Source organism: Lepisma saccharinum, unplaced genomic scaffold (genome assembly GCF_977018435.1).
Source record: "Lepisma saccharinum unplaced genomic scaffold, izLepSacc3.1 HAP1_SCAFFOLD_411, whole genome shotgun sequence".
Lineage (NCBI taxonomy): Eukaryota > Metazoa > Arthropoda > Insecta > Zygentoma > Lepismatidae > Lepisma > Lepisma saccharinum.
In genome coordinates this window covers 175,625-247,713 of record NW_028143113.1, presented here as the reverse complement: position 1 = coordinate 247,713, position 72,089 = coordinate 175,625, and the positions used below count along the sequence as shown (strand labels likewise).

Genomic DNA, 72,089 nt, shown 5'->3' with positions numbered 1-72,089 from the left:
TAGATCGCGTTGTTTTCATTTATTTCATTAAAGGCTTTAACGAGTCTCTAAAGTAAAGCCAGTGACATCGGGTTGAAGACCACTAATGTAGAGAATTCACACTTCTTTCAAATCAGCAAATTCATTATTGAAACATGAAAATGTGTCTATTCTTGACTTTCAATTGCTTCAATTCTTGCAAAATCTCAAACAGTAACCGTGTACGCGTAACAATACAAGATACGTGTCAAATGTTCCTATCGTTCTTGGCAAGTAAAGTTTGGAATCAGCTACTAACGAAGGAGAGAAATTTGGCCAAATTTAAGCAATTGGTTGGGATATTGATACACGAATCATGGGACCGTGACTCATTTATCTGATTGTTTTCCTCTCATTACCATGCACTTTCGAAATGCTTATAGCTTATATATAAATTATGATTAGTGTTAAAATTTTATATATTTGAAATTTGCATTATTTGATAATGATTGATTGATTGATTCGCTTTATTTTACTTCGATTCTTGTGCTACTTTTGGCTAATTTGTGACGATGGGGATGAGTTATGATATGATGAAATTGATGAATGGACACTCACAAATATCCATGCCCAGGCCAAGATTCGAACCAGGGACCCCTGGCGTCGTTTTTCTCGATGTGCTAACCACTCTGCTACGGGGGTAGGCTATCATTATTTGATATTTTTTAAATATAATTTGTCCATTTATAAGTTGTTTCGATCATTATGTAGAATAACATTATTACGTACATAGGGAAAAAAGCTGCTTATATAGTTTGAAAATTGTTAAAAGAAAATAAATAAATATGTTGTCTGGTGGAAATAGGTGTAAAATGGTTTTTTTTAACAACTTTTGTATTTGCATACATTTTGACACAAAGCCTATGGAATTAAATAAAATGAAACGAAGTTATATTAAAGAATGTCATAAAGATTGTCACAGAGAATTACAAAATTCACTGGTTTTTAATAACTCCATGAACCAGATAAAAGGAAAAAAAATTACAAATTGTCTTCAAAATATATTTTTCAAGAACGCAGTAAATAATACACAGAACTTCTCACATAAGATTAAAAGTGCTCAATTTCCACAACAGTAAAATATTTTGAATATTGTTATGCAAGAAAAACAAATCTGTGTATTAAAACTGAATTGTCACATTTAACATTAATATGTTTCGTTGAGAAAAATTGCAGCTTATATATGATTTGACCTGTACTTGTATTATATTTCGGCATTTTTTCTTTAATTAATAATAATGATTGGCACTAAATTTCGAACCAAGGTGTTTTACTCTAGAAATAAAGGTAAGTTTCCTAGGATAAAATCCAGAACGTCATTTCTTAATTTTTTTCCTGGTGTTGCTTGAAATGAAGAAGTAGAAAAGCAATATTGTATAATACAGCTAAATAAAATACAGGAATATTCATATTCAAGTGCGTATTGTACTCATTATTTAATTTTATTTCAATTCCTATTTTCACGCAGATTTGGGTAGAAAATGAAGACAGAAGCTGAATAATTTCGGCTTAGTACATTATATTCTAGAAGAAATACGCTCCTCGAATTAGCAGTAGGGATTTTCGACTTACCTCCACGAAAGATACAGTGTTCGATGAGGAAATGGACACATCTGGTTATCCTTCAATTTCTCACAAACATCACTTTCATTTCTGTGCAATGTATCAAATACTTGAAATAAAATGATAATAAGAAATATCTAGTTCATTTATTTCATCTGAATCTATACCATACAATTACCTGAAACTATTTGCAAACGAATATTTTGATTAATTGAATACCAACAAGGGAGAACTTCTAATGGTTATAATAATATGGTATTTGAGCAAAATTCGTACTCTCTGTCCAACTTGAAAGGTCAGTTCGTCAATGAAAACAAAACTCGGTGTTTGGATAAGATGTGCAATCAGTTGAATCAATTGAATAGCTGCTTAACAACAGCTTGGTTCGAACTTATTTTTGAAGTTGCAGCAATTGTAACTGAGGAACGTTTTAAAACCAATAACTCTAATTGTAACTCAGTTACTTTTGGAACCAAGTATAAATATCAGTGTTTAGAAAGTTACTTTTTAAACGTAACAGTTATCGTTACATTTACTTGCAAAAAGTCCAAGTCGTTTGCTCTTGTCTCTCTGTACCCCCTTACATTGAACGCTGTTTAAAATAGGGGGGAGGTCAGTCAGACCCTTAGCCAGAATTGATCTTCAGGGGGGCTCACGGGTTATCAGGGGGCTTTGTAAATCAAGTCAATTTTTCAAAAGTTTGTATTAAATGAAGGTAAATTATGTGTGTGGGGGAGGGGGTCATTAAGTTACATAAAGTTTAGAAATATCACACAAATACTACATTTTTCTATATATTTTAAAATATCACTTGAAGTGTTACACACTCCATACTACGTTTGATGATACAGATATTTATATTACCCAAGAAAATATGGACAATATTCAATCATAGTGCCTTCCGTACATTCCCCCGGCCGAAACAATAAAACTCTCCTTCGTTCCCAAAACTTGGGAGCTGTTAACCTTTGACGCAGAGGGAATTTACATAATGACATCAAAGTCACAGATATCTGTATAAATGGGAAGTCGCAACAGGGGCAACGAAGGTACAGATAAAGAAGCTCCAATGTGAAGAAACTTTCTGAAGTCTAGAGAAGAGAATCTCCTAATACTTGCCGCTACTTAAAACTACTTCTTATAAATAAGATGAACGAATGTAATAGCTGCTGTTCATGTTCCCTGAATTTATCCGTCACCAAAGTTGTGAACAAAATAATTTCTGCTGTCTACATTTTCACTCTTCACTGCAAACAAATTACACAAAATAGTTTTACCTAATATCAAGGGGGCTTACCTCAGTGCCAGGGGGGACTGACGGTAGTCCAGGGAGGGCTCAGCCCCCCTGGCCCCTGCCTGGCTACGGGCCTGAGGTCAGTTAAAATCGACCGTAACAGAGAAACTGTTGGTCGCAGCGAGCTACTACAAACACTCTTTTGTTTACACAAGGTCAAAAGTTTCACAGTTTCTCAGAATTTCGAGTTGATAGTTGAAAAAAGAATGGGATGTGGCCGATTTAGGTCATTGTCAGCCAATCTCTTCACTGTGTGAAAGGGGGGATCAAGCAGCTCCTGCTCATGTTGCTATGGGTTTCTCGCCAGGCCAATGTATTGAATGACTACGCAGTAAATTTGTCGAACGTTTAGAGTCACAGTAAACACCTGGCGTATGATTATGACTTCATTTCAAGGCAAAGGTCATCACCGGTTGAAAATTGAGCTTTCAGGTTCTTAAAGTTGTCAGATAATCCTCTTAACGTAAATGGCCCCACTACATCAGGTCATTTGTTTAAGGTTTCCATTTTGTACAATTGAAAAAGTTAATGATTGTGTGTATGATTGGTACACTATTAGAGTTAATCCATTTGCAGACTGGACGAGGAACAGTTCAAAGAAGCCAATATCATTAAACTACTAGTAAGTGTCATCTATGCATATCTTCATGAACTCCTTAAGCATCAAGTACTAGAAATTATGCCTGACGTCTTGATTAAGAGTAATATTTCACATAACGCTTTCCACTTTTCCATGTAAGAATTACTTGTTGTATTCTGCCAAGTTTCTATTAGAAGCTGCTTATAATGAGGTAAGAAACTGTAGCAAGTACTATGTTGCCCACATTAATTTAAGCTCTTGCAAATTATTTACGGTTGTGATCTTGGTTTGCTGCTGTTACAGTAAGGTCAGAAGCTGTTGGAACTAATATGTTACATAAATTAAGTTGCACGTGGAACTCTTACAAACTGTCACAGTTATTTATAATGGACTCGAATATATTTATTACTTAAATGGCAAGTAAGTGGATTGTCCTTCACTGCTGATATTACGAGTAGTCTATTACCTAATGAAGAAGTAATTTGAAGAACTGTTAGTTGCAACACCGTTTAGATTTAGTGAAACGTCGAGGAGCTTCACTTATTTCTTAGCGCAGAAGGCGAAGAGTTGCTGAAATTTGTTGTGTTAAACTTACAAATTACCACTCGGAATCAGGTTAGTAAACATCCCTTAAACGCTGCCTACTTAATGTTATGTGATTATGTGACAAGGCGAGTCAAGATTCCATGCAGAAAAAACTGACTGTCTATACTCTCTCTCGGGTATCTCTGGAGTAAGCGAACGAAATCAAGTCTCCGCACAAGTAGTTCTCCGCGAGGAACACGTGAGAAGGAACGGGATTGAGTGGTGGTGGGGGGAGGGAACTACTGCAGTTACCAGACTTCGCAGCAGCGCGTACATACTGCTTCGCTCTGCGCACTCGATTCTGTCCCTTTTCCGCCACTATACGCGGCCTTGCTCCACGGATTGCGGGTATAGAGTATATACTTAATTTACTATTAAATGAGAGGAGATATTCGTGCAACGATTTATCTCCGCAAAGAACTCGTTGAGAGTTGTTTCCAAAAGTGCGGAGTTCGGTAAACCTTTTCAGCGCGCGCATGCCATTTGAAAATTCAACCGCACAAATTTCTCACAATGAAGAAAAACATTTTGATCATAGTCTAGCGGTAACCCACAAACAATTATTGACGCATGTCTCTTATTTCCTTTCATCTCTGCCTTCTTAAGATTGGTTTCACGTGCAATTTCTAGGTAACTCTGATGAACCTGACCAATGTTCAATCAGCGGCGTATTCTCCATGTTACCGCAGGTAAACCAACTTATATAATATTTTTAATCATTTAGCTTTAATATATAATTTAGCTCATTATATATTATGTAAACTGTTAAAACAAGCTTCTAAACCAAAATTCAAGTAAATTATTTTAAAAACTTAAAGATTATTTTTTTATGTACGCCACTCATTGTTTCTTGTATGACTTTATGCGGGGAGGAGAAGGGAAACCTGGCGAGTGGCTATTTAAAGAAACGCTGCTTACGTGGTCAGTTTCGGTGCTCCAAACAGCGTTGGCGGGAGAACATTGCTTCTTACTTCCTACTTTCTGTACCGCGATTGGCAGACGCAGTATTGCTACATAAAATAAATTCCCTTGATGAAGAGAATCCACGTCCAGTTTCAGGTAAAAAGGAAAATTTTATAAAAATATAAACATTTCCGGAAAATTGGAACATATCGAACATATGCTTTCGTTTTACTTGCATGCTTGCAATGGTGTTTTGACATAAGAAAATCATCCTACGCCCGCCCTTAAGAAACAAATTTGTATCCTCCTATATATATAGTCGACAACAGAAGTTTTTCCCTATAAATATTTAAGTAGTTACTTTGGTTGGAGCTACACTAACATTTAAATAACTATACAAGTCGAACCATATAAATTATCATGGATTACAATTCATACGCCTTTGAAACTTGTGTATCCAAAAGAAGAAAAAACAACTCGTGCCCTCTTTACAGCAAGCGTCGTCTTTACCCGTCGAGTTTTCTGGGCTGCGAATTACACTTCACTAACATCAGAATATCTTCCCTTTTCAGATTCAACACTGAGAATACTGAGTCCGCTAAGTCTGATCTGAGACATACTACACCGGAGGTAGTTCCTTAAAAATTCCAATTTTCAGAAAGGCTGAAGTGACAGTTACGGGCTGGAGAAGACGGTGCAGAGATCGAGAACTCTGCAAGCTAGTGTAGAGTGAACAACCAGAAGAAACTTTGCAAAGCACTTATGGAATGTGTTGAGGTGATTTCTTAGTTAAGGGTATTCCTGAAATTTAGAACTTGATAACGAAATTAAGTTATATACAAGAAGTGTCACAAAGCTACTATTATTCTCCATACTTTCAAATCTGTTTTAAAATTCAGTTAACTATGTACGAACAAGCATTAAATAATGCTGTTCTAAAATGTGTCTCGGAATTTCATCCACACTCAGTTAATCGAGATTAAGTTGTACGTGCCGAACTATTCAATTTTCAAATTTTGATTCAACTCCCTATGTTTTAGCTAGCAATTTAGCAGACGACAATGCTTCCTGGAAAGTCTGTCTGTATTAGAATAACTAAATTGAAGCACATTTAAGGATGTTCGAAGCTTTTTCCAAGTTCACATTTTCTGATTGCAGAACTTGATATATCTAGTATTGTTTCAAAAATATTTTTGCCGCACTATGTGAATAATAAATTCAAACTTTTAATCACTTTAATGACCACGTTTGGCATCTTTCACAGCTCTTTTTAAGATACTAATATTCTTCTTGAAAGAGCTTCCGTACGTCGAGTTAAGCATAACGTAGTGATCTGTTTGATTGAAATGTAGACGACCACTGGTTTGGACATGAAACCAAAAGTTGCCATAGCATTCCACTTTTACTAAAAAAAATGAAAGAAAAAAAGAGAAAAACTGGTATAGTTTTTTTCCAAAGTCTTACTTTAGTGATTTCACATGCTCCATTATTTAAGATTAGATTTAAATTATTATGTGCATAGTGAACCTATTTTACGGTTTTCTGTTTTCCCGCAATTCTTGTTTTAAGCCCGTTATAAATCCCGGACATACTGTACAAGACCAACCATTATAACTTTAAAGTGGCCTTGACGTAGAAAGGGCAATTTGAGAGCTGTTTGAAACTGCAACAGGACACTGGTGTTTTGGGAAGTCAGAAAACAGCAGTGATGGGACTAGATAAGCTGACCATATTATATTTTATCCAACGAACTCCGGAAAGTATTTACTGTGTATTATACGAGAGGTTTTCTCTCTAAAGAAGTGTTAAAATAGAACCCTTTCGAGGAAGTGAAATGTACTCGTCGATCGTTTCTTGACATAGGCCAGTAATACTGAAACATTTTCTTGAAATGCCTAAGATATTACTATACTATTCCTGACGGAAAGAAAAAGGAAAGCCTAATTACGCGTATCTCTCTGTCATCTTAAAGCAAACATTGAGTTTTTGCAAATTGAAAGGGACACTGTCATAATTGTGGTGCATCGGATCAGAGATAAACATTACTGAAATCAAAAGTCAAATGTATTTACCTTTAGAACGGTCGTCAAACGTAAATGATTGAATAATGTAGTTAGAGTTTGAAGTTTCCTGTAACGTCAGGGCTTTCAGCAGAAATGTTTGTTTCTTTCGTAGAAATGACACGATAAATTCATAATTTCTCTTCGTTTAATTGCATTTTAAGCTAAAAAGCAAACTTGTAAGCATTTATATTATTGAAGATAAGCAAATGGTCAATGACGTAGCAAACTGTCCCTTAGGTCCCGCGTCGGCGAACTGCTTCTCGGGGTGTCCCGCCCAATACCAGAAAAAAAAAGCACAAATGAAAAAATATTTCATCAAATCTTTCCAGCACGACATTTGACTACATTGCCATGAATTTTGAGTAGCTACTTTTATTTGCATACGTTACGTTCATGCGAGGGTATTTTGCTAATCAAGTGTTGAAGAGTCTGGGGCACTTCTGGGTTGTAACCACCTGTTGAAAGATCGCTGAAATAATCCCTCGATGTCCGACCACAAGCGCCTTGTGTGTAGACAACCCAGCTAACATTGCACTTCTGCGGCTTGCATATATCTCAGTAGATTGATGAGTGATACCACGAGACGAAAATTGTCGGACGTAATTTCTCGTGTTGTCGACATGGAGAAAGTGGATCGAAAGGGAAAGAAGGAGAAGGGAGAAAGATGAAGAGAGTGAGTGAGAGAGAGAGAGAGAGAGAGAGAGAGGAAGACTGGGAGCGAGATGTAAGCCAGAGAGAGACGAAAAAGGAAATATACACATAGGAATAGAAGAAGAGCGGATTTATTTTTTACTTCGCTTTTTGCCACTTTTAGCGAAGATGAGGATAAGTGCTGATATAATGAAATCGATTAAGGGACACTCAGAAACACGCATTCGCAGGCCAGGATTTGAACACAGTACCCATGGCGTCGTGGCGCGTTTTACTAACCACCCCGCCACGGATGTCTACCAAATGTACCGATATTTTCTGACTTCAGTACTATCACGTATAGTTAGTTATTTCTACAAGTTCACAAATATACCTAACAAGTCAGCATTCCTTTATATGCCATGCAAAGCTAAATCGTTAATGCTACTTCCAAGAAAGCAACATCTATTCCGCAGAACAAATAGAAATTCTCTCCAACTTATACAGAAACTCAAACAACAAATCAACCATTAAATTGACATGTAACCTTTTGTTTGACGTTTGCTAAAAGTATGAAGGCGTTTTACGATCGTCCTGAAAAACGGTTATCTTTCATCCCGTACATGGATGAACAATTCATTCCACGTCCTCCCATGCGATAACACAGGCCTGGGATGAAAAAAATACAAGGGAAGAGATAGGTGAACTTTATGTATTTTGTGATGCTGAGTTCAAAAAAAATAAAGAAAAATGTCTATCACGTCACGTTTTCTTGAAAAATTTAATTGTACTTGGATTTGTATGAACATTTACCATTAATATGTTGTTTAGGCATGGAATATCTTTCCTCCCTGCCTGACCATCATTCTACCGTGGTGAAACGATACCCCTCGGTGACTCCCCCCCATCGAAGTCCCTCCCTCCCCGTCGCAATCGCTCTCGACCAATAGCGTCGTGCAAATCCTTATCTTGGTTCGCCGACTGTGCAGGAACGCTCGCTAAGCCAGCGTAATCGGCAGTCACCTTCCAGTTGAGTCGAGCTTTATCTGGATTGATCCTGAACGTGTTATTCGTAAGACTGAATTCTCGCGACTTGTCTGGAGGCAGCAGAAACGATATAAAACAGATGTCCTCATGAGGGACTCAGTTTATTGCTCTTTAACCCAGCAGATCATATACTTACCATGTTCATAGTAAGATAAAAGACGTGGAAATTTGTAAGTTCGTCTCAATTTGTCTTTCATGTGTAGTGTCGTGCGTGCGCTGATACAGTGACAAGTGGAAACTGCATCACAAAAACAATTGTAACTGGTGCTTTCCTCTGTGCGTTTCGTGAACCATGGCTTCGAGTTCGAGACGTTGTGAAAATGTGCCAGATGACTTTTGTTACATATGCGGCGAATATAGTGCTCTTAAACATCGCATGAGGAGCATTACAAACTATGTAAGAAAACTTTATCTTTCGTATTTTGGCATGAAACTCGGAGACCAGGACAAATCGTGGGCTCCTCATAAAGTGTGTGTGCAGTGTCTCAATGATCTACGCTTATGGCTCAACGGAAAGAACACTGCTTTACGCTTTGGAATTCCTATGACATGGAGGGAGCCGAGGAACCACTGTGATGACTGTTACTTTTGTGCCTGCCATGTCCGTGGGTATAACCGAAAAAATCACAAGCTAATCTCTTATCCTGAGAACATTATATCGGCCATACGCCCCGTTCCTCATGGACCTGATGTGCCAGTGCCTTTGCCTCCAACTGAATTACCAGTCATCTCTTCAGAGTCTTCAGACTCGGAACATCCAGACGGCCAAGGCTCCGACACCGAATATAAGCCCTCTGGAGGCGATTCACCTCAGCCCTTCTCTCAGGTTGAACTTAATGATCTGACTAGAGATCTGGGCCTTTCGAAAGAGGCAGCTGAATTGTTGGGCTCCAGATTGAAAGGAAAACATTTATTGGCCAAAGGAACCACTTTTTATTGGTACAGGAATCGAGAAAAGGACTTTGTTCAGTACTTTGAGGAAGCGGAGAACCTGGTCTATTGTTCTGATGTTCCCGGATTGATGAGCAAATTTAATATCACCTACGATAAAGATCAATGGAGGCTGTTTATAGATTCATCGACAAGGAGCCTGAAAGCTGTCCTTCTTTATCACGGAAGCCAGTATGCATCTGTACCAGTTGCACACTCGGTACATTTACAAGAACGCTATGAAAACCTAGCTCTCGTCCTCAACAAAATAAAAAATGCCGACCACGGTTGGACCATTTGCGGTGATTTGAAAGTTATCTCCATGCTTCTTGGTCAACAAGGTGGATATACAAAGTTCCCATGCTTCATTTGTGAGTGGGACAGCCGTGCAAAGACTCAACATTGGGTCAAGAAAATTTAGGAGCAGTCAGCGAAGAACAGGGTGAAAGGTTCCACCAAGATATTAAAGATATGGAGCGCAAATATCAAGGACGATGGGACAAGAACATGCTCGCCGACTACTGTTGGATGTTAACACGAGAGAGGCCTGAGATTGCATATCAAAGAAGAACGTCAAAAAGAAGTTTCAAAGGCAAAAGGGTACGTACGTAAATATAAACTTTGTTTGTGTTTGGTTTTGTTGTTTGTTCAGTTTACAATTTGTGTCAAACGTTCATGTACACATACATTGCTCCTCGTGGTCAATCGTCTATTTTATGTACGTTACCTTAATAAACACAAATGAACATAATACGTTGGTGCTTTTTTTCTAGAAACTTCACCATAATGGGATGTAAAAAGTGTAAACGCAAGGGAAGTTTGTGTTTTTCTCTCGACCAGAGGCGGCTCGTGCGATCTGGCAACAGTGGGTTTCTTCCATTTAAACCTATAAAAAATAAAATCAATTGCCAATAAATCAATTTGCATCACCAAGCATCGATTTTACATAGATTTAAATGGATCAAAACCACTGTTGCCAGATAGTGCATGCAAAATTGTTCGCGAAAATTCCTTTTCATATAGGATTTTAGCAAAAATATTGATATCGATTTTACAAAAAATCCTGACGTGATGGAAAAAAATGGAGGTCATTTTCGAAATCGGCACACCCAATAACATAAAACTCAGCGAACACGTCTCTTGTATTTTTCAACAACTTCAATTTCGCAGGCCTGTGTAATTAATTATGAACAAGAACATTTAATTTGCGAAAGTGGATGTGTGTGTTAGGAAGACAGATGGATAGGCTTTTCAGACTCATTCTTTTCGGAACTTTCTAATTATATTTGAAAAATGTTTTTGTATTTTTTATATTGTAACCTCTGCAAAATGTCAAAAGCATATTTAGTTTTCTGATTGTTGCTTGCCACTGAGGGTGAAGAGGCTGGGTTATAGCAAAATGGCCGAACACGCTGCCATCTACTAATCTTGAATTTTAATCCATTGCGTTATTCAGACCATGGGATGATTGAGGAAGCCAAGAAATCTATGGATCACGAAATGGAAATTTTGGTTGACGCCGTATGAAAGTGTGATTAGAATATTTTCTTATTTTCAATCAATCGTATTTCATAGTTATGATGAGTATAAAGAAAGGAGATAATTACCAAAACACTTTGTATAAAAAGTCAATTGACTATTAATTGTCACTTATGTGATATAACGCTGCTTCTGTAAATATGTACTAATAAAATGCATTATTTTTTCTATACATTGTAAGGTTTTCAAGAAGCTCGAGATTATTCTAATTTTGGCAACTACGTAGATATAAGAATATTATACTCTTTTCTAATAAAAAACTTAATTTATTAGCGAATAAATTTTCTTGTTTAATATAATAAGAGAACGTTTTATCGATGTGTATAGAGGGAGAAAGAGAGAGAGAGAAAGAGAGAGAGTAGAAGATAGAAGATCGACATTGTCGTGAAAAATATTACTTTTGTTCGTTAAATCTTCATCGAAAGGATCCGGTAACTTCCTAATATTTCAGATTACTTTGTTTTATATATTGCTTAAACATTTCAAATTACACATTCTGTATGCAATCTTTTATAACAAAATAAGCTCCAAGATAACATTTATCCCACTTGTTCACATTGGGAAATTGACTAAACCGGAAGTTCCTCCCCCGCCTTCGATAATCGAATTGTGTGATCATTTTTTTTGTTTACCCAGGAATCATCATCACTAATCCGTATTAATTCAAAATAAAAACTGATTTTATTCTTATATTTTATGAAAAAAAGAAAATTAAAGTGGACATATCTTTGACAAATTCGAAGGGGCATCTCTCCTTTCGTACGGAAGAGATACTCCAGTAGCGATTACCTACAATGGCCGGCATTGCAAAACAAGTAACAAAAACCACCAACGAATGTGTCTTTATTGATGAGACAAGAATATAGACTCAAACCCATAAATCCTGTGCATAATTTTAAGCCCATGTCTTATAACAAGTGAGAAAATACTGATAATTGCCTTAAATGGCCTTGTAACAGCTATAAGAATTAATTCAACCGGACGAAACTTTCGCTGTGGCTTATTTTGCCTGAGACTGACGTAATGCATTTAACAATAGAACGCTCTAGTGGATGCCGTGGAAACTATGGCGACTGGGGTATCCTGGCGGGGCATCTCACCCGGAATAACCTTATGTTACACAAGCGAGCTCAAGGAGCAAAAACTGATGTTTGCTACATGAATTCTGCATGATGTGCAATTCTTTCGATGTATTATAAAAAAACATTCCGCAACAAGCAGAAAATATCCCACTTCATGCGTCATGGAAGTACTATATGAAATAACAATTGATTATTCTCCATCGCCCGAATGATATGTAGTAACAGAACATTGAACAACATTTCTACTTCTCTTTATTGCATTCCAATTTTCCAACATTCAATGCTTATTTCATTTGATTTTTGATTTGCTCTATTTTATTAGCACTTTTCGCTAATTTGCGAAAATAGGAATGAGTGATGATATGATGAAATTGATGAATGGACACATTCAAACATCCACGCCCAGGTCGGGATTCGAACCCGAGACCCCTAGCGTCGTAGAGCGATGTGCTAACCACTCCGCCACGGGGGCCGGCAACATTCAATGTTTACTACTGTGTAATACTTTGGAGATTGTTTTAAGAAAAGAAATAATTTTCTTTATGACAAGGAAATAATAATAATGAATTTTGTGTTAGACCTAATAGTTCACCATTTTGAAGGGCAATATACCGACAACAAGTTCTCGTGCAAATATCATGAATGAAATGGACTTGACACTTTTCACCACCCCATTTCTTAGCTGTACGATTTGGCAACACAACATCACATGGTATGACGTCACGCTACGTAATCTCGAGGCCTCGTGTCCGAGCCAGGAGAATCACTTGGTCTCGGGTAGCGAAGCTACACACATTCACTGGGGGAAAGCTCCATTGCAGTTAATTATTTGAAATAAACCATGAATTAATTAATAACGTAAACCGCTTTAGTCAGCTTATCTGCCATTAGGGCTAAAACTAACATAACTAATTTGGGGGGTTTATTATTATTATTTTTTTGAAAACTAAACTTTCATAGATTTGCATGGCCGATAACAGTACGGGTATTAATGCAAGATTTAATATAGATCTACTATAACATACACAAGGGGGGAACACTAAATCTAGGTGCCAATTGTTCAAGGTTATTTACTGGATATATATGTGAATGGTGTTAGAATTGTTGTTATTAGTTATTCTATTTATTGTTAATAGGTTGATTGTAATAAACCTAAAGAATGAAAAGATAGCTTTGGTTATAATTTATGTTTTATTGATAAGGTCTGTTGCTGTCACTACTAAGTACGTAGTAATATGGCTCAAGGACAATGGGGGCCCACTATAGCTTTCCATTCCGTGGTAAGACGTTCGCTCGTAAGTTGCTTCATCTATAGAGGTAATTTACGTGGGGAGGTCATACACTTTAGTATATTGCCCTTCAAAATGATGAACCATTAGGTCTAATACAAAATGCAATATTATTATTTCCTTGCCATAAAGAAAATTATTTCATTTTCTTAAAGCAATCTCCAAAGTATTCGACAGTAGTAAATATTGAATGTTGGAAAATTGGAATCCAATAAAGGGAAGTAGAAATTTTGTGCCATATATATATATACACTACCGACAGAAAGTTTAAGACCACCATGAAAAACGGCCAAAAATTCAGTATGGAGTGTTGTATGGAACCAACAGTTCCTGTCCAAGAAAGACATGACGATGATACACATGGAAAATGCAATGTAGTCTAGTTTGAACCTCGCAAGACGCGAAACCAATTTTTTTCCGAATGTGTAGCATGTGGTTGGCAAAATGGAAAGTGACAAAAACGTTGCTGAAGCTGGCAACATTGCAGCTGTGTGCGTGAAACCGGTTAGTACGGTAGCTATTGGTTGTCCAGCAAAAAGAATAGACTGTTGAGTATATGAGAACAGCGTTGCCGCTTGCCGCAGGGGCGAGTAACGGACCTGCTGGCAGTGAAAGTACAATACCAAACAAACGAGCGTGGCGCTTGAATCGCGGGTACGTACAAATTGAAGAAATAAGTTCACGGTGAGCTATTATTAAAAACAAGAAACAAATTCACAAAATTACATAAACTGAAAGAATAATTCTTAATGAACTTACTTTTCTCTCACATGCCACTCCAGGGGGTTAATTCCTTCCATTGCAGAATCATCACCAGAATCATTTTCTTCTGTCAGATCATCACTCTCGCTGGAATCTTCACCCAAGGTGGATTATTATCTGATCAACGTCATCCTGCAATTCATCTGCATTCCACATTTCCTTCTCTATGTCCATGACATGTTTTACGTAATTTTGCCAGTTTTCAACTGTTACTGTCTTAAATGATTCAGTGATTAAATTTTCAATGTCTTTAGTTTTGAATGTAGTGTTGTTACACCGCACATAATGCTTAACCTGTGACCACACAAGTTCAATCGGGTTCAGTTCGCAATGATATGGGGGCAAACGAAGCACCGTATGCCCCATCTGTTTTGCCATCTCATCGATCTTATACTTATCGTACTTAATTTTATGAATATTTGTAAGTTCCAGAAGATCTCTCCGTAACATGTCGTCATCATAACGTATGCCATGAGATTTCAACCATTCTCTTAAATCATTCTTCTTCCACGAGGTTGTCGGCAACTCGGCATTGGCTCTTGCTTGCGGCTATGATAAGAGGCATTGTCAGATCCCGGAGGGAGATTGACGAGCAACTGTTCCCGAAAATACATCTCATACGTTTCTCCATCCATTGCATCATGGGCATCTGCTGTATTCTTTTTGCACTGAAACACAAGTTGGGCGTTTTGCTGAAACGCATGCACTAAAGCGTATCGCGCTCCGCGAGATGTTGGATTTTTTAAACCAGTGGAAAGACCTGCCAGAAACGCTTGTTTTGCAGTTGTAATTGTCTTGTCTTTCCATTCATAATTGACTGAGGTTCCGGTGTTTACCCAGGATTCATCAGTGTAAACAATATTTCTATTTTCACGCCTAAACTTACTAATCTCTCTTAAATATTTATGGCGAAGAGAAATTAAATCTTCTCTTTCCACTAACATGGATTTGTTGCCCCTTTTCTCATACGAAAAGTCAAGTTCTTTGAGAGAGACATGAAACGTTGATCCTTTAAAATTCGGTAACGTGGAGTCAGAATTAACAGCAAAAAGATCAGAATTAAGTGTTGGAGGTTTGTTTTTTAAAAAAAATTAGTGAACTTTACGTCGCACAGCACTTCTGACAAAATCATTATATTTTACATTTCTACTTGTAATTGGCGATCTTTTCCTGGGTCGTTTCTTACCTGGTGTTTCAAGAGGACCTTGAGAAACCTCGCCCCGAATTTTATACACAGTAGCCCGAGAAACTCCAGTTGCTTTCGCTGTTTCGCTGGCTAACCAACTTACACTGCGATCCGGATTTTTCTGTTTTAAATAAACAAAAATATTCATTACTATTTGCCTTTCTTTACTTTTGAGAACCTCACCGCGCCTTCTCATCTTTACACTATTTTCCCTCATATTTCAGTATTAAAACCAACGGTTTTTTACAGCACAACACAACACAACCCAACGCACAGATCCGCCACAGTCAATCCTCGTCGAAACCAACGATCAGTCACCCTCTCCTTCCGAGAAATTTTGTCTACCGCGGTACTGGCTGAGGGGGTGTGGTGGAAAGCAGTCGACAACGCTGGGCTCGCCGTTCCCCTCCGTTCACGTGCCCCTGCACAAACAAAATTAAAAACACGCGCTGCTGGAAGGAAATTTTGCTGGTCTGAAAGCTTAACCAGTTCCAGAATAGCGTTTTGCATTCGAAACAAAAGCAAATGTGTGTTCACCTTTGCGCTCAGTAGTGAAAACAATATTTAAAAAGAGGGGGGATGTAGGGAAAGTAAAAGCCCATTTAAAGCAACAGTCTATTCTTTTCGCTGGACAATTTATAGCCTCATGCACATCCTTATCAGTGGCTCAAGGTCAGTTGCTGTTCTTGAGGGCGACATTGCGAGTCCATTATTGTGTGTGAGGTGCGCAAGGTAAGTGGAGCTGTGTGAAATGGTCCGTCATGGTGGGAAACAGGCGATTTCGGTTGAAAAGCATGCTGTGATATGTGCACTGAAAAATGAAGGTTATTCGGAACGCGAAATAGCAAGAAAACTAATTATTTCCAAGACTGGTGTTCATTGTGCATTGGACAGATACCGTAAAACCAACAGCCATGCTGACCGTGCACGTAGTGGAAGAGCTCGTGTAACGTCTGCAGCTGACGATAGATATATTACAATAACTAGCAAACTGAACAGGTGCCTAACAGCACCAGTCATCGCTGCTTCCCTGAATAACAGCAGAGTGACACTTGTGTCTGTATCAACGGTGAAGAATAGGTTGCGTGAAGAAGGGCTGCATGGCAGAGTAGCTGCTAGAAAGCCATTGTTACGACGTGTAAACAAAGCGAAACGATTGGCCTGGCCTAAAACGCACCAAGGTTGGACTGTGGATAACTGGAAACGGGTACTCTGGACTGACGAATCCAAATATGAATTATTTGGCATCAAAAGGCGAACCTTTGTGCGTCGAAAGGTCGGCAAGAGAATGAAAGAAGAGTGTATTGTTCCCACAGTGAAACATGGGGGTGGAAGTGTAATGGTGTGGGTATGTTTTCCCTGAAACCAGCCAGGGGGACCTTCATAAAAATCATGGAACATTGGTAAAAGAAGGGTATCGTCCGATATTGGTGCACCATGCCATCCCCTATGGTTGTCGTCTTGTTGATAATGGGTTTATTTTTCAACAAGATAATGATCCCAAACACACATCCAAATTGTGCACGCGGTATTTGGAACGCAAGGTAGCAGAAGGGGCATTAGTTCTCATGACGTGGCCACTTCAGTCTGCTGATCTTTCACCAATTGAACTGCTATGGGACCAAATCAATAGGGACATCAGGAAGAAGTTGCCCAGCAACACTCAAGAGCTATGGGAATTCATCAACGATGCCTGGCGTAACATTCAACCATCCTATCTGAACAAACTATTCGAGCGCATGCCACGTGTTTGCGCTGCTGTCATTAAGGCCTATGGCGGACATATTGATCAAAGCAAAATATGAGGTGACATTAGTATGTATATTGGATGTACCTATGTTTGTACATTCTCAAGCAGATTCTTACATCTGTTTGTTGTACATTAATTACGAAATACATTCATTTCTACTGATTTTTGCCACTTTTTCCTGGTGGTCTTAAACTTTTTGTCGGTAGTGTATATATATATATATATATATATATATATATATATATATATAATGTCAAGTATTTCCATACATATGTATGCACTACCATTGAAAGCTGCTATTCAACCTTACGTTTGATGTAGCTGCAGTGCGGTATTTGTAGGGGGGATGGGGGGAATTCCCCCCTCTGGATACTTGTGTCCCCCTCTCTGCTTGATAAATTTTATCCCTGGGGGAAATGGTGTTGGGAGAAACAAGAAATTATTGGCAATTTAGTTACTTTTTCCTACTTCGCCATTCAATTGCAACATTTTCTGTCAGACAACTGGAAGCTCCATTTGGTGAACACAGATGTGGCCTCAAGCGCTGCTCTATTCCTGGAACTGTCAAACAAGTGGCCAGGGTTGAAGATCACCTTCCCTCTTTCCTTTTCTTTGTCCACGGAGTTTGGTAGGAAAATGCATGTGAAAGTTACAATTTAGTTGTCACGTGACTCGAACTTGTCACCTCAGAACGTCTCTATTTGTATGAGTGGAACAATAATACACGAACATGGCCTACATGAATTTTTGACGGAAGTGCGATAGCCCTTTACGAAGTCATTTTTTTAAAGAACAGTGTGCTTTTTTTTAAAATAATGAGTTAGATTTCTTTGTGAAGCTAGAATTTTAGTGGAAAAAGTGAGCATTACGAGGTCCATACTCTGCTATATCAGGAATCTGCCTTCAAAATGAACGACATCTGATAAAGCTGGTGGCATTGAAGTCTGTGTTGATCAAAGGATCGGTTTTGAAAATTTGCAAGTGCATCTACACAAGAAGGAGGTAGTAGTAAAATGTTGAGTTTCTTTCTTTGTTGCCCATGAGAGATTTAACAAATGTAAAATTAGGTAGCCATGGGTGGGTTGATGTATCTAGTAATGAAGTTGCATATACATTATTTTTCATTGCCCACCTAACAAATTTTCAGAATTAACAAGCCAATAGAATCCTCGGTCCTGAGATGCAAGTTAATGAGTAATGTTTATGATTTCGCAAATGTAACACCAAAGTAGGATGAAACTGCTATTGGTTAACTTACGAGGAAAATAAATTTTGTAGGAATTCCCTTGTCAATATAAATATCATGTTACTATCTTTAGTTTTTTTTAAATATGTGAAACTATATTACATTGAACATTAATTAATTAATTAATTCTCTAGCCTTCTTGAATCCGAAAGTTCATAGTTACAATTCAATTTATCCTTATCCTAAGCAAGATCTATATATATTTTTTTAATTCCGTAAATGTGAAACAAGAAGACAGAGAAAAGTAACAATAATTAAGCCTTCCTTTCATTTCCTTTTTAATATCATTTTTCATTGGTTAGTATTACTCTTAAGTGTTTGAATTTAAAAAACTGGTTCAAACAAGTTGTTATCACTTAGTTTTTAGGCTGTAAGCACATATTTTTAGATTTCTCATTGCTAACTTCCAAACCTTTCTCTTCATCGGCTTTGAAAAAATATTTTAGCATTATTCTTAATTGTATTTACATCATTCACCAGTAAGTCTACATCATCTGCATATACTAACCGTTTAATTTTAGTACTTCGTTAGTTTCTTTTACTTTCCTAACAACATATTCTAAGGCAAAATTAAAGAGCAATGGAGATAATGCATCTTTTTTTTTAATCCATCATAAATTGTATATTTGTCAGACATTTTAACAAGATTCTTAGGTATTCCAAATTCGAATAATTTATCTCTTTAGCTTCATTAACTTCAATAAAGTTAGTTTCTGGAACTATAGGTTCTGCTGTGCGTACTTAATTTATTTCTGATTTATCTCCTACATGAACATTTAAAAAGTCATTAAAGCAATTCTTCCATCTGTTTAAAATATCGCTTGAGTCAGCTATTTTTTATGAAGTTTACTTTAGGTTGCAGCCCTTTCTAAATTCATTTGTACCTCTGATATTTTTATTTCAATTGCGTTAATTTTACTTTTCAAGTAATCTCTTTTTTGTTACTTCTAAACATGCTGTTCTTTAACCACCTAAGTCTATTTCTATTAGGTTATGCGAACCATTGCTTACTTTTTTTCTTGGTTTATACATTATTTAACTGTTGATTCTATTCTACTATGTACGTGCTTCCCAATTCTTATTTAAGTCTGTTTCATTTAAATACTACAGAATGAAAAAAAATGTACACTACTATAGGTTGAAGTTCATTATTTGGAAATAAGTTTCATTTTTTTAAAATTCATTTTATGCCAGGGATTGTAATTTTTATAGTTTATAGAGTAACATGTGCTTTCATAACTAACTAACTAACTCTCTAGCCTTCTTAAACCCAAAGGTTCATAGCTGCAACAACACAAGCCTTTGCTCTGTCCCTATCTTGAAAAAAATCTATATATTATTAACCATCCCTAACAATTTCCTTTAGGTCCATCTCAATATTGTCCTTCCATCTTCGTCTTGGTCTTCCTACAGGTCTCTTACCATCAGGTCTCCCAACAAGAATCCTGTAAACTTCTTTTTCCTCTCCCATTCGTGCCACATGACCTGTCCACCTAAGTCTTCTTGATGTAGTTATGTTGTTCTAAATTATGTAACCTTCTCCACTCATCTCTTTTAGGTCGAACTATTTTCCTATTTGATTAGTTAGCACGTACCATGTAACCATACACCACACACTACACCGCTCCAGAACGTAGTACTACACATGCAGACACCAATTCACGTAACTTCGTCACAGGGGGGAGGGGTCATGACATTCCCGAGCCAGTATATTATTGATGTGACATTCTTAACAATTTAGTGCCCACACATAGCTGTAAATACATCAATCTCTACACTTCGGAATATTTGGAATGCAAAGAATTCTCGTGACAAAACAAGTAATCGGGAAATTCCCCTTAGCCAACCAATCTGTAGAAATCACATGACCCTCTCTCTCTCTCTTTTTTATAGAGAAACAAGAAGGGCATAACATTCCCAAGACAGTATTATTGATGTAACATTATTAACAGGACAATGCCTTAATATGTACACACATACACATAACTGCCCGACCCTGTGGCCGAGTGGTTAGCACATCGCGCTGCGCCAAGGGTCCCGGGTTCGAATCCCGGTCGGGCTTGGTTGTTTGTGAATGTCCATTCATCAATTTCATCATTTCATCACTCATCCCCATCTTCGCAAATTAGCCAAGAGGCACAAAACGCGAAGTAAAATAAACTATATCAAATCAAAAAATCAAAAAAACACACACATAACTGTTATTGGTAGTAGTAACACAATTTCTACATCAAAAATGAGAAAGATTACTGCAATTAGGAAGAATTTAAGCGCATCAATCTCTACACACACACACACTCACACAGGAATATTTAGAATGGAAAAAATTCTCAGCAAATTCCCCTTAGCCAAGCAAACCACAAGTTACATGACCCTCTCTCTCTCTTTTTTATAGAGAAAGAAGAAGCCCATGACATTCCCAAGCTAGTATTATTGATGTGACATTCTTAACAGGTCAATGTCACGTCAATCTCTACACACACACTCGGGGAATGTTTGGAATGATCATGGCATGAGGTGCGAAAATTTAGTTGTACCGTTGAACGCACAAAAAAATCGTCATGAAAAGCTATCACTGAGGTTAAATCGTTAAAAAAAGAAAAAAAACTAATCCTTTTTCTGACTAGGTGTGAAAATTTAGTTGTGAGCAATCCAGCAAGAGCTCCGAGAGATTTGAGGTCCGCCTATGGTACCTGATAGACGACACCTTTGGGTTTCATGGTGATGGTATTTTATTTATTTATCATGCGAGGTTAGGAAGAAAGTTCGCGCCTCAGACAATGCGATGAGTTGTGTGATGATGCTGTCTGTTTCCGCGTTTGACTCATACCAATCGTCCGTATATCGTCTCCTTCCTTCCCTCGCCTCATGAAGCTCGTCCATCCTATCGGCCAACTTTTTGCCTGCAGCCCGAAAAAGAGAATCGGGATTCTGCAAGTTTTTCATACCGCTTATTTTACGAAGATTGTCCATAAGAATCATCTCGCACGGTGGACGAAATTCAGGCGCTATTTTGCTTAAGTCGACGAGCCTCGCGACATCCTCACCTACGTCGAATGTGTACACAAAAATCTTGTGCAGCAGTTCGAGAGGTACGTCGGTTATACGAGTTGTCATTTTCACGAGGTGTTATTTAAATAGAAGTTTCTCGGTATTTATATATAAATTTTCTCGGAGAAAATACAAAACGCACAATCAAGTCAAAATTCAATCTGTGTGAAAAACGACTTGAACCACCTTCAAAATAAAATAATTGTAGCTATTACGATAAAATTTTCAGCTATGTTATTTATACAGAATTTCCGGAGACAACAAGTAACATCTGATCACATCAAAACTCAATCTGATCGATTAGTGTGTATACTTAGTCTGTTACTATTTTTGGTTTTGGTATTCACATATAATTTTTTGGGGCTCAAATCAAAAACTATATACTTAATAAAACTATATACTTAATAAAGCTATATACTTAAAAAAACTGAAAAAGCCCACAGGTGTCTGTCAAGTAAATCGGAAGTAGACCGGAAGTAAACCGGAAGTGGACCCGAAGTAGACCGGAAGTAATTTTTTGTGGGTGTAAGTGTAGGTGTGGGTGGGTGTGGATGTTACGTACTTTAACTCGTAAGAAATGATGACACTCGTATGAAGTATGAGATGAAAAAATCACAGATTTGCAATAGTATAAAATCGACAAAAACATCATCAAAATATTTTTACCATTGTGGTTAAATTAATAAAAACAATAAGCCTCGTACGAAGTATGGGTTTGAATCGCCAATATATATGTACTAATCACTTTTGCTGCTCAGCATACGTACATAAATTGAACAAGGGCAACAAGTACCTTCTCACCGTCATAGACACGTTTTCGAAATTTGCATGGGCTCTACCTTTGAAGGCGAAAACGGGAACGTGCGTCACGGAAGCATTCAAATTAATTTTTCGCGAAAGCGGCGGCAGACGACCTCGGTTTCTGCAAACGGACAACGGTAAAGAATTTTACAACTCCGTATTCCAAAAGTTTATTCAAAAACATGGCATTCGACATTATTCGACCTTCAGTCACATCAAAGCCAGCATCGTGGAAAGATTCAATCGAACCTTGAAAACACACATGTGGAAACGATTCACGCTTCGGGGAAATTACAAATGGGTCGACATCCTGCCGGAACTCGTCGACACCTATAATGATACGGTACACAGAACGATAGGCATGAAGCCAGCCGACGTTACGAAATCTGACGAGCAGCGTTTAATTTCTACCGTTTACTGTCCAAAGTACACACCCACGACAAAGAAAGCTAAATACAAAATTGGAGACCAGGTGAGGATCAGCAAATTCAAACGCACCTTCGAGAAGGGATTCACAAAAAATTGGAGCACGGAACTCTTTACGGTGGTTCGAGTTTTACCCGGAAACCGACACACGTATATAATAAAAGATAGTAGCGGCGAGATTTTGAAAGGAAGATTTTACGAAGAGGAACTCTCTAAAACGAAACACCCCGACACGTACCTCATCGAGAAAGTATTGCGTAGGAAAGGTGACAAACTGTTTGTCAAATGGCTGGGACTTCCGGAAAAGAGTTGGATCGACGCGGACGAAGTGATCTTGTGAGTACGTGGAACGTGGTGAAGCGTCTACCGGATCCGGAAAGTCAAACGAAGAAAAAGAACGGTGAGTTGCTTCCCGACAGCATCCGCTGTCTGATCGTAGGTCCTTCGGGGTGTGGGAAAACGACACTGCTCGTGGACAATTTTCTCCTCGCACCGAATTGGTTAGATTGGAAGAACAGGCACCTGTACGTGTTCTCGAAAAGTTTGGAGCAATCCAAATACCAGCAACTGATGAAACTGTACGATGGCCTGGACATTGCAACGTTCGCCTCGGAAATAAAACCACTCGACGATTGTCGTGAAAATTCAGTTGTTGTGTTCGACGACGCCATCCTGGAAAATCAAAATGAAATTCGCAACTTTTTCACGCAAGGTCGTCACAAAGGAATGGATTGCTTCTACCTAGCTCAAACGTTTTCCAAAATTCCAAAACAGTTAGTGCGCGACAACGCTAATTTCATATGTTTGTTTCGTCAAGATCACACCAAACTCAAGCACGCGTACGATGACTACGTAGGCGGAGACATGAACTACAATCAATTTTCGGAACGCTGCTGCTCTACTTGCTGGAACGGTGATGATTTCGGATTCGCTACGATCGACATGACGAGGAAACCCAACGACGGAAAATACAGAAACAAAATCAACGACTTTCTAAACGTTGCAACGTTGTGAGAAACGACGTGTATAAATAACGTCATGACGAAACGGAAAATCGAAGACGAAAATCTCAAGCTTCGCGATTACCTCGCGAAACGCTTCAAAGGTTGGAAATCCGAGAATCGCGGATTCTACGAAGAGAAGAAACGTCAGGATCAACCCGTGATCGATGCCATCAGCGGTCTAGGTAAAGAAATTAAAAGTGTCACGGAACAAAATAAAAATTTGATTAATGAACTCGTACCACTCGCAGCTAAAAGTTACGCTGTACCCACGCCCATTTCGAGCATTCCTTCGACGCCGTTCGAACTGAAGGATGCACCGGCACGACGTCGAGCCATTGGTAGCACGTCGTCTTCGGATAAAATCGAGTTGGGACCTTTGGCACGAGACTACCTGAGCACGGGGAAATTCGACAAGGATGAAGTGTTCGGATTGTATCCCAGCATGGAAACCAGCGAAGGCGGCGGTGTGGTGTGGAAGATTGGGAAATCGAAGGTGACCTTCGAAGGCAACGACATTAAAGTCAATTTAGGCGACAAGGATAGTTGGAACAGGTATCCGGGTACGGTGGGACTGTGGGAACTCGTCGCCAAAAAGCAGCCGAAAGATTACACCGACGAAGATTACCAAAGTTACAAGGAAATTCTGATCATGACGGATGCCTTGTACCAGAACAACGACGCCTCGCAGAATAGGGTGAAATCGAGCAGCGGCGAGAAGTACAGGAATCTCATCAAACCGATTTGGAACCAGGTCAAAACAGGCAGCGGCGTCAAACGCTACAACACGTTACCCAAAGAATTCGTTTGGGTGGACGACGTTAGGAAACTCGTGGACCGATTGTTGGTGATAGCCGGCGAAGAGAATGCAGGCAACCGTAATTTCTACAACGAGAAGGTTGGCATCGTGGACATGATCAGCACGAAACTTTCCAACTTCATTGTGAACGACGACAAGGGCATAGGTTACCTGATCAAAATCATCAACACGCTGCCTCCGAAATTTTGGAACGTGGCCGAAGGAAAGGGACTCGTGAACGACATCATCAACAAGTTACCTTTCGAGATGCATTTACCTGGCTACCAGTACTGCGGACCGGGTACCAAACTCGAGAAAAGATTGGAGAGAGGAGACAAGGGTGTGAATCCGTTGGACGCCGCATGCAAAGATCACGACATCGCCTACAACACCACGCAGACGGATCTGGACGCACGTCACGAAGCAGACAGAAAGTTAGAGCACGCAGCTTTCGAAAGGTTCGTGAGCAGAGACGCATCGCTGGGTGAACGGGTCGCCGCACTGGGTACCACCATCGCCATGAACACGAAACAAAAATTGGGGTGGGGTATATAAATAACATGGAGTAAAAAATAATAATAATAACAACATGTCTCGTATAACTGATTTGCCACCCGAGCTACTATCTAAAATATTCAAAAAGGTAGTTAACGGAGATGTTAATAAACTTGTGATCATAGCAAGAACGACGCCGGAATTTCGCACCCCTTGTGAAATGGTTCTCAAGGACCGTCTTCGGGAGATCAGTGGCCTGAGGTGCGGTGATCTCAACATTCTGCTTTCGGCTGCAGGGGAGAAATTAAACGATAGGTTAGATGAATTGCACGAGGCAAGGCAGGGAAGAAGACGGTACACAGTAGATTGGCGCAAGTCTAAGCAGGAGACGAAAGATATCATCACGCACATCATCGCGTTCTCCGAAGCACGGATTTTCTTCCTCTGTTAAAAAAATCTTCGATACAAATCGTGAAAAAAAAAACTTGATATATAAATAACACACATCGTGAAAAAAAATAATCTTCGGTATATATAAATAACACACATCGTGAAAAAAACAATTAAATTTCTCTCTAACACTGAAATTTTTTTTGATATGACGACTGAAAAAATAAGTGATCTCCAAGCATTAAAACAAATGCTAAATTTGTCAGTCGAGTATGTAAAAATTCAGGAATTGGAAGTCGACAAACCTTACACGATAACTTCCGGTTCAATCGTTTCTACCCAGTATGGTCCCAAGGTACGCCTGTTGCTCAACGCACAATACAGTCTATTTTTACCAGATCGATACGCTAACATGTTATCCGACGAGAAGCTATCTATTTTAATCGAGAACAAAACTCGAATCGTGTACAAGGGGACAAAGGAACTTCTTGGCAAGAAAACGAAGCACGTAATAGAATTTGTGTAACGACTGCGAGGCCTTGAAAATATATAAATAACATACCGTAAAAAAACTACACAAGAAAAAATCTCAGAATATATATATAAATAACATACCGTGAAAATAACACATAGAGCATCAACATGAAGCCCAAGGGTGTCGTGTACCAGATACCATACTCCAATCTTAAAAATCTAGGTGCCCTCGATGGGTTACTCACCAAGAAACAACGCGAGAAGAAACGTTCTTGCTTGTCGAAAGGACACGGAATGAAATTGCTGCTCAGCACACCTCAATTGAAAAGATTGCAGCGTTCGCGGAAACAGCAAAAGATCGGAGGTTTCATATTCAGCATCCTGGCCATCCTGGCAGCATTGGGGGCCGTTGGAAGTTTGGCCGGCGGAAGTGCCGCCATCGCGAAAACCGTCATCGACTCGAAGAAGAACAAGGCGGAATTGGAAGAACAGAAACGTCACAACCTGGCCATGGAGAAGAAAATGGGGAAGGGCGTGATGAAAAAGTTTAAAAAAAAGAAACAGAAGCACTCACCAACCGAGACATTGAATCTCTGATCGAACCGTTACAAATCAAACACTTCAGAGGAGTTTTCATGTCCGACTCGTTACCTTCAAGCGTCAAAAGAAGAGAATGCGGAGTAGTCAACTTGGACGGTCAAGAAAATCCAGGCACGCATTGGATATGTTACCACAAAAACGACAATGATAAAGCATTCGTTTTCGATTCTTTCGGAGGTGTTCCACCTACAAATTTAGTTCATTATCTGAAAACGAACAAAACCTCCATATACTACAACGACGAACGCATTCAAGATTTCGGAGACGTGAACTGCGGTCATCTCTGCCTCTCCGTGCTCGCGTTTCTCTCTAAAATAAATAACCCTACGATCGAGGATTTCCAGAAAGCATTGTGGAACCTCAAACAGCATCACTAGGATGGGCGTGTTCCATCTCACGAGCGAATCTTCAATCTTGAAACTCACGCTGCACGACGACATCGTCTATCCTAAATCCGTGGCTCTGCGTGCATTCTACAGCATGTACCTCATACCCAATGTTACGCATCACAACAACAAAATTAGCGTCGGAAGCGAACACATCGTCGTCACGCCAGGACAATACAATCTTTCCACTTTGCAAGCTCAATTACCCAAAGGTACATACCTTTCTCAAAATTCGGTCACGCACAGAGTGGAAATCCTATCCGCGACGGAGACCGTGGACCTGGGCACCATGGGAGAACTTTTAGGTTTCGAGAACGGCACCAAACTCGAAGCTGGCATCAAGCACGTAGCAACCAACATTCCTAAATTCTTGGCCATCGAGACTCTGAACGTACACTGTAACGTGGCCGAAGGCATGATCACGAAATCTTCGGACGAATTGTTAGGAAGTCACAAGCAGACGGGAATCATAGCCACGTTCAAACCAAGTTCCGAGTTCATGGAACCGATCATCTACACGCCCTCTTCGCCGATCTATTTTCCAGTATGTCGCAACCGCATAGACGACATAGAGTTGGTGGTGACGAACGAGAAAGGAGACGTGGTGGATTTCGCAGGTGCCACTACGACGTCCATCGTGGAGATTAACATATAATAAATAACCATACATGTAAAATGGAGCAAATCAAAAGTTACGAATTGCAATCTTTCCCTCCCAACCGTCGCACGTTCGCCAATCTGAACGAGGCGAACAGGGAGATCGAATACGACGTGGACGTAGGCGACGGGTTCGTTCATCCTCACAGAGCGGACCTCTACCTTCAATTCGACGTGGTGAAGAAGGAAAGCGGAGACGCGTTTCCCGCAGCAGCAAACTTGATACTCGTGGACAACTTCGTGCCTCACCTGTTCTCGCAGGTGGAGGTGAGGAAACACAACACCGTCATCGACAGAATAGATTATCCAGGCATCACGTCGACGGCGGTGGGAACGTTGAAATTATCCAAAACGGACGCAGCGTACTATCAAGCGGGGGGATTCGAAGCCGGGACCAAAATATCGACGAGAAGTCACACGGTGCTCTTTCCCATGCGTCTGCTGCCTGGTTTCTTCTCGGACTACAAGGAGATCATGTGGAAGGGAGGACTGAGGATCACGTTTCGAAGAGCGGCCAACGACAACGACGCACTGATGCGATACGCTACTTTGGGTCCGGACGGCACCACGCCGATAGCCAACACTTTACCCGAAGCAGCGAAATGCGTCATCCGAAGCATGGAATTGAGAATGCCGGTGGTGGAATACGAAACGAACTACGCCCTCAAGTACAAAGCGGAGATCTTGAAAAGTCCGCAGGTGCCGATTCACTTTCACGGTTACCAGTGCGTGCAGAAGATGGCGACGGGAAGTCACATGGAATTCGACGTGACGACGCAGTTCAACAACATACAGTTCGACATGCCAGATTTCGTCGTAGTGCTTTTTCAGACCGGGAGGGACAAGAATCAGGAAAAAGATTCCAGCAAGTTCGACGACTGCAAGATCAAGAACGTTTATCTGAAGAATGGACGCAACGAAGTGTTCCCGCGCGAGAATTACAACCTCGACGTGACCAAAAACGATTACCTCAAACTTTACGAAGCGTTCTCGGCTTACAAACGCGTGACCGAGGGAAGCGTGGACATGTACTACACACCCAGCGAGTTCAAAGCACGGAGACCCATGACCGTCATCAACACATCTAAGAGAAAGAAGGTTGTGGTCAACGATCGAACCAACATCAAGGTCGTCTGCGAGTTCCACGATGCCTTGCCCGAGGATACCCTATGCAGTGTCATCCTGATTGCAGAGAAGTCCTTCGCCTACGACGTGAAGAACGAGAGGGTCACAGAGCAGTTTTAACAAGTTTTTAACATCTTTTCTTGCACAATAAGAAATTTTCTGCACTAGCACAATCAGTTACAATGGCACAATACGAATTTCACTAGTTCAGATCAGTTACAAATGTCAATTTCATTAGTTATCAGTTACAATATCTTTTTTGCGCTATAGCACGAGACAATCAGAAAATTTGCACAAAAAAATTTGTTGTTCTTTTTACACGTGAAAATTAACAATAAAATTTCTTTTTTTATCGTTTCAGATGTTGTCGAAACATCAAAAACACATACACACACACTAGAAAAAAAAAGCATGCAACTTTATTTGTAACACACACATATTCTCCATCTTCATCAAGAAAATATTATAATAAACATAATTATTTTTATCTATATCTCACAATAAAACTCTATATCCAAAAATATCACAACATCAAATAACACTAGAGTCGTTAGTACACGTTGCATGCATTACGGAGGTCCTCTGTAGAGTTTCATGGAAGTTTGAGAAAAAAAAAAACACGTGAAACTCTACAGAGGTGCGGTTGTAGATAACCGCAGCCGTTAGAAAACCTTTACTTTTTTGGCTGGGCACCACGCACCCTGGCGAGGTTATAGGGGCCAGGCATCCTAAAAAACAACAATTATTATTCTGTTTGTTTGTTTGCGTCACAATACATACGCGCGCACGCGTGTGTGTGTGTGTGTGTGTGTGTGGCACATCGTTCCCCTGAGAGAGGTTTACAAAAGTCACGATATACGGAGTTGGAAAATTACGATATGGCGCATTCGCTCATTACTGTTCCCAGCTATAAGTTTTTTTCTCTTTCTAGCCCTTGCCAATAAAAAAAAGGTGTAGGTAGGAGTTGGTAACACTGCGAGAAAATAGAAATCATGCCTTACAAGAAAAAACCATTAAGGCGATTTTTACTTGATGACGTTGAACCCGTGCAGTGTTCCCATCCATCCATCTCTCTCTCTCTTTTACGGCAGTGCCGGCTCTCCTTGCTTAGTATATGTAGGTTGGCAAAAATTGCTTTATGCACTGTAAAGCAAACCTCAAGCAAAGTTGCCAGCTCCTTGCTTTAGGTTAGGTTAGACAAAAAAAAGCTGTAGGTAGGCTGTCGGCTGTTTAACTCTTCCCTCTCTCTCTCTCCTCTCTCTTTTTTTTGTAAAAAGCCATGGCAAAAATACCAGTAGGTTGGCAACCTTGCTTTATGCACTGTAAGGCAAGCCTCAAGCAAGGTTGCCAGCTCCTTGCTTTAGGTTAGGTTAGGTTAGGTTAGGTTAGGTTAGGGTGGGTTAGGTTAGGTTAGGTTAGGGTGGGTTAGGTTAGGTTAGGTTAGGGTGGGTTAGGTTAGGTTAGGTTAGGTTAGGGTGGGTGTTGGCAGCTGTCGGTTGTTTAACTCTTCCCTCTCTCTCTCTCTCCTCTCTTTTTTTTGTAAAAAGCCATGGCAAAAATACCAGTAGGTTGGCAACCTTGCTTTATGCACTGTAAGGCAAGCCTCAAGCAAGGTTGCCAGCTCCTTGCTTTAGGTTAGGTTAGACCTGGTTAGGTTAGGTTAGGTTAGGTTAGGGTGGGTTAGGTTAGGTTAGGTTAGGGTGGGTTAGGTTAGGTTAGGTTAGGTTAGGTTAGGTTAGGGTGGGTTAGGTTAGGTTAGGTTAGGTTAGGGTGGGTTAGGTTAGGTTAGGTTAGGTTAGGTTAGGTTAGGTTAGGGTGGGTTAGGTTAGGTTAGGTTAGGTTAGGTTAGGGTGGGTTAGGTTAGGTTAGGTTAGGTTAGGTTAGGTTAGGGTGGGTTAGGTTAGGTTAGGTTAGGGTGGGTGTTGGCAGCTGTCGATTGTTTAACTCTTCTCTCTCTCCTCTCTCTTTTTTTTGTAAAAAGCCATGGCAAAAATACCAGTAGGTTGGCAACCTTGCTTTATGCACTGTAAAACAAGCCTCAAGCAAGGTTGCCAGCTCCTTGCTTTAGGTTACGTTAGACCAAAAACCTTGGTGATTTTTTTCGAGTAAGATGTTGGTAACACTGCACCCCCGAAAATAGGGGGGGGGGTTTATGCCTTACAAGAGCAAACCATTAAAGCAAGCCCCACCGAGCTTTACTTTCGGGTGTAGTGTTCGCAACACTGCGAGAAAAAGGTTGCCAGCTCCTTGCTTTAGGTTAGGTTAAACCAAAAACCTTGGTGATTTTTTCGAGTGAGGAGCTGGCAACACTGCGAGAAAAAAAGTTGCCAGCTCCTTGCTTTAGGTTAGGTTAGACCAAAAACCTTGGTGATTTTTTCGAGTAAGAAGCTGGCAACACTGCTCATGCCTTACGAGAGAAATCCATTAAGGCAAGCTCCTCACTTCAGCTCCTCACTTGATGTTTGTGAACCGGGCTGATTGGACTACTCTTCAAACATAGTATTCTCGCTAAATATCTCAAAATACTCTGCTTCACAAAACTTAAGGAACACCAAGGGATTATGAGAGCAAATAGAGTATTAGAGATATTGTAAATCTTGAGAATAACAATAGAATAAAATATCTCTTCTGCACACCATCGTCCCAAGTTTATTTATGCTTTGTCACGCTAAACTGGCGTGCGCAGAGAGGGGTTAATGAGGTTTCAGCCATGTCTGAAATTGAGAAAAACAACATGTTGCGTTCATATGTTCCCAATTTCCGTGGAGCATTTCGTCCGGAGTTCCCGTTTATGGATGACAATGCTCGCCCGCACGTATTGTGTCGGAATTCCTGGAAACAGAAGATATCACCTTTATTGAATGTCCTGAATTCTCAACGGACCTCAATCCTACCGAGCATGTTTGGGGTGCTCTTGATCAGGGCTTATGAACACCAATAAGATACAGATGCAACATAACATGCAACGAAAAAGACCAGCAACATTGCAAAATGGTACGCAGAGTGAACCCTGTTTATGTGTTTGTTTCCTTGTTCCCTTGGTGTTCCTGAAGTTTTGTGGAGCAGTATATGAAACCGAGTATAAAACACCTATTCCTATATTCTGCCATTGATAGTCACCTCAGACAAAATAAATATGTTCTCTGGGTGATTACCTCAGACGTTTGAATCTTGTCAAACGTCAGACACCATGAAGTTGTTAAAACATCCTAGATCTGCCACCAACATTTGCAGAAACGTGTAACAGAACCGGGCGGGGGTCATTGCTTGCAGTACTTGCATCTTATAGACTCTTGCGTGAAGGTTCACGTGCAAAATTCGACCAACACTGCTGTAACTCATGTACAAACCATTCGATCTGCGCGTAGTGATTATTGTGAACTCCTCTGGATGGATAACCACAAAGAGTTGATGTTAACCTGTACCCTGACGGTTCGGGGTCGTCCAGGAATCGTCAAATGACATGCCAACCCCTCCTCGTTCGTCTTTGCTATCCAACGTCTAATGAATGGTATGGTTGTCTGGGACGTTCGTACTCGGCAGAAAGCTTGTTGGGTCGGTGTTACAAACTTGGCTTTAATGAAAAGCTCCACGGCACAAGCACGGTATTCCACACTCCGCCTCTTTATGGAAAATGAACCTCTTAACACCGATGCACAAATGTCACCGACCACAAGAAGACTGGTTGGATTTAACTCTTCTCGGTATATCATATACAGAGACACTAAAATGTCCATTTCATGTTACCATTGATTATAATAACTTGTCTCTGAACAAGATAATTAATACACACGATATAAAATGCAAAATAACGATGCCACAGCAAAAAATTAATAGAATTCAGTAGTGACTATGGACACCGTGCAACAGAGAGCACTCGTGTCACGAGCCAGAAATAAAATGGTATGTCATCACAAAAACGCCAGCCAGCTCCCGGGCGACGACGCGACCAAGCCGACGGACCAGATCAGGTGCAGTGATGACACTAGTAATTTAAGTATCAGTGTTTAGTAGTTCAAGCCCGGCTCAGGCGTGTTCACCCCCTTATCGGTTCTGCCTGTGCATCGTATCAATCTCCTCTAAATAGAGAATTATAGCACGCCAGAATCCATAACCTCAATCACCGGCCGTTGCTCTCTCAGACATTCAAGGAATGTCGAATGTCATGTCAGTAATTAACAAATCTTCCTGGTCTATCGGATTTAAGGTGTTGATCACCTAGAAAGGTAGAGCAATGACCAGGGGATGGAAAGAAGGAATAAGTTAGAGAGCAACGGGCAGTGTGGGGTCTTCTGTCTTGAGTCTTGAAAGGAGAAGCATCTGGGGAGATTGAACGATCGAGGACGGATTGATTCTGAGAGCTGTCAGCAAGGAACTTCATCAGTGACAGACAGGTATTATCCTATTCCAACCATGTTGATCTACACTTGAAGGTATAGTGTGTGTAGTGAGTATCTCTTGCTTATTACCATCAAGCTTACCATGAGTAGCGAGTGCTCAAATAATGAGGATGAATGATTAAGCGAGTTACATAACCCACCTGAATGGTTCGATCCCACGTTCATGCCAGAACGATACGGCATAATAAAATAGGCGAAGGACAAAGGAGCATTAATTATTCCCCATTCTCACATTTAAACCCTTCTCGTAGCCAAGCTATTGGGCCGGCGAACAACCTAACGTAACACCAACTGTCCTCATGATGCTGCGTCACTACCAAAATTTTAGATCTCCCAGCAGGAATCGAACCGGGGACAGCTCGCATCACAGACTCGAGATGATGATTATTTGTCATATCTTCAAAAAGTATTCACATGTTTAGTTTCAAGCCCCCCCTCCCCCCCAAAGCCTTATCGCAGCAAAAAAATTCCCACCTGGAGCACTGTGTAAACAAAATCATGTGATTTGCTAAAGTTCAAGTTATTACTTTCATCTGTCTCCGCAGATTAATTTTATGCTCTATAATGTAACAATCGGTCAAGTGAAAAACAGTCTTGCATAAGGTATTTTATCAACACACCTTGAAGTTTTGCTATCCACTTCGATGTGTTTTTTTGCCCTTTGTCCTAAGACTTTGTATCTCCTGACATCACTTCTGTTAAAACCGTAAGATAAGAAATCATAGGTCCAGTGATTGTATTCACTTCACTCCAAGCTAGAAAACCACCTTATTCGGAACCTAGAGCCACTAGCATTACATCGTGAAGATCGGCATTTTCGTAAAGAGCAAGATGTCTAGGTTGATGATCTTCTGCCTTGTCCTATTCTCTATTGCATCCCTGTCTTCTGCGTCCGGCCCTGTTCTCCGCGTTGGGGACTTCGACGAAGGAGCACACACAGACGAAGATGTCAAAGTCGCCGACGAAAACGTGAGGGCGGACGGTGGTGCTTGCCGAACGGACATAAGATCCAGCTACCCCAACGAGGAGGATCTCTATGACGGTGTCATAAAGCATATAAGGCTCACCAGGAGATCAGCGTACGGAGCCGTCTCTATAGTTAGCGGAGGGGTTGGGAACAATAGCGTTCACTTTGACTTCACAGACGGGGTTGGCCGACGATTGGAATACAGTGTTGAAGTAAGTGCATAATAATTTAATCTAGCTACTAAGAGTAAATATTATGATGCAATAATATAATGTTCTAGATCTTTTCTTTTGAATTGTTGTTAACAGACCACTTTATGAACAGATAGGCTAATCAGGACTGGATCTACAATTTAAAGTGAGATCCGAACAACTGTGATATGAATCCCCACCATGTATCGAACCTGAAATAAAGCGCTAGATCAAATTTGATACACTGATGATGAATCATTTGTTGAACGTAAACACATACACATATATACATATAGATACAGATAAAGCAGTGCTGGTCCAGTTGGTAAGGTGTCTCACTACACATAGGAGACCAAGGATTGATTCCTGGCCGGGGTAATTTCAGGTGGGAATTTTTACTGGAATGTCTCTGCATGGAGAGTGACTCCGCCAAAGTCCGCCAGAGCGTGATGCTGCACACATCACCTCCAAACCTGAGATTTTTAATGATTGGGGTCTTGCGTCTACACATCCCCTCACATTCTTTCAAAGCTTGTTGCAATGTGCACAACTTGTATGTGTGTTTATAAATATTACTTCACACATATGAAAAAATCCGTTTTATGAGGAGCTTAAAAGGGAGGAGTGAGTTGCCTAAAAAAGTATCAATCATTAATCTTGACAGCCAAAATTAGGGTACCTGCCTCTCCTAGAGAGCTCTACAAATTACAATAAGTCGTCAGTAAAACTAAATGGCGAACTCTCTTCCTAATCTTTAACATATAAAAACGCGAACCTCGTCTCTTGTTGTCAGCCCGAAGACAATTTCAAAATTAGCAATAAAACATCAATGAGCCTAGCAACCGAAAACTTGTAGTCATCCACTCCTAAGAGAACAGCCATTCTCCCACTGACTCGTTGCAATACACCTGCTCCTTCCCACACCTTCTATACTATTCATTTTTTGAAAACACTTTGACTATCAATAACCAATTGCATTTTTTACCCACATATAATATTCGGTATTAAGGTTCAAAGTTATGAGAATTGTTGTGTGCCCCAAATGGTCCCCGTTCTAAACTGGTGCCTAGGTAACTAATTTTAAATAATCTTGTACTTCGAATTCAAGCTTCTATTCATTATCACTTTTCCAGAATGTTGTTCTCTTTCATGAGTCGATAATTTTTTGTAACTGAGATAAACAAGTGAATGCCCTGGTCAACATGAAGCATTCAGAGAGGCTTTTTAAAATAAACATATAATCTTAGGGATTGATACGGTATAACAGATAGCTGAAGTAAGCAAAGTAAGTGAAACAAAGTAAAGATTTGATGGAATTGTTGAATAATCCACTTCAGATGATAACAAATAAAGGTGGTTTTGCCCAACAAGACAATCATGGTTTTCCACACCCCTTATAACCGACTGATTTAGTTATGATAACGGCCAGCTAAACAACATGCAAATCTGATAAGCATATCGTATTAGCCTCGTTACGCAATAGACCCATACTCTTTGAACCCACTTATGGGAATAATGCAAAGTGCCCGTTCACTGGACGAGACATGATAACGAATAATGACTTGAAGATCTGGACCATCGCCTGAGAGACGACGCTCATTTTCTAACGAGGAACCTGGTCAAGAAAGACAAGATGTTGAAGCTGGTCCTGGTTGTGTGCCTAGTGTCCCTGGGGCTTGAGGTCTTGGCTCAAAGTGGCGGAAGCTATGATCTGGGAACCCACACTGACAGTGACGTCAAGGTGGTCGACAAGAACATCCATTCAGGAGGAGGACTTTGTATCGCGAATGTCTACACGAGGTACCCAAGTGAAGACGAGGTAGCAGATGCCAACATCAAGCATGTAAGGTTAACCAGAAGAAGCACAGAGGGCATGTACAAAGTTACGGGAGGAGTCAAGTCTAATTTTGTGGAGATTGAATTCAGCAGTGAAACTTTGACTCCATTCGAATATTCAGTGGAAGTAAGTTCAGTTCAGTATTCCGTTGTCAATTTGCTACCCATGATCCGCAGAGAGTACGAAAATCGATTATATCGTTACCTGCAGGCAAGGTGAAAATCAGGTTTATTCAAATCGCAATTTAAATCACTAGATTATATTTTAAATCATCGCTGATTTAAATCACTTTAAATAAATAATTTATAGAATAATATATATACGGATTTTGTAGATATCACAATTACTTCTGGTGAAAGTACATGAATTTCTTAATCATTTAATGGTGTTTATTAGGCTCTAAGAAAGGAAAAGAAAGGAAACAAAATAAATGTACTGATGCAATGAGGCTCATTAGAAAGTGTATGTAAACTGTAAACACACATAAATTTCTTTTGATTTAAAATTCAATAATTTTTATAGGAAAAAATAGCTAACAATTGGTGTAGAATAATATACAAAATACTAATCATGTTAAACCGTAAATAGTACCATTATCACTAAACTGTAAATAAACATGGCAGCTGATATTTTGCAAACTATCATTAAAAAATTGACAAAATTCAGCTACAAAAACTATAAAAATATTTTAAGTTACAATTACAAAGAACATCCAGAATGTCTTATTTTGACCGGAAGAAAAGTTACCGAAATTATTATAGTTTTATTAACACCCTCAACAAACATTTCCATACACCATATCAGAAGCAGAAAAAAGTATCTTTGCATATAATTTTCTTATTTGCTTTAAACAAACTGTTCAAATATTTTACAGCGCCGTTTAACAGGAAAAGTCTTTCTGTAAATAAAAATATATCTATATATGTATGGTACCAAAGACCATACAAGCAATTTTAAGCGAATCGTTTCTTAAAAAGAAATAAAAAAAACAATTTAAATCAAAAAAATCGACGGCTCATATGGCCATTTTTCACCCTTCAATGTACACGAGGAAACATCCCTTTATCTAAAATTATTACTTACAATGTTAAAACAAGGGTGTAAGAAGCCCCTGGAGAAAGGTTAAAAGTACAAGGTTGTAAAGGACCTGCACAGGACATTCATAAGGTAAGGTGAGATTAAAACTTCCTCGCAAACAGTGCAAGAGCCCAGCTCTTCGTAAAAACATTTGATAAAACACTGTCGACGTCTGGATTCTGCAGAAATTTATATCATTTTAAAAGATTGTCTATTTAAGACTAATACAAGAACGGTGAAATTATTGTAAAAATATTGTACAATATTCCGATGCTAGATTATTTCTTAATTTGCAGACCTTTATCTGTAGTCATAATTGCTTAGTTGTAGTTTACTGGTATGAGTTGTATATCAGTTGGTCTTGTTTTCTTCTGCGTTAACTATTGTTTTGTCTCCTTTTTATCATACCGGTTAGTCAAAATGTGGAAAGCACTTTTAAAAGATTTCTTTAGAAAATGTTTTGAAACTGGTGACTCGATATACAGCAAATTATAGCAAAAGGTTTGAAACGTGTAATTAGATGCAAATTCTCATTCCATTCCATATTACTTTTCATAATTTGAAGAAAACATCTTCCTTTCTGTCCAACTTTCCAAAATATAAATATGTAATATACTTTTTTGTTTCAGATCTGGAAAGCACCATCACCAGCAGCAAACAAAACCAAATTCATTCACTGAGGATTTTGCACTGGCACTCCACTTGCTTCTTTCACCTTTATGATGCTGTAAATGAGACTGCTTCTTTCTGCAGAAATAAACTTGCTTTAAGCATTTCGAAATGTGTCCTTATTCTTGATTGCCTGCGTGTTGCTGTTCTAGTGTCTATCAGGGAGGAAATGTGGACGCTCACCCACTTTATTCCACATTCTTTTCCCACCCAAAGTACCATATAGTTCTCTCTTTTGCTGTTAAAATTGGTTGAGGAACAAGCCACTTTTCCGTTATCAGAACTATTGTGTAATGTAGATCTGGAAATGGTGAGAACGAAGGGTTTTCATTCCACCTGCCTGTTTGTCCCATGGACAACGCAAAAGAATGTTTTCATAATCTCTGACTGGTCCAGGGGTCCTTGGTTCGAATTCCGGTCCGAGAATGGGTGTTTTCTTGTGCGAGTGTGTTTCATTAATTTCACTTGGCTCATCATCATCATCGCAATTAATCAAAAAGTGGCAGAAAAGCGAGGTAAAATAAATCAAATCAATCAATCACTGTTTCTTTCCTCCCACCAGGCAAAGTTTCTGCCTGATCTCCGCACTTGACACTTTTGACCATTTGCACTGATGTTTGGAAAATTTAATTTCATGATGTAACTAGAGATTTCAACTGTAGATTGAAATTCTATACCACGGTATGAATCTTAGCCCATAGTCTCTCATCGGGGTAAGTTTGCTTGAGTCTTGTTACTCAGCGTCGCTTTTCTACTATTTTTGGATAATCGAGACAACGAGGATTAGTGATGGTATGATGAAATTGATGGATGAACACTCACAGATAACATTCATGCCCAGGTCGGGAATCGATGGCATCCTAGCATCGTAGCGCGCTGTGCTAACCACTCTGCCACGGAGGTTGACAGGGGTATGTTCAAAATCATCATAGAAGATCTATATTAAATAAAACAAAGAGGTAAATTTATCAAACTTTCTTCTTGATTTTGGTACCACTACACAGAATCAACAAAATGTCATATCCAGTTGCGGGAAATCCTAGACTCCTCCTCTTTTCACCTTCCTCTTTTTCCTCTAACTCTACGTCCCATCCCCCATTAATATGCACACAGAACGCAAAATGTGTCAATTGACATAAATATGTATAATTTTATGACCACAGTAACACATTACTGCTAAAGATGCACTTTTAATGCATAAAAATAGGCAGAGAAATGCATCAGACACGATCATTTCAAAGAAACCAACATTTTACATTTAACTGTGTCAATTTATCCATCAACAGTGCATCAACCTTCATTTGATCCATTTTGAGTTGTATGTGTTTGCTTGGATAATGTTGTAAATAATTACGTCTCACGTATATCTCTTATGTACAGTTTATTTACACATACGTACTACCCTGCTTCTTACAATCCATTAACAAGCTACCCAGGTTGCCATTTGCCCATCACAGAGAAATGCACTTATCAGGACTTCACTCTACGAGCGCACTATTTAGCATAGCGCTAACCCGCTCAGAGGTCTCAATACATAGATTTTCTTAACCCATCGGGCCTTGTATCGGAGTATATGAGAGTCGGCAACTGTCCAAGTTTTTGAGCGACGGTAACTTCCTGAGATCTCAGAGTCTGAGAGAGCGTAACAAGTCGGAACCCGGTATTTATATCTCCGACAAACGGCCCGCCCCCAACCAGGGAACAAGCTCCTATTGTCACCTTTCAAACAGGGAAGCCGTTGAGGGAAAACAGCCATTGGCTTCCTCGGCTATTGGGCGAAAAGCAACCTAGTCAAGAGCTACAGATATCCAAACTCTTACATATATATTTTCCATCTTCCAGCTGTGTGCGTTAAAACCACACAGGAATAACCGTCAATAAATCATGGATATTCATGGGAAGAAATAGTTCTACCATATACAACGATAAATTACGTATTTTAAAAGACCTGAGATGAAATATTAAGGCTACCTAAGGACCCATCTGCTGTCTGTTTCTATGTGCATGTTATTCTAAATACAAAGTTGCACACAGGTTTCATCTCGAAGGCAATTTACAACCATTACACTACACACCAAGCACTCTTTCATGTTTGCTACCATGTAAATACTAGAAATCTCTTTACGGTAGCAAACACTTTAAATCACAGGGGCAACGGAGACGAAGCGCTATAACCACTTTGCACATTCAACAAGGAATTTTCCGCAAGCTATAAATTATAGCAGATTCACAAGTGTAATCCCCTATCTCTTGCAAGCTGCATCCTTCGTATGAACTTGTGTGCATTGCAGTAATGACCTTGAACTTTTGCAAATATGATTACGACCATCCATCTGCCCTTGTCCTATATAAGGCGCATCAGAGTCAAGTGGATGCACTTACATTCCAGAAAAACAAACCTGATTTTCTTACAACAGGTAAGTCAAGTTTAATTGCTGAAAACAAATCTTTGAAATCAGTGGAACACAATCGATACCATAGTTTACGTTTTTAAGGAAGTAAAAGTGCTTAGCCCACAACTTTTTTAAAAATGTTAATTTACATTACTTTTGTTATTTTGTTGATAACTTCAAACTTAGTATTCTCGCTACGTATGAAGCCGCGAAAAAACTGACCCATTCCTATATTCTGTCATTGGTAGACTACTCAGACATAGGAAATGTTCTCTGGGTGATTGCATCCGACATTTTACGTTCTGCGGTCCATGCTGAGGGAATATTGAGTGCGTTCCGAAAGTCTTAACGAAAGGAAGGAATCGAGCGAAAGTAAATGGCCTCGTGAACCTGGTGAAACCAGTTATTTTACAGACTTATGGGACGCTCTAAACGAAAGTGCAGGCGCAGCGTTTTCATTATAGAAGTTTTCCGCATGGCGTCCAGCGGAAGGCATGTCCTTCTGGCAGGAATAAACTCTGCTGCGAACACTGTTAAGCATTTTAATCACATTGTAAGAAGAGTTAAGGCACATTCACCTCACGCATGTTGCTTCATATCACTCTCTGTTAAAATTATAATACATTTTCCGAACTAGTGCAGTTTGAAGCCATAATGCTCGCGCGTTGTCTGAAAGCAGCAGACGATTCTCACCGAACAAACCAGCCTCCTGGCCCGTCCGTTTGGTGAATCTCGTTCTTTTACGAGACGCACGGAATGCAACTTTTGGGACAGCATAATGAAACTCACGAAACGCACGGAAGCACTTATGGGACAGCCAGTTACCATAACTCGTTTAACGCGTTAATCTCGTGCGACTTTCGGAACGGGCCCAAGGTATTTATTTTCGTATACAGGGTGTCCATAAAATCCCTAAACAATGGGAAAACTTACGAACAGCATATTTCGTAATGCATAAAGTGTTCCACATGTGTCTGCCACCAGTCTCAACACACGTCCCCTAACGTTTCAATATATTTTCTTGAATTGTCTTCAAAACATGAAGACCCATACCAGGCGTTGCAGTCGTTATCGTCTCCTGGAGATGCGACCGCACCAAGGCTTATTGACCTCTCCAGGCTGTCTCCTATTAAAATCGTCACCACTTCCGCTCTCCTCCCCCCTCGCCTGAGTTCTGCTATTTAAATCCGAGCAGTGTGGGTGGTCAAATCATTCTGTGGGAACCATCTGATCAAAGCCTCTTATCATGGTCACGTAGCGATCCGAGGTGACAATGCATGTCACGCCAATGGCGTCTCGAAAGAAGTACGGACCGACAAATCCCGGGTGTAGTAATTCCACACCACATCGTTATCATCGGGTAGTGTATTACTGATTCAATCGTTGCAGATTCTCGGTCACGGCAATTCTGTTTATTAACTAACCCGCACAACATGAAGTATGCCTCATCAAACATCATGGAGTTGTTAAAAATTCCTCGATCTGCCGTCACCATTTGCAGAGAAGTGTCACAGATCTTCACATGTGCGGGGCAGGAGATATTGTACTTGCATCTTGTAGGGTCGTGCTTGTAGGTACACGTGCAAAACTCGACCAACACTGCCTTAGCTCATGCGCAAACCCTGCGATCTGCGGGTTAGTGCTTATTGTGAACTCCTCTGGATGGATAATCACAAACAGTTGATGTTGACCTGTACCTTAATGGCCCGAGGTCGCCGAGGAGACGCCATATCACATACCAACCCCTCCTCGTTCGTCTTCGCTATCCATCATTTTATGGTATAGCTGTCTGGGACGCCTCTACCACAGATAAAGATCTGGGCCTCTACTGTGGGTACTCGGCGGAAAGCTTGTTGGGTCCCCACTACAGACTTGACTGAACAGCTCCACCCCGCGAACAGCCTCTCACACTACACACCTCTATAACAAGTGAATTTCCTAACACTGATGCACGTAGGTAGGGTTGGCAAAATTTGTGTTTTCTTTTTTCGAAAAAACAAAACCAACAGTTTTTTTTTTTGTTTTAAACATGTTTTTCGTGTTTTAAACAGTGTTTTAATCACGAACCGAAAAAACATGTTTTAAACAAATGAAACGTCAAAACATAATGCCAGGAAGACTTAAAATAATTAATACGGAATCTCTTAATAATCCAAGGAAGGACTATGTTCCAAGTTATAAAATAAACGCTTGACAACTTCTTAATATACTTATTTTTGTTAATCTTAAATCTCGCATGTAGGCTGTTCAAGAAGCTTCCACTAATCTACAGTTGCCGGGCCCACAGTCTATCCACGTGCTAGCTACTCTCACATTCACAGAGCTACTCTGTTTTTAGAAATATATTTTTTCGTGAATGCAACAAAATATTGACATTAGCAACTATGTGCAGTGTATTAAGTGAGCAACAAAACTGTTTCATCCATATACAATATTCAATTTTTAAAATGTTTGAAACACTATAAAAAAAACATAGGCAGGTGTTTTAAAGCGGACCATGGGTATTCATCACGTTATGTTTCTTTGTTAATTGAATATATATTTTCAGCCAGTGAACAGATTTATGTGCACAGTAAACAAAATGACAAGGAATGAATGAAAAGATAAAGTTACAAAACCCGCAAATAACCACAACTATCAAACATAAAGTATCAAAATGTGTTTTAAACAAGTCTAAAAAAAACACGTTTAAAATACTTTGTTTTAAACATTCGTAAAAAAACAAAGCCGTGTGTTTTAAACGTTTAAAACAAGTTGTTTAAACACTTTTGTTTTAAACATGCCAACTCTGCACGTAGATCACCCACCAAAAGAAAACTGATTTGATTAACTCTTCTCGGTATATCATAATGTTACAAAAATGTTCATTTAATGTCACTGTTGATTCTTAAAACTTGTCTTTGAACAAGAGAATTAATACACACGCGTTACAACATGCAAAAGAACAATGTCGTAATAAAATTCATTAGTGACAATGTACACCGTGCAACAGAGAACTCTCGGGAATGAGTCACTGTGTTTTTCAATATATATTAATATATTGTTACGCACATTTTTTTGTTCACTCCCGACTCGAGCAATGCATGGTATCCTCAAAGCAAAATATTTACTTCACACACTAGTACTTTACCCCAGGATTCATCAAACTAATTTCAGTGCTTAATGGTTGAATTTTGCAACACTGCTTCCCATTGTTTTTGTGAAAAACTGTAAACGTCTCTATTGTACATAATTTATCTTCTTCCTCTTTCACAGAAGAAATGAAGCTCTTAGTGGGAATCCTTATCCTGGCTATTGCAGTCATCTTTTCAGGTGAAGCTTCGGTCATTTGTCAGTCAGGGAGCGATTGTGCACCTGGAGAGTGCTGCGTACTTGGTAAGTGACGTTATAATCCTTGTGAAAACTATATTCAGGCCTAGAAATATTGAGACTTGAAGGGATTACACGTTTTCCACACTTCTTTCTCTATCATTTCGATCAAAGAAATATGGAGATTTGATTCTGATATTTTGGCAGTGTTGCCAACTTTTTGTGAAAAAATAAGAAAAAAATGTGCAAAGAGTTTCTCACCACTTATCTTTGTGGGAGATGGTCACGAGCAAAAGTGAGTTTTAATAGGTTATTTTACTTTGCATCCTCTCTCGTTGATAGTTACAACCCATATTTCCTGCTGACTGTGAAACAAATATATAGGTTGCAAAATAAAGATGACAAATTTCTTTCCACTTACCTTTTTGGGAGGCAATACAAACATGAATTGGAAATCTAATAATGATTCAATTTATTTTGGACCAGGCAGTTTGATATTGATGTTCATATTTACTTTAATGTCATATACAATTTATTTTTCCTAAACCACAGCAATATTTACACTAATCAAGATAAAAATTAATTGTGTGCACTTTGCAAATAAATACATTTTTCCTAAGGATATTAACGAAATATCCCGTACCTGAAGATCTTGATCACATTCACAATGCATATGGAAAATTTATTTCGGGTGATTCAAAAGTTAGATTCGATTTGATTTCCTTTATTTTACTTCGCTTTTTGTGCCACTTTTGGTTAATTTGCGAAGATGGCGATGAGTGATGATGTGATGAAATTGATGAATGGACACTCACAAATATCCATGCCCAGGTCAGGATTCGAACCCGGGACCCTTGGCGTCGTAGCTAACTACTTCGCTACAGGGGCCGGCTCAAAAGTTATAAATCGCACCTTTATTAAAATAAAGCGTACTAACAAACAAATATTCATTCTCGGAAATATAGGCAAGCTCTAGTTACGGTACTTTCTGCCAATTACTGACTGCGCAGCAGTGGCGGAGCAAGGGGTGGGCCTCGCGCCTGAATCATGGGGTTGATTAAATGTATTAATCTAAAAGTGAGGGGAATAAAGATGAAAAATTCTGTTTTTATATTGTTTTAAATTCTAGTTTAACATTATTATACCGTCAAATCAGGGGCGTAACATACAGGCTCTAAGCCTAAGGGGTCCGGGAAAATTAAAAAAAATTTCATATTTCTCATGTGAAATATTTACGAAAAAATTCACGATAACTTGCATGGACATTTTTACCCATTTGTCTTATCTTTTCTTCTATCTCTGGACCTTGCACTCGCGATTTTAATATGTTAACAATAAAGCACCTCCAACTGCCACGAAGCAAGTACGAGACATTTGAATACTTGGGTTGTTTGCAACTCAAGAAGGCAATGGATAATATAAGCAGTTCTTCCTTCCTTCCTAGAGCTTCATATTTCAGATACCGGAAAACAAAGAAAGACATTTTTAGGGTGAGTGAAATTCTTAAATATAATTTTCTTCAGTAATTTATTATTATTATTTAAATATGATAATTTGCTGACGTACCCCTAAAGATTTTGTATCGATTCACATCTAGATTTCGGGGCCTTCCATTCTAATCTCGCCCAGGGCCTCGCGATATGTTGCTACGCCACTGCTGCGCAGCAATACCATTCGGTTAGTATCAATCCCATGGTGGAAACTGTCGAATGTAGTGAAATCTCTAAATAAGGATCTACAAAAACAGTATGACGTAAGCTTAAGCAGATACAGATAACAGACTTATTCGAGGTACAGTAAATTAGGTGCATATACTATAAACTGATTTCATGTTTGACATTGTGCTGTATTTGATAGTTTGCTTCATTAATAGATTCTGTATCGATTAAAACATTTCTGCCTTACGTGCTTTATTTTCTATATCATTACTAAGCTCAATCCAGGTTAAGGAAAGGTATTTCTATTTTAGTGATTTTCGGATGTAGTGAACCAATTATCTGAATTTGCAGGGCATCATTACTTATTACTTTCACTATATGTCAAATCACAAACCCTGAGACCTTCTGTAAACAAAACCACCTGCATGCAGAAAGCATTGCAAACTCATAGAAGTAAAATAATCCACACGAAAATCCAGCGTTGTTACAGGATTCATTACGTAAGGTAAAACAATGGCCAATTTGTAGTATGGGATACGCTGCCGCAAATAACATCTCACTTTAAACCCAGTGCTCATTCTTTTTTTACTTATTGCTTCACCTTTATGGTTAACTCTTTGCACCAGTAATCATTTCCCATAAATTTGGCTTCTTTCTTGCATGTGAATTGAATATATTTTACTTGCATTTTTTTTAGACAAAATGATGTAACATGGTAATGTATATCTCTAAGAAGGTTTGATAAAGATAGGAGTGTATTTGCAATTTGTTTGTAGATTTTATGTAAATTGTATCTTATGTAAATAAAATATATAATGGACATAAACAGCCATATGCAATGCTGTAAGTCCAATAAATATATTGATGATGATGATCAACACAAGACAAAGAAATTTCGTAAATTTATTGCGGTTGGAAACTTTGACAAGCATCCTAATAACGATTTTTGTTCCGCCAAATATAGTGCACTTCGTAAAATAACTTGGTGACATGGCAAGGCAAGATAAGTGTGAACATTTTGTAGTAATATAACTTTCAATGAGCTTGGAGATTTGTGTACATAATGATATTTTATAACATTGGTTATTTTCTAAAAATAATCATGTGAACAGCAAGGAAGTAGTGCAACTTAGTAATATTGCCTGACTTCAGCCCTGGCCCAAAACCATGGTAACGGTTGAAGTTTTTGCTTTCGATGACGTGTGACCGGCCAAGTGAATGCATCACTTCAATGTGAAGTCACGTGAAATGACAAAACGACAGTGTTGCAGTATGCAGATATTAAACACCAGAACAAGAACAATGTCTAGATGAGGATGTGTACTACAGGCTGTGGAAAAGGAGATGCGATAGCCACTAACGCCGTCAAACGGTTGGGCGGGAACTTTACGTCACATACCATGAAGAAGTAATAGGATCTGAGCTGATTATGTCATTTGCGACTAGTCCACTCAGAATTAGTTCACTTCATCAAATGATTTACTAAATCTCATCAATTTACATTGTCGAATTCATTATTTCAGTTTCTTTTTTTTTGGTTTAGGTTCAACATCTTCTCCGAAGAGAAAATTATGCTCATTTCTTTGTTTTCCTTGACCCTGTACATCCAGGTGTGTTATATACAGTGTACGTACAACTATAGATTGAATTGTATATGATTGTATCTTCTCCAAATATGATGTATAAAGAAACAAACTGCCGGAGAAGTAAGTGAGGTCAGTGTACAATTTTATATTACTATTATAGTGGAACCGCAAGCAGAGAAACCTGCGCAGACTCGCGACTCCTGTGCACCGTACTCCAGTGTGGAGGGAAGGGGGAGAGTGGAGCATGCTCTCTTGTAGCCCGAGTTGAACGAAAGAGGAGGAAGGTTCTTTTTCTTGTGGTCGCTCTTATAAGTAAGGGGAACTGTGATTTTCCATTCATCTATTTTATCACTTCTTCATCATCTCAATTGACTTAAATGGCCGGAAGAGCAAAGTAAATTTATCAAATATAAATACAAACACGTACCGTTTAATAAATAACCAAAATGGAATGAAAAGTTAACAGTTTGTATTTTTATTGCTTTATGTGAATATGTAGGGAAAAGCGAGAGAGAATTGTACACCAATGGCAAAGAAATGGTAGGCGAATTTCCCCATCACCATTTTCCTCCAGTCTGTTTTCCCCAATCTGGTGATTACAAATTGAAATAAGCAGAGGTAAACACCCGCTTTCCATTTTTTAAAACAACACAGGATGTAGAACAAAAAAGATGAAAATAGCGATGGACAATTTGCCTCCTATTATCTATCTCTTCATGAATAAAAATGCGTATAAATTTAGAACCACAGTAAAGAGCTTGTTAATGTAACATTTGTTATATAGAAGATTATTTGTGTCACATTTTCCATTACAAAATACACTAAATTACTTCTTAACTTTCTTAAAGTATTATTGTTTTTACTAATTAATAGATATAACTAGACTATAGGTTAGTACACCCAATTCAACAACCCAACGTCCACGGAGTACATCTTGGACTGCATTTTGCAGACTAACGAGGCTCTGGTGTCTGGACCTAAAGCCCGTATAATCCTCGTAGGACTGTGTTTGTGCTGTCCTGTGTTTTGTCCTTATGTGATGCACACAAAATGTTAGAATCACTCACTCACTCTAAACTAAAGAAATATCACAACGTAAATTAACATAACACAACTTAAACAGCAAAAATACAACTTTGATTGGAAATTAAATCTAAAAAATATAACGTATCGAAGATCTGCAGTATTTATAGGTGTTATGTAAACACGCCGACCTTACCCGGGTCACTTCTGGTAGGTAGGGCAAAGATGAGAACTTTGAACTTTCGGAACCAAACATAACAACTTCTCTCTTCTCATTTATTGTTCAACAATAATATCAGTCACATCTGGCTCAAAAAAATAGTTCATTCTCTCAGGTTACCGTGCAATGTCACACTCTTTCCACCTTTTAATGTGGAGTCTTTAATTTCTGGAGCAGAAACCAAGTGCGGCTTCTTGCATTGAGGTCCAAGAGAGAGCACGTCAAGGTCAGTGGAACGCGTAGAAGCTATCCATTTCCTTGCTTTCTTCCGGTGGTACGCTTTGCATCTCTTAGCTTTATCTGCGACGTTTAAATGCCTAATACGGATAAAGGTTCTTGTCCGTGCGTACACCTTTATAACACAAGGATCAAGTTCGGGGCTCTTGTCTGCTAACGCTTTGGCCAGTGTTTTGATTATTCCCCGTCCTTTAGCTACTGTTCTACCGTGCATAGTACCAAAGATAACTTCGAATTCCTTCACTTTCTCCAGCCATTTTTCTGATGGAACGATCAAACCGCCTCGTGATATTTTCTCGATCCAACCACTGGTAGAAAAATTACGTGGTGAGATCTGTAGAACCTCGCCAGTAGGATGCCCAAGAGTTTTATCTACTGTTCGGCATCGGAAAGCTACGTAGCCTGCCAAATATCGCAAGCCTTCCTCACAACACTCACTTTCAACGACTGGGAAAGGTACGCACTCTAGGGTTAAATTGTTCACAGTAACATCGCGAATTTCTGTTTCATCACTCTCAATCACAGAGAGGACCTGTGCCATTTCAGGAACCAGGCCTGTGAAAAGTTGGGAAGTAAAGTAGTCTGAGTTATTGTTGCACTCCATCGTAACAGGCGAAGTATTTTCCAGGATTATACTCCCTACATTCCTGCTCATAATAAGAAGTCGAAGGCGGTTTTTGAAGTCGACAGGGAGAGGGTTGTCGTGTGTCCTTCCGATTGCCCTGACTTGTGAAAACAAATTTTCCAGACAATCCTGATTTAACCGTGATGTTAATAAATAATCTATACTACAACTTTTCATATCATTGTATAGACCCAAGAGGGAGCGAATGGATGTCATGAATCCTTTCTGGAAGGGTAGAAGTGACAAGGATTTACCTACTCTCATATGCTGACACGTGTTGTAGAATTTTTTTAGCACTTCATTCTGAGCCTGATATTCAAGTCCGAAAGCACTTCCTACAGAAGCGTCAGCTTTCTGGGGGATTCTGCTATTCATTATGTCGAATGCATCGTTGACCAGGTGAAAGAAATTTGCAGTCTCTTGTTCTTCGGGAATTGTGTAGCTAATTGCTTCTGCAGTATGTTTCAAAAATAACTGGCAAGCAAGGGATACACGCTGTCGTTCTCTTCCTGACACAGATAGGTGATACTGTGTCAATTTAGGGCACAGCTTTATTTCTCCACAATCGATAGTTAAAAGCCGTTCAATGATTTCCCTACCGATATGCTTCCCTCCAGATAGAGTTAAACCATTATCTACAAAGTGGTTTCGGAGCAGCTTCATCATGTGTGGTATATCCGAAAAAACCCACACTCGTGAGTTTGGTTCTGTGGGATTCGTAAAGCAAGGATTCATGTATGTTACTGCCAAATCGTTCCACACTTTAGAGTTTTTGCCTCCCAAGTCACAAACTACAGCTACCACTTTAAATCCAACATCGTGCATCTCTGTAATTGCACTCTTTAGCAATGATCCTGTCATCTGCACATCAAAGTTATAATATATTGGTTGTTTCCAATTACTTATCAAACCACGTGCCATAATTACTTGCACTTGACTGTAAGGGCCATATACCTTATCTTCCTCTTGATCATACGACCTTCGAGAGTCAATGTTCATCTCATCAAAGCACAAAACACTTAATATTTCATTTTTCCCTAGTTGAAATGCTTGATTCTTCATTAATGTTAATACATCGTGTAAAAACCCAGTATTACAATGGAAAGAACGCGAGACCCACCTCTTAAGAGTCGATAATGCTGGTAATGGCATGTGCATTTTGGACCTCAAATAACTATAGCATCTTTTGGAAATGCATCTCAACGTTAGGGCTCGGCTTATGTCGTCCTTTTTCCAGCAAACATTCTTCTTTCCATTAACAAGATAGTCAACCTGTGCTTCCGTAAATATACTTGTCAATGTTTTAGTTGCAGTTTCTTTGACGTTTATTTTACTTTGCTTGATTTCATTACTTTTCTTTCTTAGAGTTTGCCTCAATCGCCTTGTTTGTCTTGTAAGTTGATCAACTTGATTTTTCAACCGCCTGTTTTTTATTTCTAGGTTTCTGATTCTAGTTTCTAATGCTTTTTGTATCAACGAGCTATGTTCATTTACCTGTATTTCTTTATCTCTTGTTTGCTTTTTTTTCTCACTCATGATTCCTCCATGTATGGGCACAAAGTTGGAATTGTCAACTTTAGTAAATGAAATAATTTCATCAGGTGGTACCAAATTCATCGTTGGTACTGCATCTTGCTTAAGAATCTTTCTCCGATGTAAACCTAAAAGTTCGCTTTTCAGATCACGTACATAATCTTGTGGGCAGAAATGCGCACTGCAGATTCTAGCATTCGCATGATTCACGTTAGAGTTTCCACAAACACGAATCCAAAGCTCGGTGACGGAAGAATCCTTTGGAAAAACGTGGTATATAATGCCTTTTGTTTTGGCACTGTAATTTCTGCATCCTACTATTGCGCACGAAGGCATTTTTCATTTTATACTGAGGACTGAGAACACGGTACAAAATCAGATCACAAATGACAATAGTTTCCAGATGTTACTATAGTGCTGATTAAACAATATAAAAAAGTCAAGACAGCGTTTGTAATTCTTCTTCTTCTTCTTCGTGACCCTCACCGCCGGGTGTGTGCCAGTCTTGGTCAAGAAGGTGTACAACACTGGGAATTGTGGAGGAGTACCATAGAATTGAATACGTAGTAGTAGTTGTGGTCATATAGTTATCGCAATACTATACTTCACTTCACTGAACTGTAACACTGATCACAAACTTGCATATACACACAAATTTTAAAATTAAATACTACTCTGACTGGCAAAACTATATAATATCCCCATTGTACGAGGGGAGGGAGACGATAAGAGGGAGTGTATGATACAGGAAATGGTATCTTGGCTCTGTGCGGTCTGTTAAATAGGGCGTGTCTGTGTTTGTTCCTTAACGGCCAATGGAACAATAGATAATTTGGCGTTTGTTTGATTACTCTTCAATCACATACAGGAGATTCATAACGTGATGTTCTTTTGATATGAAAAAAATACTGGTGATATTTTTAAGGATTCTATAGAGCATAAGTTTAAAATGTATTATACAAATTAGTAATAGTATTTTTAATATTTGTGGCAACGTATTCAATTCACTGAATTATTCTTAAAAATGTATACTACTATGTAAGACCATTACAGACACATTAACATTTATTTCATAGAACGTATAAGCTATATTAAAAAATACAATACTTCTGCAATTGAATTGTACTTTATGACCAAGTTACAAAGCAAAAATTAAACCATTAAGCTAAACTCCTACAGCTTATCAAAATCTAATTACGGCTTCGCAGTAACCAACTTAGCTTTGAACAAAACTTCGTATATATTTTGTGCTTATAAAATACCGACACGAAAGTTGTCGTATTAATCATTTTACACATCGGTAAGAAGCCACACTTGGTTTCTACTGCAGAAATTAAAGACTACACATCGAAAGGTGGAAAAAATCTGCCCTTGCATGTTAACCTGAGACTGCAGTGGCGTGCCCAGGATTTTCGAAAGGGAGGGGTTACGTATTTACGGTAGTCATCCCTCATTTTGTCATCTTTTCCTACATTTGACGTTCTTTCTTTTTAGGAATACTGGGCCAACGGGAACTGTTATAACCCCCACCAACTCCCCATTGGGCACGCCGCTGCTTGTGAGAATGAAATATTACTACATGCCAAGTTTGCGTGAAAGCAAAGTTGAACAGTATTACATTTCATGTTAGGCACACTGTGATATATTCGCGGAAACATGTGCACTAAAGAAAAAAATACAAGTGCATTGCCTAGTGTAAATATAGCGTACATAAATGCTCATTTGAACTTTTCTTTTCTGGTATGCACAGTACATTATGTTCAACGTACTTGGAAGATGTATCTTGTAATAAATAATAATAACAAGTGGTGTGCGCTATCTAGAAAAGTCGGGACCGGGATCGGAAAGAAAAATTCCGTCCCTATCCCGACTCCAGCAAATGACTTCCCTACTTTTCTGGATACCGAGTAGTCGGGAAATACCGAATGGTCATTTTAAAACGGTATTAATTCTTTTCTTTTCTACATTGCAAGTGCCTGGAACTTATCGGAAATTGTTAGTTTTCATTCCAGAAATGCAAAGACAATCAATTAAGGTGAAAATGACGTGTAAAATTTGAAATTTTCAGTGCCTCGGAAAATTTCGGAAATTTCCCGTCCCGAAAATTTCCCGACTAGTCGAGAAATTGCGAATATTTCCCGTCCCGAATGTCAGGATTTAAAAAAATTCCCGTTCCGATCAATAATATTCTGTCCCGCATAACAATAAGTACCTATCGATATTTATTTTCAATTTGTATGAAGCCACAAAATGTAAATGGGTGGAAATGCTCATTTGTGTACTCGATTTCGTGTTTTCAGTTTCTGGTATGGTTTTCCTATCTGCATAGTGCAACACTAGCGCATAGATTTGGAATTCATTTCATGGATAAATTCACTTCTTACCGTCGTTTCGTCATTTCGAGTAAACAACGGATTGGCCCAACCTTACTTCTAATAACCTTGGCCTGACTTAGCCTTAGAAAAATAACATGCCGAGTTCTATGCGTGAGGGAAAGTCTCCGTGTTCTCCGAGCTTGTTTTCCAGTGACGTGCACTGAGGAGTAGCTAGTCTAGCAGAGATAGATCAATCAATCTCACATCTCGAATTATATTCAAATCACAATATTTATTGCCTTGTTAAAGCCACCACAGCTCATATGCAACACCTTCTTTTCCACGCACTTCTCGTCCATCGATGTTCTCCGCGAGCAAAGCTGGCTGGATACCCTAGCTCGCTCTTCTTCAGCCAGGCCAGTTTCCAGGTAGAAACGGCCGGCCCAAGGAAAAGGAAGATTTCTACCTCTACTTCCCTTGCCCCCACACACCCCGCTGCAATGGTTGAAAGCCCAGGCTTTCAGGTCCCCCAGTCTATCTCCTATAGGACAGATAGGGGATTGGTTTCTCATAATTTTTTTTTGTAAATTCTCTAAAGAACACAGGGTAAAATTTTCTGCAGTACTTATGTTCTCTGTATTTACACAACCTTTTACACGAGTAGATGGTATCCGCGCCAAGGCCTGTTTTCTCCATGGGTGGTCTTTTATTTGCACGTACTTATAACTAATTTGCACGTACTTAGAACTTATTTGCGCGTACTTAGAATTCATTAGCAAGTACTTAGAATACTTTACATTTATGTATTTGTATGTTTATAACTTTTTATGAATATATATTTATTTATTTTATGAAAAATATGTATATAAAAGGTAATTAGAGGTACTAAATGCTATGCATATGTTTTTATATTCATTACTGCAAAGTATGTAATGTATAAAATGTTAATATTAATGTTTATAATATTGAAAATAAGTTTTCTATGGTTTATGAACCGCTATGAACGGTGGTAATGGCTGTAGGTACAGGTTCAATTACGAAAGAAGACGGTCCCGGTACTTGAACCCGCGATATGTAATATTATTAATTAGTACTATGTAATAATTGCATTATATTATGAAACACGATGGTGCAACACGCTAGACAGAATACTGTCTCCGAATCTCGACTCGGCGGTGAGGGTAGACAGAGAGAATGAATTAATATTCCACGCAGGTAGAGAAGAAAGGAATTTTGGGGAAGTGCGTTCAAGGTCAAATGACGTCACAACGTCAGAACAAAGGAAGAACCCGATTGACCAATGAGAGAACGCGTCGGTAGATTTTCAGAACCGGTTTTTTCAAGGTTAACCAGTACGCAATAACAGGGGAAAGCTATGCAATACTGTAGGGCAGGGGATGGATTCAACCAGACAACAAAGAATGTCTGAGAATGCGCAGCAAGGGTCAAATCTCTGAAGCTATGCGGTTTCCGCCGCCAATTAATATTCCGCTCAGGTTTGCCTCCAAGGCACAGGACGCTTTAGCGCAGGGTTTTTTTTATCTGTACTATGAAGAAGGGAGAGCTATTAGGGACGGGGCCTACAGTTTTCACCATTTGCTTTTATCACGGGGTAACGAACCTAGGACCCTTTGATTATTGATTTAGGTAGTAAATGTATGTTACTGTGTGCTATTTAACTTAATTTTGAGTTTATTTTTTACCAAACTTTGACTTTATGTCAAACATTTTCACAGCTTATCCTTATTTTTACAAAAATAACACTATTTGTACTATTCAGGCAACATTTTTTATTAAATTTTGGACTCACAAAGACATTTTTTCAACTTTTAACTTATTATTTTACAACTTTATGTTAATTTTTACCAAAATAACACTATTTGTACTATTCAGGCAACATTTTTTATTAAATTTTGGACTCAAAGAAATTTTTTCAACTTTTAACTTATTATTTTACAACTTTATGTTAATTTTTTTACCAAAATAACACTATTTGTACTAATCAGGCAATATTTTTTATTAAATTTTGGACTCACAAAGACATTTTTTCTACGTTTAACTTATTATTTTACAACTTTATAAAATTATTTTTTACCAAAATAACACTATTTGTACTAATCAGGCAACATTTTTTATTAAATTTTGGACTCACAAAGACATTTTTTCAACTTTTAACTTATTATTTTACAACTTTATCTTAATTTTTACCAAAATAACACTATTTGTACTATTCAGGCAACATTTTTTCATTAAATTTTGGATTCACAAAGACATTTTTCAATTTTTAATTTATTATTTTACAACTTTATGTTAATTTTTTACCAAAATAACACTATTTGTACTATTCAGGCAACATTTTTTATTAAATTTTGGACTCACAAAGACATTTTTTCAACTTTTAACTTATTATTTTACAACTTTATGTTAATTTTTACCAAAATAACACTATTTATACTATTCAGGCAACATTTTTTATTAAATTTTGGACTCACAAAGTGTGTGTTCTCAACTTCTATCTGTTTATTTCACAAGTTTAGGCTTATTATTACCAAAATAATACAATTCAATCTGTTCAGGAAAGACTTTTAGTCGCATTTTCGACACACAAAGTGTGTGTTCTCAACTTCTATCTGTTTATTTCACAAGTTTAGGCTTATTATTACTCAAATAACACAATTCTATCTGTTCAGGAAAGATTTTTAGTTACATTTTCGACACACAAAGTGTGTGTTCTCAACTTTTATTTGTTTATTTTACAAGTTTAGCCTAATATTTACTCAAATGACACTATTTATATTATTCAGACACCATTTTTATTACATTTTGGACTCTCAAAGACACACACACACACACACACACACACACAGAGAGAGAGAGAGAGAGAGAGAGAGAGAGAGATTTTTTCCAAGTTTACAGGATTATTCTCTAGTTTACTCAAATAACACAATTTAGATGTATTTTGAATTATATTTTGGATGCAAAAGTATGTTTTGACAAGTTCTACCCTTTTATTTTACAAGTTTAGGCTTATTAATACTCAAATAACACAATTTAATCCAGTCAGGAAGGATTTGTTATTATATTTTGGATGCACAAAGAGAGGTTTTCAACTTTTTTATTGATTTTTTGCAGGGTATGTATTAATTTTTATTTATTTTGTTTTGTATTATATATACATTTACAAATTTTTAACTTAGAGTTTAGTATTTATTTAATTTTTTCAAAAACACTAAAAAAAAGTACTTTTAGCTAAAATGTAAGCCACAGAATATATTATTATTATTATTATTATTATTATTAGGGTTTACTGATTTCCACTATGCTATTTTTGGTTCTGTATTTCTATATGTATTTATTTAGGGCAGGTTACGCCTGCCACGTAGGAAAGTTTGTTTATTTTAGAGTTTGCTGAGTATTTTGTTACTGCTATACTAGGTAAAAGTTTTCTAAATATACCAGATAGAGCTCTATATACTTTTGTTTTTGCTATTTTGGAGATGATGCGATCAGCACCACTCTCCATCTGCTTTTTATTTTATGTACCCAATATTATTTTGAGGCTTAGTGAATTCTAGAGCCTATTTATGCAGGAGAGAGGAGAGAGGACTTGAAAATTTTGATCTCAGACAACCCACAACTATTTGTCAGAGTATTTTAAAGGATATTTTATACTTATTATGTGCCACTAGAATATCAAAGCTTGCTTAATTTTTATGTCTGTAACGCATTTATTGTATTTCTAGCTAAGGCTTACTGGATAAAGTACACGAAATGTTTAACATTTCAACTATTTGCTTTTATACGAGGGCAATTTTTTAGTGTAACGAAAATTATGATGTGTCTATGAGGTCTGAAACCCCTTTACCGAGGGTCCATATTTGGACGCTTACTAATATTGTTTTTTCCCCTTACATATAACAATTTAACAATATAATTACAATACGAAGTTCACAGACGACTGACTATATGGACCATAGGTCCACTTGCTAAATGTTTTTCTATGCTAGAAGAATAATTTAGCCTTATAGCCTTTTTCAAGGTATTTTAAAAGTATTACTGGTTTTTTGGGTGCATCAACATTTGGGTTATTTCCATTTGGTTTATTATACGAGGTTTATTTTTTACTCTAAGATCAATATATGTCTCCGAGGACTAAAATACATTTATTGAAGCTAAAACCTTAGGCTGTAACTAGGGACTTAGCATGTATATCGACAATTTATAGGACAACACGAACCTTACAAAGGATTATAGGTGACGTACGACCACACGCCAGAGCTTTGTTAATCTGCAAGAAGCAGTTGCAACTAATGCTATGAGGATATAATGTTAATTTTTCATTGTTTACAAGGAGGCTATTTTTTACACAACCAATATTTGCTTTTTCAAGTAACTACATGTACCAGAAGCACACATGCCAACACTAACTAGATTTTGATTTATACTATCTCAGGTGCTAAATGTATCAAGAACACTGATTGTACATATTTTTGAGAATCCAACTATATCAGGATTTTTCTATGTAAGTATATTTTTATTGACTGGCTTATTTAACAGATCAAACAGAAAGACGGCAAAATTCACTAAATGTAGGTGATTGCATGAAAATAACTAGATCAAGGGGTTGACCAACAGTGAGCTGAATATATATATAGAGGGTTGCGCTCTATTATTCTCACCTTCGCTGGATTGGCGAAGGAACGCACTTGTGGGCGGTAGAACCTGAACGGGCTCCACCATGGCATCGGAGACTCGAAGCAGATGTTTTGTAGGATGAACCCAAGTAGGGTCATAGGCGCTACGACCAATTTGGTCATTGCTTTTTATATGAGGAACCAATTTGGCCCACTCCCAAAATTAACTTAGATTGCTTATAACTTATGAAATTTGAAGTCTGCACAAGATCCGATGACAAAATCTAAAATTGTAACAACCCTGCCAGGGACTTGAACTCTGGACAGATAGGTTAAAAGCCTAGCGCTATACAAACTAAGCTACCTGCATTTTTAAAAAGTTAGTTATGTTAAGAAATATATTGAAACACCTGAGAACACTCTTGGTCTGGTTCGACAGAGAAGGAGACAACATTTCCAAATTTTTACAGACTGGGTGTATTTTTCCACTATAGAGGCCTTCACTATATGTAATTCGAAACGCTAAAGTTCAGCTAGCTTCCAAAATTGAGGTAAAAATTGTGTTTGGCGAGATTAACAAGTTACAATTATATCCAGTTACGGACAAATAAAGCTAAAAGTCTAAGATTTGCTGTACTAGCCAAGTTTTAGTAACATTTTCTTCATTTTAGTACAAATATCAAAGAAATAGGTATATTTTATTTATAATTTGACAAAATGTACTAGTATTTAATTCACAAAGTTAGGTAAAAAACAGTATTTTTTTAAAATATTGTTACTGCCTTCAAATTTTATGTTATTTAGCCACTAACAACTGGTTTACACTGCTTGGCATTCTGTAAATAGGAAAAGAAGAAATTATTTGTTTAGTATTTTTACTACTTTATATTTATTTAAGAAAACAATTCTACACTTTAACTTAATTTTAACAAATTGTTACTAATTTATATATCAAAGTTATGTTATTTAGAGTGCATAAAGGCGTATAAAGTTAATATTTGTACTTATCAGTTCAACTAACAATTATATTTTACACACAAAAGATACAGTTAAATTGCTTGAATCAGAGAATAATATTTTACAGTAATTGATTCATTCAGCACTAGTCAGTACTTTTATGCATCAGAAAGTTTTCTTAATTTTCTATTACGCATGCTATTTTGGGCTATTCTTAAAATGTATTTCTAGGGCAAACTGGTTTAATTTTCTGCTTATAATGCAAAGTTCACAGTTTTCGCACAATGCATTGTACATTTGTTATATTCTCTACGTACAATCCAAATATTATGCTTATTTAATGTATAACTAACTAACTCTCTATCCTTTTTAAACCCGAAGTTTCATGGCTGCAGCAACACATGCCTTTCATCTGTCCCTGTCCTGAGCAAGATCTATATACTCCTTTCCTTCCCCACCAATTTCCTTTAGGTCCATCTCTACATTATCCCTCCATCTTTGTTTTGGTCTTCCTATTGATCTTTTACCATCAGGTTTCCCAACAAGAATCCTGTATACTCTTCTTTCCTCTCCCATTCGTACCACATGATCTACACACCTAAGTCTTCTTGATTTAATCATTCTAATAATATCTGGACATGAATACAAATTATGTACTTCTAATTTATGTAACCTTCTCCACTCATTTGTCTCCTCATCTGTTTCAGGCCCAAATATTTTCCTAAGGATTTTATTTTCAAATACTCTCAATTTATGTTCCTTTTTCAATCTAAGGGACCAGGTTTATTTACTGTATTTAACTTTTATTTTTTGTAATTAACAAAAATTAAAAGCTTATACTGTAGTTATTATATCTTTTTCTATCAGCTTTTTTTGAAATTAATATTATTAGGTATAGTCTTTGATTTATAACTATATTGCTTTTTTATCAATTTATCTAAGAGTACACGCAGACAAACACATGTGTACACACATTTATGTAAATAGATATGCCTTTTTTCAATATTTTAGTATGAAGATTGCACTTTAGCTATTTAAGCAAGGGTAGGAAAGGTAGGATTTCTGAGAATTTGTTGCAGGATTTTGTTGTCCAAGTATAGATGAGAACTGAGCTGGGAGACTGTTTTGAACATTTTCATGAGAGTTTGCATGTGAACTGTATGCAAATTGAGCACTATTGACTGTGCATGCTTCTAAGTTTTGCTGTTATTTTACATCAAGTCTGTGAGACTGTAGTCAGTTTTCCCTTTTCAAGTAGTTTTTATTGATTGTATTTGTATATGTTTTGGGGACTTAGCAGTTTTATGTTATGAGGCAGTTTGTTGTAGAATATTTTTACCGGATTGTTTTGAGATATTGAGTGTCTGCTGTTTTACTTGTAATTATTTTCCTTCTTGTGTTGTGTATTTGACTATATTTAGTCCAAGTTCGTAGTATTTAGAATAATTGTTATTGACTTGTAGATGTAGGGAGTAATAATCCTTTGCAAGATGCTCTATACTTTAGTCTGAACATTATTCTTAGTGTTCACTTTTGAAGCCTTAGTATTCTGGTAGTATTATTAATGTAGAGGTAAATTAGGCTGAAATGTAGGCATTTTTCTGATACATTATACTCACTTAGTTGTTTCAGCAGGTAGAAGTTGCATGATGGTTTACTGCTGATGATGTTAATTTGCTCTTCTTATGTACTACGTATGATGTAGCTTACTTGAGTAATTGGAATTTTCTACTGAAAAAAGGATTGCTTGTCTATTTTATTCCTATGTTGTTGAGTTTGTCCATAAGCAAGCCATGTTTTTACTCTATCCTATGCCTTGGAAGAATCTAGATATATTGTGTTGGCAGTTTTATGTTTCTCTAAGGTTTCAGCTATGTAGTTTTTTAAACTGTGCTATGGGTGTGACTATTGATTTCTCTTTCTGGATGCCATGTTGGTTTCTGTGTATTCCTCTTGCTGCTTGAATTTGACTTAGGTTGTTTGCTTTTTTTCTTAGATCTTTATATGTTTATTTGTTCAGTATTTTTTATTTTTTAATATTCTTTTACATAAAAAAATCAAAGTACATTGTTAAAGTCAAAGTGTGTTAAAATTCAATTTTTCAAATTTAAAATTTTAAAAATACTATTTTCTAAAATCAAAAGTTATAATAGTATATTTTTGTTAGTAGAAGTTTTTATACTAGGGCAAATTAAAAGCTTATACTGTAGTTATTACATTAACAACAAAATAATTTGCCCTAGTATAAAAACTTCTACTAACAAAAATATACTATTATAACTTTTGATTTTAGAAAATTGTATTTTTTAAATTTTAAATTTGAAAAATTGAATTTTAACACACTTTGACTTTAACAATGTACTTTGATTTTTTTATGTAAAAGAATATTAAAAAATAAAAAATACTGAACAAATAAACATATAAAGATCTAAGAAAAAAAGCAAACAACCTAAGTCAAATTCAAGCAGCAAGAGGAATACACAGAAACCAACATGGCATCCAGAAAGAGAAATCAATAGTCACACCCATAGCACAGTTTAAAAAACTACATAGCTGAAACCTTAGAGAAACATAAAACTGCCAACACAATATATCTAGATTCTTCCAAGGCATAGGATAGAGTAAAAACATGGCTTGCTTATGGACAAACTCAACAACATAGGAATAAAATAGACAAGCAATCCTTTTTTCAGTAGAAAATTCCAATTACTCAAGTAAGCTACATCATACGTAGTACATAAGAAGAGCAAATTAACATCATCAGCAGTAAACCATCATGCAACTTCTACCTGCTGAAACAACTAAGTGAGTATAATGTATCAGAAAAATGCCTACATTTCAGCCTAATTTACCTCTACATTAATAATACTACCAGAATACTAAGGCTTCAAAAGTGAACACTAAGAATAATGTTCAGACTAAAGTATAGAGCATCTTGCAAAGGATTATTACTCCCTACATCTACAAGTCAATAACAATTATTCTAAATACTACGAACTTGGACTAAATATAGTCAAATACACAACACAAGAAGGAAAATAATTACAAGTAAAACAGCAGACACTCAATATCTCAAAACAATCCGGTAAAAATATTCTACAACAAACTGCCTCATAACATAAAACTGCTAAGTCCCCAAAACATATACAAATACAATCAATAAAAACTACTTGAAAAGGGAAAACTGACTACAGTCTCACAGACTTGATGTAAAATAACAGCAAAACTTAGAAGCATGCACAGTCAATAGTGCTCAATTTGCATACAGTTCACATGCAAACTCTCATGAAAATGTTCAAAACAGTCTCCCAGCTCAGTTCTCATCTATACTTGGACAACAAAATCCTGCAACAAATTCTCAGAAATCCTACCTTTCCTACCCTTGCTTAAATAGCTAAAGTGCAATCTTCATACTAAAATATTGAAAAAAGGCATATCTATTTACATAAATGTGTGTACACATGTGTTTGTCTGCGTGTACTCTTAGATAAATTGATAAAAAAGCAATATAGTTATAAATCAAAGACTATACCTAATAATATTAATTTCAAAAAAAGCTGATAGAAAAAGATATAATAACTACAGTATAAGCTTTTAATTTTTGTTAATTACAAAAAATAAAAGTTAAATACAGTAAATAAACCTGGTCCCTTAGATTGAAAAAGGAACATAAATTGAGAGTATTTGAAAATAAAATCCTTAGGAAAATATTTGGGCCTGAAACAGATGAGGAGACAAATGAGTGGAGAAGGTTACATAAATTAGAAGTACATAATTTGTATTCATGTCCAGATATTATTAGAATGATTAAATCAAGAAGACTTAGGTGTGTAGATCATGTGGTACGAATGGGAGAGGAAAGAAGAGTATACAGGATTCTTGTTGGGAAACCTGATGGTAAAAGATCAATAGGAAGACCAAAACAAAGATGGAGGGATAATGTAGAGATGGACCTAAAGGAAATTGGTGGGGAAGGAAAGGAGTATATAGATCTTGCTCAGGACAGGGACAGATGAAAGGCATGTGTTGCTGCAGCCATGAAACTTCGGGTTTAAAAAGGATAGAGAGTTAGTTAGTTATACATTAAATAAGCATAATATTTGGATTGTACGTAGAGAATATAACAAATGTACAATGCATTGTGCGAAAACTGTGAACTTTGCATTATAAGCAGAAAATTAAACCAGTTTGCCCTAGAAATACATTTTAAGAATAGCCCAAAATAGCATGCGTAATAGAAAATTAAGAAAACTTTCTGATGCATAAAAGTACTGACTAGTGCTGAATGAATCAATTACTGTAAAATATTATTCTCTGATTCAAGCAATTTAACTGTATCTTTTGTGTGTAAAATATAATTGTTAGTTGAACTGATAAGTACAAATATTAACTTTATACGCCTTTATGCACTCTAAATAACATAACTTTGATATATAAATTAGTAACAATTTGTTAAAATTAAGTTAAAGTGTAGAATTGTTTTCTTAAATAAATATAAAGTAGTAAAAATACTAAACAAATAATTTCTTCTTTTCCTATTTACAGAATGCCAAGCAGTGTAAACCAGTTGTTAGTGGCTAAATAACATAAAATTTGAAGGCAGTAACAATATTTTAAAAAAATACTGTTTTTTACCTAACTTTGTGAATTAAATACTAGTACATTTTGTCAAATTATAAATAAAATATACCTATTTCTTTGATATTTGTACTAAAATGAAGAAAATGTTACTAAAACTTGGCTAGTACAGCAAATCTTAGACTTTTAGCTTTATTTGTCCGTAACTGGATATAATTGTAACTTGTTAATCTCGCCAAACACAATTTTTACCTCAATTTTGGAAGCTAGCTGAACTTTAGCGTTTCGAATTACATATAGTGAAGGCCTCTATAGTGGAAAAATACACCCAGTCTGTAAAAATTTGGAAATGTTGTCTCCTTCTCTGTCGAACCAGACCAAGAGTGTTCTCAGGTGTTTCAATATATTTCTTAACATAACTAACTTTTTAAAAATGCAGGTAGCTTAGTTTGTATAGCGCTAGGCTTTTAACCTATCTGTCCAGAGTTCAAGTCCCTGGCAGGGTTGTTACAATTTTAGATTTTGTCATCGGATCTTGTGCAGACTTCAAATTTCATAAGTTATAAGCAATCTAAGTTAATTTTGGGAGTGGGCCAAATTGGTTCCTCATATAAAAAGCAATGACCAAATTGGTCGTAGCGCCTATGACCCTACTTGGGTTCATCCTACAAAACATCTGCTTCGAGTCTCCGATGCCATGGTGGAGCCCGTTCAGGTTCTACCGCCCACAAGTGCGTTCCTTCGCCAATCCAGCGAAGGTGAGAATAATAGAGCGCAACCCTCTATATATATATTCAGCTCACTGTTGGTCAACCCCTTGATCTAGTTATTTTCATGCAATCACCTACATTTAGTGAATTTTGCCGTCTTTCTGTTTGATCTGTTAAATAAGCCAGTCAATAAAAATATACTTACATAGAAAAATCCTGATATAGTTGGATTCTCAAAAATATGTACAATCAGTGTTCTTGATACATTTAGCACCTGAGATAGTATAAATCAAAATCTAGTTAGTGTTGGCATGTGTGCTTCTGGTACATGTAGTTACTTGAAAAAGCAAATATTGGTTGTGTAAAAAATAGCCTCCTTGTAAACAATGAAAAATTAACATTATATCCTCATAGCATTAGTTGCAACTGCTTCTTGCAGATTAACAAAGCTCTGGCGTGTGGTCGTACGTCACCTATAATCCTTTGTAAGGTTCGTGTTGTCCTATAAATTGTCGATATACATGCTAAGTCCCTAGTTACAGCCTAAGGTTTTAGCTTCAATAAATGTATTTTAGTCCTCGGAGACATATATTGATCTTAGAGTAAAAAATAAACCTCGTATAATAAACCAAATGGAAATAACCCAAATGTTGATGCACCCAAAAAACCAGTAATACTTTTAAAATACCTTGAAAAAGGCTATAAGGCTAAATTATTCTTCTAGCATAGAAAAACATTTAGCAAGTGGACCTATGGTCCATATAGTCAGTCGTCTGTGAACTTCGTATTGTAATTATATTGTTAAATTGTTATATGTAAGGGGAAAAAACAATATTAGTAAGCGTCCAAATATGGACCCTCGGTAAAGGGGTTTCAGACCTCATAGACACATCATAATTTTCGTTACACTAAAAAATTGCCCTCGTATAAAAGCAAATAGTTGAAATGTTAAACATTTCGTGTACTTTATCCAGTAAGCCTTAGCTAGAAATACAATAAATGCGTTACAGACATAAAAATTAAGCAAGCTTTGATATTCTAGTGGCACATAATAAGTATAAAATATCCTTTAAAATACTCTGACAAATAGTTGTGGGTTGTCTGAGATCAAAATTTTCAAGTCCTCTCTCCTCTCTCCTGCATAAATAGGCTCTAGAATTCACTAAGCCTCAAAATAATATTGGGTACATAAAATAAAAAGCAGATGGAGAGTGGTGCTGATCGCATCATCTCCAAAATAGCAAAAACAAAAGTATATAGAGCTCTATCTGGTATATTTAGAAAACTTTTACCTAGTATAGCAGTAACAAAATACTCAGCAAACTCTAAAATAAACAAACTTTCCTACGTGGCAGGCGTAACCTGCCCTAAATAAATACATATAGAAATACAGAACCAAAAATAGCATAGTGGAAATCAGTAAACCCTAATAATAATAATAATAATAATAATATATTCTGTGGCTTACATTTTAGCTAAAAGTACTTTTTTTAGTGTTTTTGAAAAAATTAAATAAATACTAAACTCTAAGTTAAAAATTTGTAGATGTATATATAATACAAAACAAAATAAATAAAAATTAATACATACCCTGCAAAAAATCAATAAAAAAGTTGAAAACCTCTCTTTGTGCATCCAAAATATAATAACAAATCCTTCCTGACTGGATTAAATTGTGTTATTTGAGTATTAATAAGCCTAAACTTGTAAAATAAAAGGGTAGAACTTGTCAAAACATACTTTTGCATCCAAAATATAATTCAAAATACATCTAAATTGTGTTATTTGAGTAAACTAGAGAATAATCCTGTAAACTTGGAAAAAATCTCTCTCTCTCTCTCTCTCTCTCTCTCTCTCTCTGTGTGTGTGTGTGTGTGTGTGTGTGTGTCTTTGAGAGTCCAAAATGTAATAAAAATGGTGTCTGAATAATATAAATAGTGTCATTTGAGTAAATATTAGGCTAAACTTGTAAAATAAACAAATAAAAGTTGAGAACACACACTTTGTGTGTCGAAAATGTAACTAAAAATCTTTCCTGAACAGATAGAATTGTGTTATTTGAGTAATAATAAGCCTAAACTTGTGAAATAAACAGATAGAAGTTGAGAACACACACTTTGTGTGTCGAAAATGCGACTAAAAGTCTTTCCTGAACAGATTGAATTGTATTATTTTGGTAATAATAAGCCTAAACTTGTGAAATAAACAGATAGAAGTTGAGAACACACACTTTGTGAGTCCAAAATTTAATAAAAAATGTTGCCTGAATAGTATAAATAGTGTTATTTTGGTAAAAATTAACATAAAGTTGTAAAATAATAAGTTAAAAGTTGAAAAAATGTCTTTGTGAGTCCAAAATTTAATAAAAAATGTTGCCTGAATAGTACAAATAGTGTTATTTTGGTAAAAAATTAACATAAAGTTGTAAAATAATAAATTAAAAATTGAAAAATGTCTTTGTGAATCCAAAATTTAATGAAAAAATGTTGCCTGAATAGTACAAATAGTGTTATTTTGGTAAAAATTAAGATAAAGTTGTAAAATAATAAGTTAAAAGTTGAAAAAATGTCTTTGTGAGTCCAAAATTTAATAAAAAATGTTGCCTGATTAGTACAAATAGTGTTATTTCGGTAAAAAAAATTAACATAAAGTTGTAAAATAATAAGTTAAAAGTTGAAAAAATTTCTTTGAGTCCAAAATTTAATAAAAAATATTGCCTGAATAGTACAAATAGTGTTATTTTGGTAAAAATTAACATAAAGTTGTAAAATAATAAGTTAAAAGTTGAAAAAATGTCTTTGTGAGTCCAAAATTTAATAAAAAATGTTGCCTGAATAGTACAAATAGTGTTATTTTTGTAAAAATAAGGATAAGCTGTGAAAATGTTTGACATAAAGTCAAAGTTTGGTAAAAAATAAACTCAAAATTAAGTTAAATAGCACACAGTAACATACATTTACTACCTAAATCAATAATCAAAGGGTCCTAGGTTCGTTACCCCGTGATAAAAGCAAATGGTGAAAACTGTAGGCCCCGTCCCTAATAGCTCTCCCTTCTTCATAGTACAGATAAGAAAAACCCTGCGCTAAAGCGTCCTGTGCCTTGGAGGCAAACCTGAGCGGAATATTAATTGGCGGCGGAAACCGCATAGCTTCAGAGATTTGACCCTTGCTGCGCATTCTCAGACATTCTTTGTTGTCTGGTTGAATCCATCCCCTGCCCTACAGTATTGCATAGCTTTCCCCTGTTATTGCGTACTGGTTAACCTTGAAAAAACCGGTTCTGAAAATCTACCGACGCGTTCTCTCATTGGTCAATCGGGTTCTTCCTTTGTTCTGACGTTGTGACGTCATTTGACCTTGAACGCACTTCCCCAAAATTCCTTTCTTCTCTACCTGCGTGGAATATTAATTCATTCTCTCTGTCTACCCTCACCGCCGAGTCGAGATTCGGAGACAGTATTCTGTCTAGCGTGTTGCACCATCGTGTTTCATAATATAATGCAATTATTACATAGTACTAATTAATAATATTACATATCGCGGGTTCAAGTACCGGGACCGTCTTCTTTCGTAATTGAACCTGTACCTACAGCCATTACCACCGTTCATAGCGGTTCATAAACCATAGAAAACTTATTTTCAATATTATAAACATTAATATTAACATTTTATACATTACATACTTTGCAGTAATGAATATAAAAACATATGCATAGCATTTAGTACCTCTAATTACCTTTTATATACATATTTTTCATAAAATAAATAAATATATATTCATAAAAAGTTATAAACATACAAATACATAAATGTAAAGTATTCTAAGTACTTGCTAATGAATTCTAAGTACGCGCAAATAAGTTCTAAGTACGTGCAAATTAGTTATAAGTACGTGCAAATAAAAGACCACCCATGGAGAAAACAGGCCTTGGCGCGGATACCATCTACTTACACGTTGTACAATATGTGTGTATGTATAATATGGGATGTAGTTTTATTATTTATAAAATGGGAACGTGTTATGTGCAGACAATAATGTTATGCTTTCTTTCTTTTTTTCTTTTTCAAATATGGAATATATAATGATTAAATTACAAATATGTGCTCAGGCTCTCTCTGACTCTCGTTTTAGTAGTGTTTTATTTAAATATACTAATATATTGGCCTGTAACAGTCATAAATACGGATGTATTTATTTGGGCAAGAGAACGCGGGATCATATTGTTGTTGGTTTGGTTTATTTTACTTCGCTTTTCTGCCACATTTGGTTATCGCGAAAATGAGGATTGAGTGATGATATGATGAAATTGGTGAAGGGACCTCATATGAACAATCCAGGCCAGCATTCGAATCCGTGATGAGTGCGCATTCTTGTCCTGTGTTGCAGTGAATAATGAAATAATTTGGAATGAAAAATGTATCTCAGAACTCAAAAAGTCAAATGAATATCATTGAAGAAACTACAAAAAAGAGTGTTGTGTTTTGTTTCCTGTCACCAAATCAACCAAGCGCGGGGGAGTGGTTATCACTAGGGAACGGAAGTTTATGTGCTAAAAAACTCAGAAATATTTATTTTTTATGTGTCATAAATGTTGAAAATATGTGATAAAAACAGGAAAATATGTGATAAAAATGAAAAACATTTGGTAACAAAAACAAAATATTACATGCATTTTAAACACCTAAAATCAGTTTCTAAATGCTTACCTCTTAGCGAGCTATTTTTTGGAAGAGTTGCAGTGAATCACCATAGTTTTCTCCAAATTCTCCATTGTAAATCTGTGGCGATTATCTCTAAACAGCATCTTATATTGTGAGAAAGATCGCTCCACGTCACAAGAAACAATTCTTGCATATTTGAAGCACGAAATGTCACTAACGCTGAAGTTTTCCAAAGCTTCTTCTTCCTCTACTTCACCTTCCAAAACACGTGCAATTTGGCACAAAGTTTGAAAACCTTGGTTTTTCCCAAAAATTTCCGTACATTTAGACATTAGCACTTGTGAGTTAGATCCAGTGAGTTCTTCCAGTTTCGTTTCTACTATACGGACTTCACCCACGGAAGCTGCCAAAGTGTTCGCGGACGATTCAAGCTTTCGTATGGAATTAGAGAGAAAGGATAGGTTTGTTGAGATGTATGTCAATTCGACTTTTAAGGAGGGATCCTTCAACAGTTCTTGCAGAATTTCTATAGACGATGCGTCTTCTTTGTCGAGATCGTTTACAACAGATACAAAATTTTCAAAGTTCTGGGCATAATATACAGCTGCATCCAACCAAGTGCCCCACCGTGTAACTACAGGTGTAGGGGGAAGGGGAACCTCAGGACATTTTTGTTTAAAAATGTCTATTCTTCTAGGCGACTTGATAAAAACTTTCTTCCCATTTGAAACCAGTTTATCGACGTTGGGATAAAGAGCTCTTATCTTTTCACATATTCTATGCAACGCATGAGCCACACATGTAACGTGCACCATTTTGGGGTAGCTAACGGCAAGGCCTACTGCAGCTTTTTTCATGTAAGCTGCAGCATCTGTCACTAGGAGAAGAACATTGTCAAATTTTATGCCTTCCGGCCACAATACCTGCATTGCTTCGTTAAAAAGCCTTGCTATCGTTACATGTGTAGCCCCAGCTAGCTCTCTACACACTAGCAAATAATTTATCGTTGAGACATTTACGTCATTATGTAGCACTCCCACAATCACATTTCCCACTTTTCTACCGGTGGAGTCTGTAGTTTCGTCAATACATACCCAAATATTTTGATTCGCACATTGTGAGCGAATATGCTGTAAGGTTTGCTCGTAACACCTGTGCAGATACGTTTCTCGCAACGTTGATTCGTCAGGCGGTTCGAAGTTCGTATATTTCGAGAGAAAGTTTCGTAAATCAGGGTTCTTTAATTTGAACAGTGGAATATCTGCGGACACAAAAGCTCTGCACAAGTCCATTGAAAACGCGGACAATTTCGACGGTTCCCCAGAAGCAGATGGAGTTTGTTGCCCGATAAGTGCCTGTCTGCCGCTCAAACGTGAAGAAGCAACAACATGCTTGTTGCTACCTAAATGCTGCGTAATTTGCGAACGTTGGTCAGCTGCGATAGATTTACCACACGGTTGGCAAAATAACACTTTGCCATCAGTTGAAAACACATCCTTATATTCTTTACAGAACTGTTGCAAACGAGATTAAACACTTGCCTTAACTTTTGGCATATCGTACGAGAAAACACCTTCTGCTGCACAAGCACCGAATCAGAACATGACAAAAGCAGAAACACTCTCGAAGCTCTGCATTACGTTGTGCGTTTGCCTCATCTGGGTAATATTTTCCCCCAGTAGGATCGTAGACGAGGCGCCAAAAGTCTGCCAGCGAGCTTGTTCAAAGACAAAACAAACCTAGCACTCTCGATATGAAAGAGGTGCGGATAATAAACATTTTTCCTTGGAGGATTTCGAGGTAGCTGAAGTCAATGAGCGATTTTATGTATGTAAAATAAAAATTCGCAAAATATGTATTTACATACGGAAAACTGGAAAATATGTGTTTTTATGTAAAATAAAATTTGCTGAGTTGACATATAAGGCTATGATCAGAATTTTGGCAAAAACGAGGGTCTCTGTCTTATCGCAGAAAAAACATTTATTTACCTAAACTTCCGTTCCCTAGTTATCACAGCGCGCTACGACACCAGACGTTCCGGGTTCGAACCCCGACTCGGGCATGGGCGTTCCCTGTGCTCGTTCCCTTCATCAGTTTCATCGTATCATCTTCACAATTTACCAAATGTGACAAAAAAGCGACGCTAAGTAACAAAAATGAAATCAAATCATTGATTGATTGCTCAAATTGGTTTATTTTACTTCGCTTTTCCGCCACCTTTGGTACAACAAAATAGATGAAGGAAAACACACAAAGAACACAAATGGCCAATCCGAGATTCGAACCCAGGATCTCTGGCTTAGAGTCAAATCAAATAGTTTTTTTTATTTTCGAATGTGGGTGGGGGTTACGTGTACTTTTTTCTAGTACTCATTCATAATTTTGCAATCTTTTCCTGTTATTGACATTCTTCTTTTTTGAAGGAATACTGGCCCTAAAGGAGGAGGGGTGTGACTCACACCAACCCCCCCCCCCTTGAGCACGCCACTGACTGCTACCCCAAGTGTCGACGTCACCGCACGTCACTGATTCAAAACACCAGCAAGGACAGCCTTTGAAAAGGGGTGAGAAACAGATTCTACTCAATATTTATGTAACGTTCTGTCAGTAGTATCCTGAGAAACCAGTAAATGAAGTGGTTAAGTTGGTATCCCAGTGCAGTGGTATGTCAGTGTCTGCAGTTTTAAGGGTTATGAAAGAGAGAATGACCGGGAGAGTAACATTGTATGCGGCTGCATATTCGTCTGATGTTTTGAGAGCGGGTTCTCACATTCAGAGGCTCTTATATAAAATGAATAAGTGCGGCGAACTATGAGTGTAACAGCAGATGATTGCGGTCATGAATCAGCTGACGCGGAGTGATACATCGAATCGGTGAGACCGTTTGTTTACAGAAGGTCTCAGGGTTTTTGATTTACACCTTAGTAACAATGAAGTCTTTATTTCAGGCAATGAACGATACAGCATACCAACTTGCCGATCCCATCTATCAGCCGCCGAGAGCTGCAAGCCTAGGAATAGCGCTATCAATACAACCGTCTACTACCCCAATGAAGTGGCAGTGGAACTAACGAATGTCTACCGATTGTATTGCCCTTGCACATCTAACCTTGTATGCGGATTGAAATCTATGACTTGTACAACAGATTTGTTAGCGTAAGATTCAAATGTTAGGGGCACCTTCTGTATATTAATATGCCTTTTTCTGTAAACAATTTTATCTTTCTTGGAACAAGAATGAAGTTTTACTTGTGTGTACATTATTTCTGGTAATAAATCACTGTTGCAATTATTAGTTTATGTATATGCGATTTTTTTAGGACCGCGGAGCGCATAAATGGGCTATAATGAGGTCTGGCCCTTACACACACGCTCCTTGCAGTTAATTCAAAATAAATATTATTTTTAAAAAAACTACTTTGAACAAGAAAGTGAGCAGTGGTTGTAATATTAAGGAGTTATTTTATTATAGACAAATATTTTTACGGTTTTGCAACAATATAGAAGCCGGCCCCCATGGCGGAGTGGTTAGCACATCGCGCTACGACGCCATGGCATGGATGTTTGGAGTGTCCATTCATCAATTTCATCACATCATCATTTATCCCTATCTTCGTAAATTAGCCAAAAGTGGCACAAAAGGCGAAGTAAAATAAAGGAAATCATTCAAATAAATCAAAAACCATTTAGAAATATCCACGGTACACACCGAAATACATATCCCGCCAATATAACTATTTATTTGGTTCTTGTGTATATTCGTATATACTTTACTTCCTGCATACAATTTGATAAATATTAAGCATTACATATTTTCAAATATTTTATAAT

At 37.6% G+C, this 72,089-nt stretch overlaps 3 protein-coding genes across 4 annotated transcripts in view; all 3 read left to right on the top strand.

Annotated features, from left to right (window-relative positions):
- The window catches only part of LOC145982784 (uncharacterized), a 3,601-nt gene extending 1,904 nt beyond the window's left edge, over window positions 1-1,697 (top strand). The window contains exon 2 of the mRNA XM_083116148.1: window positions 1,487-1,697. Coding sequence (XP_082972274.1) covers window positions 1,487-1,516 — 30 coding nt within the window. The 3' untranslated portion in view covers window positions 1,517-1,697. The remainder of the gene's footprint in view (window positions 1-1,486) is intronic.
- Window positions 1,698-33,803: 32,106 nt separating this feature from the next.
- On the top strand, window positions 33,804-37,907 carry LOC145982781 (uncharacterized). 2 transcript variants are annotated; one of them, XM_083116144.1, is made up of 2 exons: window positions 33,804-34,251; window positions 37,774-37,907. In XM_083116144.1, exons 1-2 carry the CDS (start codon window positions 33,904-33,906, stop codon window positions 37,822-37,824), a joined length of 399 nt encoding a protein of 132 aa, XP_082972270.1. In that variant the 5' UTR covers window positions 33,804-33,903; the 3' UTR covers window positions 37,825-37,907. The 2 variants fall into 2 exon arrangements, with proteins under 2 accessions (XP_082972270.1, XP_082972271.1); XM_083116145.1 differs by lacking the exon at window positions 33,804-34,251 and adding an exon at window positions 35,782-36,193 and having other exon boundaries at window positions 37,774-37,906.
- Window positions 37,908-40,106: 2,199 nt separating this feature from the next.
- LOC145982780 (astakine-like) lies at window positions 40,107-71,558 on the top strand. The gene is made up of 3 exons (XM_083116143.1): window positions 40,107-40,230; window positions 43,462-43,581; window positions 71,207-71,558. The coding sequence occupies exons 1-3, from the start codon at window positions 40,107-40,109 to the stop codon at window positions 71,416-71,418; spliced, it is 456 nt and encodes a 151-aa protein (XP_082972269.1). The 3' UTR covers window positions 71,419-71,558.
- The last annotated feature ends 531 nt before the right edge of the window (window positions 71,559-72,089 follow it).

Excerpts from the sequence above, each read along its gene's own strand:
- LOC145982781 (XM_083116144.1), top strand. The coding sequence starts at position 33,904 with ATGTCTAGGTTGATGATCTTCTGCCTTGTCCTATTCTCTATTGCATCC. Across the intron at positions 34,252-37,773 it reads GATTGGAATACAGTGTTGAA|ATCTGGAAAGCACCATCACC; the intron begins GTAAGTGCATAA and ends TTTTTGTTTCAG.
- LOC145982780 (XM_083116143.1), top strand. The coding sequence starts at position 40,107 with ATGACCTTGAACTTTTGCAAATATGATTACGACCATCCATCTGCCCTT. Across the intron at positions 40,231-43,461 it reads ACCTGATTTTCTTACAACAG|AAGAAATGAAGCTCTTAGTG; the intron begins GTAAGTCAAGTT and ends CCTCTTTCACAG. Across the intron at positions 43,582-71,206 it reads TGGAGAGTGCTGCGTACTTG|GCAATGAACGATACAGCATA; the intron begins GTAAGTGACGTT and ends TCTTTATTTCAG.